The sequence below is a fragment of the Acipenser ruthenus genome, chromosome 28, assembly GCF_902713425.1.
Source record: "Acipenser ruthenus chromosome 28, fAciRut3.2 maternal haplotype, whole genome shotgun sequence".
In the NCBI taxonomy this organism is placed as follows: Eukaryota; Metazoa; Chordata; class Actinopteri; order Acipenseriformes; family Acipenseridae; genus Acipenser; species Acipenser ruthenus.
Window position 1 is genome coordinate 16,360,613 of NC_081216.1, and position 72,089 is coordinate 16,432,701.

General features: G+C 38.2%; 2 protein-coding genes and 1 pseudogene across 3 annotated transcripts; 2 read left to right on the plus strand and 1 right to left on the minus strand.

Moving 5' to 3' along the window:
- Nucleotides 1–622: 622 nt before the first annotated feature.
- Nucleotides 623–25,926, minus strand: LOC117434509 (DNA-binding protein SMUBP-2-like; annotated as a pseudogene).
- A 726-nt stretch (nt 25,927–26,652) lies between these two features.
- On the plus strand, nt 26,653–34,484 carry LOC117435102 (large ribosomal subunit protein bL21m-like). The gene is made up of 7 exons (XM_034058048.3): nt 26,653–26,852; nt 28,988–29,048; nt 29,738–29,823; nt 29,960–30,123; nt 30,510–30,562; nt 33,279–33,382; nt 34,180–34,484. Exons 1-7 carry the CDS (start codon nt 26,756–26,758, stop codon nt 34,242–34,244), a joined length of 630 nt encoding a protein of 209 aa, XP_033913939.2. The 5' UTR covers nt 26,653–26,755; the 3' UTR covers nt 34,245–34,484.
- A 2,760-nt stretch (nt 34,485–37,244) lies between these two features.
- LOC117434709 (ras-related and estrogen-regulated growth inhibitor-like) lies at nt 37,245–43,996 on the plus strand. Of its 2 annotated transcripts, none has more exons than XM_034057328.3 (4): nt 37,245–37,655; nt 39,527–39,583; nt 41,287–41,360; nt 41,817–43,996. In XM_034057328.3, exons 1-4 carry the CDS (start codon nt 37,547–37,549, stop codon nt 42,297–42,299), a joined length of 723 nt encoding a protein of 240 aa, XP_033913219.1. In that variant the 5' UTR covers nt 37,245–37,546; the 3' UTR covers nt 42,300–43,996. The 2 variants fall into 2 exon arrangements, with proteins under 2 accessions (XP_033913219.1, XP_033913220.1); XM_034057329.3 differs by having other exon boundaries at nt 37,535–37,655; nt 39,498–39,583.
- The last annotated feature ends 28,093 nt before the right edge of the window (nt 43,997–72,089 follow it).

Consider the following 72,089-nt stretch of genomic DNA (forward strand, 5'->3'; position numbering starts at 1 on the left):
TTTCCTGCAATTAAATGTAGAAAGCCTTGTCAGTAAAAACAATCCAATAAATCTTAACCAATATGCAGTAGATGCAGTGCAAGCAATATGCATTAATAAGATGCAAGGTTCTGGCCTGTGAAAGTAGCAATGCAATAGAGTACAGTGAGGCAGACTTTCTGATACTAACACGGTAACACTTGTGCAACGAATGACGAGTATATGATTAGAGATGTAACAATGAAATTGATAATTGATCATGGCTTGATAAATTAATCACACTATTTGGAACCTCAGGTAGCTAGCTACCCAATAACACGTGCTTTCTTTGCGCGAAACCGATTCAAGCGTTCATTTATTTGTTTTGCGATGAGAAATCCCACTGTCTATTTGCACGTGCATGTTTTCAGTTGCATTTCAAGGAATTTGTTTTCAACATGAAACGTTCTCAATGTCATCGATTCCTGTTGCTGATGTTCGATAAGGATATTGGTTGATTACACTGTGTAACAATTTTTTTTTTTTTTTTTTGTTCCTGGGTAGGAAGTGTTATTTCCTAATTGCTTATGCCTCAAAAGTATAGAAAATGGCTATTATTCCCCACAAACTTTGCTTTTGAGACCAGGACAGTGATATTTTGAAATTTACCTATTTTCCGGAACATTCCAGATAGATTCAGTGCTGAGTAAACTTAGAGTAACTTCTAGAACTTTCCAGTAATATAAATAGTAGTATAAATACAGGGGCCTTAAGCCCACCAGTTCAGTTTAGTTCCAGCTGCCTAAGTGGATACATATCTGCATTTTTCTGAGATGACATCAAGAGGCCGCAAGCATCCGGCAGACGCATTTTGCTATGTCTGCGGCCAATTTATCAAGACAAGAGCGAAAAAGTACTCCGTGGAAGCATCTGCTAAGATGTGTGAGGCCTACAAGGCATATTTCGGCATGCCTGTCGGGGATCAAGACAAACCCTGGGCACCTCATTTCACCTGCGAGCACTGCAAAAAAACTCTGGAAGGTAAGATGGACAATTGTTGCTCGGAATTTTATGTTATAAAATTTGTTAAAATTTTCAAATTGTAAAAGTTTTTAATTTAAAAATGTTTTACAATTTTCAATGTTATTGAAAAAATATATCATATATGAAAAATGTTGCGAGAATCTCTTACACATTAGTCATGGGTGAAATAAATGTATTTTTGTAGGATGGTACAGAGGGGAAAAGAGAGCCATGAAGTTCGCTATCCCAAGAATTTGGCGGGAACCCACTGACCATTCAAGCAACAGCTACTTCTGCATGGTGGACCCTTCCAAACGTCGGACTGGCAAGAATGCACCTGCTATCACGTATCCGGACCTTCCTTCATCCATCGCCCCGGTGCCACACTGCCATGAGCTCCCCGTACCCACTCCTCCGGAGAGAGAGCAGCCGTCTTTAGAAGAGAGCAGCAAGTCAGAGAGCGAGGAAGACGTTGTAGATCCAGATGACAATTTCAGAGGTGGAGCTGAGGAGAGAAACCCATACTAGCCCAACCAAAAAGACTACTCACTTCTAAATCTTTTGTAGTCATTTTTGTATTACTTTAGTATAAATACATGTTAATTTGGATTCATATGTTGTTTTTTTCTGACTTTATGTGAACGAAAAGACACAAATTCGCCCGTTTTCTCATTGGAAATAGGTAAATTTCAAAATATCACTGTCCTGGTCACAAAAGCAAAGTTTGTGGGGAATAATAGCCATTTTCTATACTTTTGAGGCATAAGCAATTAGGAAATAACACTTACTACCCAGGAACAAAAATTGTATTACATAGTGTTATACATGAAGTTTAAACTATTTATAATATAATACCCTCACTCATAATGCTGCTAGCCAGTATTACTGACAAGGTTTCGACTTTCACAGTCATTTAAATTACACACAATCTGCAATACCCAGAGGCACATTCGGAGCTCACATTAATTGAATGTGAAATACATCAATGCAAATCAATTTCCTCTTATGTGATCATGCCTAAATATTCACTTCCAACAAAGCTCAAAATGCAATTTTAAGTGACATGATGAAAATGAAAGCAAATCACTCTGTAAACACAAATGAATATACAGCTATGGCCAAATGTTTTGCATCACCCTATAGAATTAACTCATTTTGCTTCAAAGTCAAATGAAACCTGCTGAATAATGTTACGCTAACATATTGAACTACATACCGTTTGTAGTTTTAATGAAAAACTAACAATAATAAAAACATTTGACAATTTAAAATACTGTACTATGGTTCTGGTAGACTTTTGCGATATCATTTTGTAGTTTATTTGGATTACATGATGTTAAATAAACAAACTAAATTGTGTTCATATAGTTATTTTTTTAATTAATGTCTCAATCCTAAAATTGAAGGTGATGCAAAACTTTTGGCCATAGTTGTAGTAACTGGCTTTACACGATTTAATGAGGATCCTATAGAATCTAGGGTGAAATGCATCCCTCAAAAACAAAATGAGCTTTGTGCAAACTGCTACTAATTACTTGCAATAACACTATTACAATTCTGTTTTTACGTTAGAGATACCATTGGATTTATTTTAATGAAGTTGAAACCAATTACTTTAATCTTCTTTCTGCTTCCCAAATGTTTAAAGGCACTAAACTTCATTTGGTGTTGCAGTTCATTGACTCATCATTTTAAAAAACGCGAAGGTCACTGGTCAATGGTCTCAAAAAGAGAAATGTGATTTCACAGTACAGAACAGTATACATTTCATTTACCAATTGCTATAAATCTCATCTGATTTTAATGGCCTTAAATGTTTTTAATTTTTTAATTTTTTTTTACATAAATGTAGTCTAGCCAATTATTTTCCCAGAATATGGCTTTGCACTTGGAAAATCCACAGATGCTATCAGCTTTTACAACAGCAGCAATGAGGTCGTCAAAATATGTGTCAGCAGTGGCAGCAGCAGCAATGTCAGCCCCTTTAGTGGATTCCTTTCCTACACAAACACAAAACTGCAATTAGAATCTGACAATCAAGCATGTATGAAATACACAGTGTGGCCATCAAATCAATGGTGATAGGGACATGAAAAGTGCTAACCAGGGCTTTAAAATACATTTGCTCTGTTGAAGATCGTATTGTTTTTTTTGTGTTTTTATCCAGGATATGCAGGTATTTAAAATACAACGCTGTACAGTAGGATAAAGATTTCTTCTTCTTCCTAGTACCTCATCACTTCTTGTGCTACAGGCCAATTGAACTCCTACAGTATGCTCTAGCTGTAATCAAATCACGTGACCTACAGCACAGGAAGGGATTAGGAATCAGGACGCAACATTTAACAATTTTTTAACTACTGTATACTGCTGCGTTGAACTTGAAAAATCTATACCAGTATTTATTGCATTACAAGCATAAAACCAAAGTAATTAACCATGTAATGGTGAAATTGATTGTAAAGCACTCCTACTGTTTAAAAATGACAAACTTGTGTTTTACTATTCCATTCCATTGTGTATTAAAAAGTGTGTATACTAAAATACACATTATTAGTAAAACTGCACCTACCCTTGCTGGCACTTTTTGATTTCTCTGAGGACTTTGTCAGCGTGGTTGCTTGGTGTCCGTGACTCAGCATAGCCTTCTCTTTTCGCTTGCTCTCTCTGCATTCGTTCCAAGTGCAATGTCTTCAAGTCCACTTTAGCTGTACACTCAGTAGCCTTTGGCACTTCCTTCTCTTCCCTTTCTTCTGTATCTTCTTGTTTGGTTTTCTCGACCGATTCTTGGACTTTCATTTCTGTGCTTGCCTTAGAATTCCTCTGAAAATTGTGCGGCCTGGAAACAGTGATGTATCTCTCCTTGCCCTCCCCTGTGCTCTCGTGTGTAAGTCCCAGTTCTTCTGAAATCTGGTGCACCAACATCCGATCGTGCGAGTTCAACGATGGTGGGAAATCCAGTCTTTTCTTATTAGGGTCTTCAAGATAGTCTAAAATCCTGGCTTTTAACTCTCCGTAATTGTCTTTAATTGCCATGCCCTCCACGGCTTCATCTCTTCGTGAGTTAAGTGGCTTTGCAGTATCAGAGCTGTTCTTGTTGGTACTACTGCTCTTGTTGCGGTCTGTTTCTCTTTGGCTTCCTTGCTGCTTCTTTTCCCTCGGTTTTCCGGAGGGGTCTTTGGCCTTGCTTTGTTCCTTCATTTCATCCTGGGAGGGCTCACGGGTGTAGTTCTGAGGGATAATGTCATCTAGGTATTCAAATGCAGTCCGCACCTCCCCTTTCTCCGTCATGTAATCCACCAGTGATTTCAGAAAGTCATGGTGTCGTACAGTGCAGGAGTCACACACTACAGCCAGGTGCCGTCTCGCTCGTGTCACTGCAACGTTGATTCTTCAGTCTTCAGCCAGAAACCCAACTTCACCTGCAAAGGCAAAATGATCAACATTAAAGTAATTGTAGCCAACAAAGTAATTTCACACACTTTCCCCTGTCATACATTTCTTTTCTTCCCAATTTGAAAAGCCCAATTTCAACTCACACCCACAACCCACTTATCAGATGGACCGTAGATCTGTGTCACACCAATCGGCTCTTTTCATTGTTGCCCCAAACAAAGTTTTGAAACTTTGGCGCAAACAGTTTAACCATGTTTGCATGACTCACCCTGCACTCCACAAGGCTTTTAGTAGGTGAGCGAATGGGAACCCCAAAAATATTTTCAAAGCCTTGGTACATGCAATCCCCCAGTGTTTTTAGTGTAGGAACAAGCACACCTTTTTCCTCATAACAAAAAAAAAGTAAATGTATTCTATTTTTAAAAACATGTACATTAAATATGAAAAGGCTTAGGTAAATTATTGTAAAGTTCACCTAACATTCTAGTTTTGTATTTATGAATAGTTTAACATATTCTCTGAAAGATTACCAACATTTAATAATATTATTAAAACATACAAGAGCACTACGACTTCTATAAGCTAAATCCATATCAATCTGACTTTAAAGCAAGAGGTGGAAGAGTTAAAGCTTTAGACATAGTATTGATTACAGATTCCTTGAAGAACTGCTGTTCCTTCTATAAAAAATTAAAGGTTAGAGTAAATAATGTTTTTTTTTTCCCCCAAAGCTAATACTTACAATAGAGCCATTCATAGATTCAAGTTATGAATCAAAACAAAAAATAGAAAGGCTTGCCATGCCAATATGGGGCTGTGATACGCATTTCATTTCTTGATGGAACTCTTTAGGAATTACATAACGAAACATCAGATTTATTATATTGTGAAGTCAGTGACTGCTATGAACAAGCCATTTTAATTCAAACATAATAGATTTGGACAGTGATCTTAACCCTTTCAGTGCCTAAGAAGCAACCTCTTCATGTTACTGTCTATACTAATATGACAATGAGTAGAGTCTCAATTGTGCCAGTCTTTCAGTACCGAGTGTCCCTAAAGCGAAGGTCAAGCACCAAATCCAAGTAAGTCAATATGCTGCGACGGGGATGGAAATAAGGCTCCCATTGCAGAGCAGTTTGATCCATTCCTGGTTTTACGAGTTTAATAAGACACATCTGAGCTTATTACCTTTACACTTGGGCTAATCAGGCACACATTAAAACCTGGAATGCAAGAGGCGTCTTATTCCCATCTCTATGCGATACATGCTCACGTCAACTGTTCTATTCACTAATAAAATGTTTTTAAATCACTGCAGTGACTGAATCTACAACACATCTTCGGCTGTGAAACATGCTTTTGTTTTTCAGTGAGGTATTGACTGATTATGAAAGAGCAGACACACAATAATAAAACAGCAGTAGCCTTTATTCAGTGCCATACCCTTTCTGTTTGATCTGACTAGGGACAGCACCACAGCTTCTTTTTCTCTCCCCTGAAAACCGTCAACAGACTTGATCTCCAGCTCAGGATGCTTGTGGGAAAGTTGTTGTCTCAGCATGTCGACCTGCAGGTAAACAAGAGAAGAAAAGCAAGGCCAAAGATAGAAAATATTTCTCTATTATTGTACACTCCCAACTGTGCTGACAAAGTAAAGCTGCAAGTGTTGAAAACACCACGCCAGGGTATTAAATACTAACACAGCACTGTAATGCAAAAATTACTGGTGGGAACATAAGCTTTAGTCCTTAAGCACTGAATTTACTGCTTGGAAAAAATAAGGATTCACATAAAAAATGTTTAAGATGTTTTGGCCATGAAAGTCTTTCAGCAGCTAAAATTCCACATAGTGCAGCACAAATGCATGCTACAGTATGTGTTTGTTACTGAAAAGAGTGCATTCCAAGGCCCAATTTGAATATCAACTGATGTTCTTTATGCTTTCTGGCAGTATACGTTCCATAGCATGTATATCAATTCCACTAATATTGCCTGTTTACCTACAGGTGATAAGGTGGAATTCATCTAAATGCTTTGGATCGCACACTCCCAGAAACCGAAAAGGTCAGGAGTTGATATTCAAATTGGGGTGGTTTATTGGAAGTTCCAGTACTTGGTGTTATTCATCCTACCTTTTGTGTTTGAGGTTTGCTGATCCTTACTGCTAGTGTAGGTACATGTTTAAAGCCTTTATTCTATCTTGTTATATTATGTTGATCTCAATGCGACCCAAAACAATTCTGACAGTCCGCCTATGAGAACTGCACCATTATTTTTGTTTGATCCCCTATATACAGATATAGATGTATATGAAATTAAGAATCTGATCTGGTGGTTCTTAAGTAGTTTTCCAATGTGAATAAATTACTGCTCTTCAGGAATAATGTGTGGATTCAGTGTTCAAAAAAGACACACCTTTTAACTTGCTTTTCAAACAATCAGACTCATAGATAACCAACAGTGTTAGGAGACAACAGGTTAAGCACTAATCCCCTTTAGGACACCTCATTAACACATTTAGCTATGTCTAGCTTTAGAAAGAACCTGTCCTTCATCAGCGCAATGCTTACAGAAAATGTACCATAAACCAGATGATATGTACTTACCATAAGAAAAAGAAGGCATGTTTAGATACAGTACTTTTTAACTACACTGAGCATCAAAAGAAATGTATCACTTATAATTGGATACAATTCTAGATGTGATCGAAAAATGACAACTCTGTTGACATCACGAAGATGTTGCAAAACGATCTGTCGATCTTGGGCAGGTGTTGTGACTCTTGGTCTCCCAGTTCGTGGCCCATCATTGAAAGAGTGTGTCTGGTTATACCGTCTAGCCAGGTTTGAAATTGCTGGCTGTGAGCACCCAAGACGGCAAGCCACAGTACGCTACCCTAGTCCAGCCTCCAACATGCCGATTGCACGAAGGCACTGCATATTGTTTTTTTTTTCTGTGATTTTCTTTAATGCTTTTATTCAAGTTTGCAATTCAACAGCTGAAATCACTCCATATCCAGTGTCCAATCAACTGTCTCACTAATTAGGTGATTACATGTATATGCATATGCTTCAGTCATAGTCACTCAAGTGTGTCATGGTCAAGGATGAATGATCAAGCGATTAAAAAGAAACCAAAAACAAATAAAATAGTGATAAGTTTCGGTATATGATTTTTTTAAATGTAATCTAGACATGTTTTTGTTTTATATTATTATTATTATTATTATTATTATTATTATTATTATTATTATTATTATTATTATTATTATTATTATTATTATTATTTATTTCTTAGCAGACACCCTTATCATTATTTTTACATATACATATTACTGGAGCAATCTAGGTAAAGTACCATGCTCAAGGGTACAGCAGCAGTGTCCCCCACCTGGGATGGAACCCACAACCCTCTGGTCAAGAGTCCAGAGCCCTAACCACTACTCCACACTGCTGCCCTGTTAACTATTAAATTAACTATAATTATACAAACGTGCTTGGTAAGAAACACTGTATTGCTCAATAGCCCTGATTTGATATAGACTGTAATTCCATTAGTATGTAAAAATATGATCCCATTTAAGCCTCTCTTCTACCGAGATGACCCTTCGTGTAGACCAGCATTTACAATACTATTGTACTGTACAGTCTGCACAGTTTCTATTAAATACTATTATTCAATGATGAATATTTCGAAGCGTAACGAGTACAGTAAAGACTTCTATTGCCACACACCTCTCACCTGCAGATTATAAGGAGCGATGACAGAAATATCCTTCGCTTTTATACCAGCCTCAGTTAATGCCTGTACGTGTGCTGCTACAATTTCAACTTCCCCTGTAGAGTATGAAAAAACAAAATACCAATTATCAAAGTAATCTGACAGATTTCTTTCAAAATAAAAATGTTTTTTGTTTTATATTTCAGAGCTATTACTGTTTCATGGAAATAATAAACCTGTTTCTGAATTTTTATTAAAATGTCAACTGCCTTTAGGTACAAATCCTATCTGTTTAATGTGAACCAAAAAACAATATCATATTAAAAATCAATTATGTATTTGATAATGGCAGGTGCTCTATTTGTGAACATACTGTTTGATCACACTGTGTACTACATTTAAAAATGCTTGGACATTTTTAAAACTATTTATTAATGTAATTTTATATTTGAATGGATTGCAACCGCAACTGCACTATCGTCTATCTGAAACCGGATGCGTCACAATTCCTTCACAATCACATGTCGTGCGATTAGTTGGCTACCAGTTTCTGAGGCCGACTGTCACTTTCCTATTCGACAAGCTGACTATTTGGCGCTACCCCTAACAGACAGCTTCTTCTCTTACAGTTTCTAAAAGATAAACCGGAAAGACACCTTTTAAATTTGTCACACCGAATCGGTTCCACCCTGGAAGCCCATAGTTGCCCTGAACCCCGTTAACAGGGTATCTACACTACACTTAGGAAAGGATTTGGTCAACCGCTACCCCTCCAGGACTCCCAAGTGCTTTAAAATGCTCTGGCAAAAATACAGTTGTGGCTGTTGGGTATAGGTTGATCAAATCAATTCCTTTGTATCACAGGCAAACCAGTACTATGGAATATTCTGTGTTTTAAATAAGAACAGTAGCTATGGGCCCTATCTGCCACAGTCCTGTAATGTTAAGGTTAAGACTTAATTAAGATGGGCAACAAAAAAGCTATAATTTTAACTGTTTCATATTTTCTTTTCTTCTTAAATTACTTTTATTTTCATAATGCATGTCCCTTGAACGGATATACAACTTCAATGCATTTTCAACACAGCGTACCTGGATTCCCTTTGGACTGCTCGTCCTCCACTTCCAGTTCAAAGAGTCCGCAGCTCGCCGTGTCTATCAACAGCAGAGGAATGCAGGTCTCTTCATTGGGAATGACCCCAGGCAAGTCCCTGTTAAACACCATGACAGTCGTTTAATACTCACAGCAAGAGATACCATACAGACTACGTACATTCACCACAGCAAGAGATACCATACAGACTACAGTACATTCACCACAGCAAGAGATACCATACAGACTACAGTACATTCACCACAGCAAGACATACCATACAGACTACAGTACACTCACCACACACCTTAAAGGAATGCTCTTATGAACTGTATCTTTAATGGACTTTATTATTATTTATTATTATTTATTTCTTAGCAGACGCCCTTATCCAGGGCGACTTACAATCGTAAGCAAAAACATTTCAAGCGTTACAATACAAGTAATACAATAAGAGCAAGAAATACAATAACTTTTGTTCAAGTAAAGTACAAGTTTGACAAACCACAATTCAATAATACAGCAGGTAATAGTGATAGTTACATCAGGATATGATTAAATAGTGATAGTTACATCAGGATGTGATTAAATACAAAGTACTACAGGTTAAAAACTTGGCAGATTACAGTATTCTGAAGTACAGGATTAAATGCAGTAAAATAGGGGCTTGATAAGAGCAAAATAAAGCACATTTACATGAAGGGTGATAGCATTATTACTGTTCCCCTCTTTTATTGTGACAACAAAAACATATAAGCGCCATATTAGGATGCTTAATGATTTGATCACGACTACTCAAAATAACCTCCAAGTACCAGATTGAAACCATTAACATTTAACCAATCAAGCAATGAAATTAATTGTATATAGAACCTTTCATGGCAGAGCCATCGCAAAGCGCTCCCATGCAACACTCCATGAAATGAATTAGTAAGAAATACCACAAAGAAGAAATGTGTCTACATCCACAAGGGACAGGGTGTTGCAGTGGGATAGGTGAATAGGTACACACTGTATTTCACAGGGGTGCTTTTAATTTTTAATAAGGCTCCATGATGTGATGACTGAAACAGAAAATGATATACAAAGTGATTTTGAACAAGAAGAATACACTAGTTAAGACAGCCGTGAGATTCCTGACCCGTACCATGTTTCTCTTCAAGGTAGTCAATTTGCACGACTCACTTCAACAAGTGTCCTTCCACTGAGGAGTGGGCCACCAGTTTCCCAGCATACATCTGTTCAGAGGCCCACTGCATGATTGCGTGGTTCATGCGGTACTGCACTGTCAGCATCTTCACAACCTGGTCTCCGTACTTCTGTATCAGACGTTCCATTAAGCTCAGAGAGAGGCCCTTCACAGTGGCTCTGCATTGAAAACAATACTGGAAGTGAAGAGGGCTGGCCTGCCATTCATCAGATGAATGACAGAGATATCATCCCTTACAGGGCTCACAAGACAGATGAGACGCCAGTGAGTTTGCTACATTTGCCAGGGATCAGCAGAATGGAGATGTTATGCCGTAGTAAAAGGTTAATGCTAAAAAATTAAAAAGGGTGAATTATAGTTATAATTAAGATTTTAAGCCCAGAGTGCTTGATGTGAGCACCTTGGTAAAAACAGAAATCGTTCAATAAGCGAGTAAGTATTGATAAAGCTGAAAGGCAAAAGCATAATGCTGGTGAAGCACTTTTGTTTTATCATTCAATATCGGCGCATCGATGTCTGACAGCAAAGCAAAATGGATTTTGCTCAAATACTACCAGATGACCTATAGGCACTGAATGGCATATTTAAAATAGAAACATCAAGAGTAAATGTGTCGCGTTGGAAAAAGATCCATTGAGAGCAATTAGATGAGCTTTTAGAAAATTAAGCATTTTCGTTGCCAATAACAGCACAATTCTCTCCCCAGTGTACTTGTTAGCTCTTATTTCGTACATGACCATAAAATAATAATTAGCTTTGATTCTCTTAAGTGAAAAATTATATTGCTATGTTTTCATATACATCCCTTTTGCCTTTCTATGATTTTATAAACCATTCTCAGTGGTTCTGAGTAAATTGTCTCCAATTAGCTTCCACTTAAGTTCAGTGCTACTGTGGAGTGCTGACTTCCATTGGACTTTAATGTACCCATTCCATAAAGTCAAAAGGCTATTGTCTCTGGACTGCTCTTCACCACAGTATACTATTGAGAACATCAATGCCAGGGTACTCAGCATTCACTACCATCACTCAGTTCAGCTGAATGCATGCTATTGGAAAAAAACAAAAAACAGAGTCACAGTCCAATGATCATATGGTAACTGAGAGGACATGATATTTGGATATGATATTTGACACAATATTACAGGAATAAACATGTCTGAAATAAATCATGCCATGAATCAGCAGCAGGCAGAGGGCTTTATTCCAATATCAATATGGATTAAAGGTGACTAAAACAGCTGTTGGTTAGTACCTGTAAACACCTTTCCAAGCTTCTCTATTGTACCAAGGTGGTAGTTTCCATATCAGCATTGATCCTGTCTGTGATTATGGACCTTGATTGATGTAGTTCACAAGATAATTCACGTCACTACATACTTTCAGATCCATTACCACCCAGTAATGGACCTGGAGATTGATCATTTCATCAACAGTGCACGAAAGTTCTGAGGTTACGAGCTGTATAAAAAAACTAGTATTCCACTACAAACTATGTAAAGTCATTACTGTCTGTCTCCTTTCCATAACGTTACACTTTATAAATCATGATTACCAGCTTCATTTCCTTCAAGGGAGCTACTATATAGTGGAAATATGTTTTCCAGACTGGCCCACAGAGTAATACAAGGACAAGGGTCTAGATAGATGATGGGAATTGTGTCTACATATGATGGCCAAAAATGAAAAGTTTACTATTTAAGTTGTTTAAGTTTTGATGAAACTACCATGAGGTAGATTTGCCACATTCTTTTACCATGTGCATTGAGTCCTATGTACTGTAGGCCAACTTTTAAGGTAATTATTACTACATTGCACCATTTTTTTAATGCGAGCACCATCTTTGAGTAACACTGCCTTTTAATATTGATCGCATCTCGTAATTCTAAACATACTGAAGATTGAAGTTGTTTTAAGATGTTACTCTCATTAAAAAATGAATGCATAGTAGCCTCTCCAGCAGATCTGAAATGCAACAGGGAGATGCAGCTTGTATATACTATTGTAATTTGATGGACTTTTTGTCCCACCTCAAACTTTATCACTTGCTGTGTTGGAACTGGCTGGAAACCTTTCAATATAATTATGATCTCCAGCTTGTGATGCTTTAACTTCCTGCTAGCTTTCTTATCTTCACAGACAAGCATCGTCATGACCCTCTGGAAGAAAAGCGCAAACATGAATCATGTCTAGATCTTGACATGATTCACTTTACCTAGAAGCAATATTAAAAATCTTCAACCGTCTTTCTAAAGTATCTGCAAATCAGAAATCACCAAAAGTCTATTCCAAAATCCACACATCATTATTTTCTCAAAGACAAGCTGGGTGAAATGAAATTGAGCTTGTTGCAGTATGACACTGACATATGACTGGAGGGATGGAGAGAAGAAGAATGCAGCTTTTACATAACCCTTTTTATTACTGTTAGTGCAAGTGATAGCTGTGGGAAAAAAAATGTATACCTGCAACAGTATTTGGTTAAAGGTACAACAAAATAGCTTTCACTGATCACATAAAACATTGATAAAGCTGATATTTTCAACACAGGCTTATAAGGTAACAACACAGGTTTTGTTAATTTAGATTTTAAACGTTTAATTGTGTTTTGCTTAAACATTTAACCATTGTCAAAAATACACTGGCCAAATACTGTACAGTGCTGCTTTCAGCATTTAGTGTGTACAGTGTAGGCAAATGCATTTGATATTCAATATTGCTTCAGTCTTTACCATACACAATTAAATGCTGTATACATGCAGTCATTTAGAAAATATGTTCCAATATGTTAAAGTTGAAATATTTAAATGTGTTTAATTCTAAAGTTTTAACATTTAGGAAATTAAACAGATTATAACACCCCTAGTGACACAATAATCTCTTTAGGATAACAGCACTATTCAAATAAAATAAATAAAACAGCAGCAATGTAAACATTTCTTATCACGTTGTAATTAATTGGCATCTCAGTCCCCTGAATTGAATAAGGGGGGCTGGATGCAAACCACAAAAGACGGACGTCTTACCTTTCAGCTAAGGGGCAAGCTCTGTAGAAGAGAGGGAAGTGCACGTCTTATGTGGATGTCAGTATTATTAACTCATGAGCCGCTAGGAGGAGATTCATTACAAAACCCCCCATTTTGATGTCTCAGTTTTCAATGACACCTGAGCGAGGCACTTTCACACACCGATCTTTACTAACTCACTGTGTTCTTAATGGATTCATCTAGAGAAGGCTAAATGGAAATGATGCTGAATAATGCAGAGAAGCTTTCTTCAATGTGCAGAAGCAGCACTTTCAATTTTACATAGCTGGAATGGACATGATGAAGTGTGGCACCAACGACTTAAACCCAATTTGAAAATGCACAACTCAAATCATGTCGCTGCAACCCACTAAACAGATCAGGAGCACTAAAAATCCACAGGCAACCTCCTTTAAAAAAAAAACAACGCTGAACACATAGTTATGCTTTAAATTTTTCCAACCTTGAGTTATTTAAGGAAAAAAAAAGGTTTCAGTTCATGAAACTGTTCTTGACTATTAAGAGAACAACAGCCCATAACAGCTGCATGATAAGCACACTCTATTTCATTAATAAAAACACTTTAAATATTCTTTAAATATAAGTTTTGGGACTGCTCTGTGGCTTTCAAAAGCTCCTGGAGTGCCCCCTGGTGGCATAGTAAAGTCATGACAGGTGTAAAACACCAGAAATGGCTTCCCTCATCTACAGAATCAGAATGGAAAGTGTAGGTGTTTATTCTTTTACACTACATTCCCTGTACAGTAGATCTAGATCCAGAGCTATCCCTATAAATACATTAGCGTTTCCAAAACATGTTTCCATAAAATCCCAATTGAAAACATTATTCTTTAGCAAGGGTTTTCTATAGCCTCTTCTCAATTTTGAATTGTTGTCCAACACACTAATTGTTCTGCCATCATCTGCATGAAACCAATGTGTGCTTGCTATTACATGTTACTGTAGACATTGCTTAGTGTTTTATTTATTATGTACTATTATAATGGTCACTGCAGCTGCTTTATCTAAATGTATGGAAGGGGTGTGAATATGAGGAAATTGACATCTCTGCAGTTAACCGCTCCACTTCTGGAGGGGAGAATTTGACACAGTCAGTTGAATTTGGAATTACTGCATCGCAGAAGTAAGCCAACAGCATTTCAAAGAGATATTCAGGACAGCAGAAATTAATTGAATGAGAAGCAAAGTTTTCTCTGGCTTTAATAATTTTTTTTTTTACCCTGGTCTTTTACAATGACAGACTGTAATGGGCATTTTGATATGGAAAGCAACGTAGCTTCAATATTTCTTCCAGGTTACTATATTTCATAATCTCTTTCTTCTAATCAGATCAGCGCTGTAGGTTCAGTCTCACATTCACATATGGATTTGAAATGAATGGTGTTTTTAAAGGGGTAATTTACTGTACAGTGTCTATAGTTTTCTATTATTTAATGTATTTCCTTTTTAATACCACACGTGTGTTCTGTAGGATTCTCTTTTATTGATTCAGCTTAGATAACCTCTTGACATGCCAATGTATTCCAGCTGAAATTGCTTCTGAAACGACTTGAGCCGAGGAAGCATATTCGTGTTGCACAGGGCTTCAGTGAACAATGCAGATGCTTCCCTATCTCATTCCACAGATGCTACAGCAATTTGTTCACCCTTGCACAGATCATAATACTGTGCACATTCCCCCCCCCCCCCCCCCTGAAGTTTCCCTTATTCATAAGGTATGTGGAATTGTTATATAATCTGTGGCATTTTTAACATTAGAGCAGAGTCAAACACAAGCCACCAGGGCAGTTATATCTACATTATATAGTCCACCTTGACTACACTGTAAGTTTTTATTTTACAACCTAGCAGCAAATCAAGTTCCTCTGATCCTATTCAATTCTGAGGTCTATTTTAAACAGTGGCAGATCTAAATACTCTGTACCGATCCTGCTGTATATAAGCCCAATGTAGAGTTCAGCCTCGTCAGTTACATAAATGTACTGAAATCTACTTAAGAAAATACATAAAACAATAAGTATGACAATTAATAAAACACACATTTGAAATCATCTTAATTACAATTTGTTATATACGGCGGCACAGCAATTGCATGGCAGTGAGTTGGCATCTCAGACCATTGAACTGAATGGGAAGGGTAAAGGACATCAGTACTGTATCCCAGCAGCTAGGAAATATGCTCCAGCTCAGTCCAGCACGTCAGACTCAATCAATGAGCTCTTGTATTCTCTCAATAAATGATGAGACCAGAAATACGGGGCCACTGCCAACATCCCCATTTACTGATAAATAAAAAAGCAATAGCCAATATAAAGATTTTTTTTAATAGCTGCTTTTTAATCTATTTGGCAGGAATTTTTGTTTTGCATGTCGATAGATGCTTTTCCTAAAATTGACGTGATCTACTTTTTGACAAATGGGACAGGCAAGGACGAAATGGCACTTCAGAAAAAAACCTGGTGAACTTCTGTGGACACCATACAACAGAAGCATCCAGACTGCAGCACTTTCCCCACTGAACACCCAGCCTCAGGCATGGTTTTGCTACCCTTTAAAACGCACAATGAACATGAAAAAAAAAAAACCCACAAAATAAGCTAGTTGCATAGGCAACTAATAAATAGATGCTAAAAGTGGGACTTAAAAGATGATGTGCACATACTTGACTGAATAACAAATATATGCCAATGCATTTTTTTGTAGTTGCCTGTGCATTCACAAGCTAACAATACCATGCCTACATAGCGCTGGAACACTGTGGCTTGGGTCCTTTAAATGAACAGGCAAATAAGCTTTTTGGTAGTTTTGGTAGCAAACCAGGCACATAACAAAACACAACTGCATCTGCTGCAGGATACCATGATCAAAAGAATACAAGCATGTTAAAGAAAAGAGAAGTTTCATAAGCAAGTGGAGTGTCATTCTCTTGATTTAACAGAACAAACTTGTAATGCACTGCAGCCTCCACTATTCTATGTGTAATGAAGTGCACAGTATTTTAGATAGCATGCTGGAACTAAGAATGGAAATGGAGCTCACGTGTGTGATTTGATGGTGGGTGGAAGCTGCTTGTGATCTCCAGCCAGGATGCACTTGGGGGCCTTGAGAAGTGGAATCCAGCAGCTTCCTTCCAGCGCCTGCGCACACTCGTCAATCACAACGATGTCGAAGTAATCATTCGGCAGCAGCTTCAGAGGGCCATCAGCAGAGGCACCTGGGTAACAAATGCAAGCCAGATAGGTGTGTGTTTGCACATATTGCAAACACCCTCTATTCATTTCAGTAACATGCAACAAATGTCTGCTTTTTGGTTTTAACTCTGGGATGGAAGCATCAAGATCCATAGTTCTGTTCAGAATCTAAGCATCACTCCATTGTGTTGAAGAGGTAGGTTGATGTTGTTAACTTAGTTGTCAGTGAACAGCAAAAACACAAGTCAGGGAGTGTGTTGGATAACACAGTAACCAGGATAAAGCTCATTGAGATGTCTCATCTAATTTCCAAAATAGGAAAGATGCCAAGAAAGGGGGCTAGATTCTCAAAGTTGATTACTCCAAAACTTCATTCGCACAATTTTTTTTGATAGCAAAAACACATCCAATAAAGTTATCAAATCAGAAATAAACAACTCATTTAAATTTAGGGGCTTCTGGAGTAGTCCAAAGTTGTTTCTTATTTGTTTAGAATTGTAAATGGTGTGTGTGTGTTTTTTTCTTTCAGACAAAAATAATGCTAATGAAGGTATGGAGTAAACAGCTTTCTGATTCCAGCAGAGGGCAGTATGCTGTATGTAACACAGGGCAGGTGCTAGTTGCGAACCAGCAGCCACACACAAGCGCTTCAACCGATGTACACTAGGGCAGGAAAAATCAGTTATCATGATATAATCAAACATGTTTATTTTGATCATTTTATTATTTATGGTACTGAAAAATCAGCAGTAATCTAATGCTATAAAGGATCAGTGCCACTGCTACAGAGATGTTTTGTTCGTCTTTATGTACACAACTGATTCGTCCATAAACAGATACTGGAGGGTGTTGTGAAGTGCTGTGTAATTAAACTGGACATCAAAATATATTACTGTATGTATTTATAAACTAAATTGGGCATCCGAATTGTACTTTATTTCACCCCCATCAATTGTGTGAGAGAACAGTGATACTTTATATTTAAAAAGTGGGGGGAAAAATGGTGTGAAAGAGAAAGACCTAAAAGAAAGACCCACTAAAAATGGGTCATGGTTTAAGATATTCCTGATAACGTAATCATTTTTAGCCGATGTAAAAGCTGATGTTTACACAAGCAGCTATAGCACTTTTAACCTCATTCCACCTGAGTGGGTCATCTGTAAAGGGTTAGTGAATCACACAGTAAAACAAAGGCTATATTTTTGCCCTGCCCTGTTGATACATACTGCATGAGAGAGAGGATTGAGGGTTTCCAGTAGGGAAGCTCTCAATAAGCACAGCTGGACACTCACCTGTATTAGTTGCCAGCACAACCTCCGCTCTCTTGAGAATCTGCATGATGGCCGTCTCCTCACGCCCCCTCAGCTCTCTCCGCAGGATCTTGATCTCGCTGAGCAGGTGGCTCCTGTCTCCTTTGTCACGGGACTTCTTCATTTTGGCCTTAAACAAATACAAAAATGTTGCATTGCAATCTCATTTTAGTTGTTAAAGGTTTTAAGTTGTAGCATCAGCAACATTATTATTTGAAGATCTCTTGGTTCTTATGCACATTTGTCACACTCTACATGGTTCATGTAGAGTGTGTTCATATTTAAGTTATTTCCACCTGTGTTAATCTGTAAAATGTGGCATGATAAAACACATAAATACAGTCAGCCTCCATTTACTTTTATATTGAATAGGTATTTATTTTAGTTTAAACAGTAGGGAGATAGCAGTAGAAAAATTGCATTTAATTTAGTGTACAAAGGAACTTTACTTTGTAAGATAATGGCAGATTTTTTTTGCTGACCAGTGGTGGATTTTATTGGACCGCTTATTAACAATACTACATACTGTACAATTAAAATACAGTAAAATGAGGTCTGTGCAAAACCAGATTTAGAAATATTACTGGGATTAATTAAATAGACCCCAATTCAATCATCCAGTTTTTAGCCTCTTCTATATTTTCTACAGTTTCTTTCCTATGTCTTTTATGTGCTTTAAACCAAAAGCTGTTAACTTTGACACCTCCGAGTGAGGCTCGTCTACAGCTTGAGTATCAAAGGAGAGCCTGTCTGACTTCCTCTCTTCTTCACCAGGGGTTCTGAGGCTTGACACTTCATTTGACTGCACAATGACACCTTCTCACCCTGAACTGGCTAAGACAGTAGGACTGTATAAAGAGCTTCTGCTACTGTGAGGGGCACGAGGGACGGGGGAAAGTCATATAAAAAGTAAGATTGCGAGAAGCAGAATTTTGAACAAAATGCCTACAATCTCTACAAAAACTAGACAATGAGGAACTGCTTAAAGTCTTCAAATGTCATTTTGATGACTACATCTGTCTTTACCTTGTTCTGAGCTTGCTTTAAGCCTACCTGTAGATAACTGCAGATACCAAGAACAGTAAAGGAAATGTAAAGAATCAATTAATAACATTTAAAGCTACTTAGTTACAAAAAGATAGATCTTTGTTGTTTCCTACTCATTTGAAAATTTGAATTTTTTATTTAGTAAAGCAAAGTGGGGCACACTCTTGGTGAATCTGACCTGGTGTCTTTATTATTTACACTGATAAGTCATTGACATCAGTAACGGTAACCCTGCATTTTGTGGTAAATCACTCCTGGGGAAAAACACCAGTGGGACTAATAAGTGTAAGGGTGTTCTGCCAGTGTTTGAACCAAGTGGTCCTGGAGGACCATTGCATGGTTCAACAAGTAAAATAACTAACTATTTTAAGGCTGGACTGAAGCTGAATTGGTTCAATTAAACAATTTAGAAAAGGGCTGGAACAAAGACCAGGACTGGAAGGGCTAACTTTGGCCACCCCTGTCAAATGGATTAAAGGCCGATTCGTCCTTCAAATGCACGACCGTCGCTCAGGACTTCTCCTCCCTCTAGTTGTGCGACTGTCTGGCGACCCACGGGAGAGTGATGGGCAGATTTGTATTTGTCAAAGACTTAAGCATGAACCAGCCTTTACAGTTATCCCACATCTCTGCTAAACACAACATCCCTCTCAATTTTATGAATTATTTCTGTAAACCACAACAGTAAGAACGACATCCCTCTGGGTCCAGTACTTACAAAAGCCTGATCAATGTCTTTCCGGATGTCTGCGATGATCTGAGTGTTGTCGCTGTGTGCCAGCACCGCGTCTAAAGAATATTTCTGAATGGATTCCAAAAGACGAGCAGGGTGGCCAAGACGAAGGACCTTTGCTTTAAATCTTGCTAAACGTTCAACCAGGTTATCCACGGCAACATTAGACGGGGCACAGCAAAGAATCTTTGAAACATGGATAAGAAGGGAATGTTATTATGTATAAGGGTTTTTTAAACAAATCAATACAATGATATGGGGGACCATTGCTTCAACAGATTCCATGTGGTGGCTGTGAACCGCAGGTTCAGAGAGTTCATAGGGGTCTTATTTGTTTTTTGAATTAGAATTATTCATTATTTAAAAATTGATATTTTACAGCTTTTCTTCTGAAACACAGCTTGCACCGTAGTTCACTGACTGCCTCATTCTTTACTGTTTGTACTAGAAGGCACTGAAGAGGTATAGGACAGCAGCTAAAGCACTACACATGTCTGCTAGATTTCACATTTGCCTGCAAGGTAAAAGTGGCAGGAATCTCCATGGGAACACCAAGCCATTAACTAAGCAGTAAAAGAAAATAAGCAACCAGTTGTTCTGAATGTCAAGGGATAGTATTCTGAGGGTACCACTGCTTACAGATTTAAATACTATGCGTTGCAGTAACGAGGGAGTGTTATGTGTTCAGAGAGCAAGGTGATTGATGCCTGTTAAGTGGACAAGAAATGAAACCGACTCCCGAGTGGATAAGCGACTGTGGCAAAGTGGTTAGTAAGGGGAACAGGTGTAGCGGTGATGCGGTGCAGGAGTGACAGGCAGACAACGATAATCCAGTGGAAAAAAAGCTTTATTTTATTTTAATTCCTGGTCTAGTGACCATAAATAATAAGCCCCGGCAATACACAACGATGTGTAGAGCGTGGGGATGAAAACACAGGTTTACAGTCCTGGAAAAAGAAAACAAAAACACGTTCACCCGTCTCGGGTGCGTGCAGTCGTGCTGGGGATGAGTGAATACACTTTTTTATTCCGTGACAGTTCGTGCAGTGGTGATCCGGCTTGTGCTGGCCCAAGGCGACAGCTCCGGATGTGCTTTAGCTGTCTGGTGGTTTCAAAAACACACAGTTATTGTACAGTGATAAACAAACACAAACACACACACACGCAACTCTCTATAGAGTAATACAGTTTTATTACTAACGTCCTTCTCGGTCCTTGGCTTAACCCAAACGAAGGAAAAGAACAGCGTTACCCTGGCCCCTATATGTAATCCCGCATGATATCTAGGTAAACGGTTGCAGCTGCCTTATTACTTGCAGCTGCCCCTCGTTTACCTGTCAAATCAATACGGTCTTACAACAGAGTCTCGCTTCCTTCCAGGCTGACCCACTTCCCCGTCCCGGAAACGAACTGTCAGGCCAGCCCTTCCAGATACTTCTCCTCCCGTTCTTTAGCGCCCTCACAGGTCGGGAGGAAGATTTATCACCAGAACTCATTGTATTTCTGTCACAGCGACCTAGTAGAGGGTTGTTTATTTTAAGCAGGGTAACACACAAACAACCTCTAAGGTATAGCAATTATGCAACAAGTGTCTTAAGCTTTAAAAAGTTTGTAATAAAACCGTTGAAGAAAAAAATTAAAAAGTGTTTTTCAACGCAATATAGACATAATATTATTATTATTTTAAAATTATATAGAAAGTTATTTTGAAAGTGCTGGTCAATGTCAGTTTCATTCAGTGGCTGGAGGCTGAGCTGTGCTGAGGTTTCAAAAGTAAAGCCTTTATGATGCTATTGAGTCAGTATGTTGTAGGACATAAGTAAGTGGAGCAGTCAATTCTACTGTCTTATAATAATAAATACAACTCTGATGAATGCTTTGCCCGATAAACACAACAAGGTACAAAATGCATCTTCATGACTGAAATATATATTTTTCTTTTAAACTGGAATATGACACGAGACAAGTAATGCTAACATATTAAGGGTAAGTTTCACTGAATTATTTAACTAGTTTCAACCTCCCAATCAAACCCTGGTGACAGAGATAGAGTGGGAACAGACGTACTTGCGTACTGTGATGAGACTTGCTATGCAAATTCTTTGACAGCTGTCAGGCAGTCTGCATGTCATACATATGCTTCTACATATATGTAGAGGAATGTTTATTCAGCTGTGATGGAAATTGGTTTGACATTAGCACGTGGTTATCTTCTTTCATGATAACGATGCTCTAGTTTTGGATTTACAGCGGTGAGGGGTGGGGGTGTGTGTGTTTGTCACAGTCATGAGGTTAGAGGCTCACCTTTAGGCCCAGTTTGACGGCCTGCAGTATCAGCTCCACCACTGTGGTAGTTTTCCCTGTACCAGGAGGGCCATGGATTATTGCCAGTTCCTTCTGAGACAAAGAAAAACAAACTGCTTCTTTCTGTGACTCATCCAGAGAGCTGTTATACAGGTCTAGCGTTTCTAAAACATTTTTTAAAAAACGGTTAGAATGATGTTATTGTACGTTGACCACTTCTTTTTAATGGTAACATCAGCGCCTATTCACAAAGCTTATACTCATGTTTTTTTGGTTTTTTTTGCATACAATACAGTTTGCCAGTATCACAGAACTGATAAAGACATCAACAGCTATCCTGAACAGTTAAACTGTATTTTAATCATAAAACAGGCATTCTTCAGGAGTTAAAGCTGTGTGAAATAGGAACCATTATAATTTTTTTTTTTTTTTATAAATTTAGTCGTTGCCAATTATTTTTATTATTTTCTCCCAATTTGGAATCGCCAATTATTTTATTATGCTCAGCTCACCGTTACCACCCCTGCGCTGACTCGGGAGGGCGAAGACGAACACACTGTCCTCCGAAGCGTGTGCCGTCAGCCGACCGCTTTTTTTCACACTGCGGACTCACCATGCAGCCACCCAAGAGCTACAGCGTCGGAGGACAACGCAGCTCTCGGGCAACTTACAGGCAAGCCCGCAGGCGCCCGGCCAGACTACAGGGGTCGCTGGTGCGCGGTGAGCAGAGGACCCCCTGTCCGACCTAACCCTCCCTCCCCCCGGGCGACGCTCGGCCAATTGAGCGCCGCCTCCTGGAAGCTCCCGTCCTCGGTCGGCAAAGCAATAGCCTGAACTCGAACTCGCGACGTCCAGACTATAGGGCGCATCCGGCACTCTACGCAAGTGCTTTTACTGGATGCGCCACTCGGGAGCCCCCTACCATTATCATTTTGTAATGCGCGTTACATTGTAACACTACTTACAACATTTAAAATAGTCCTTCTTGGTACCTATTCACTTCCTGCTCTGTAGATCAGATGTAGCTTGACTTGCATGTAGCACAGGAAGTGATTGGGTACTAGAAAGTAGTAGTTTGATCATTGTAGTTAATGTATTTACTCATGAGGCTTGCTACAGATAGATAACATGTTTTTAATATTTGAAAGGCTAAAATAAAAGTGTTCACTTGCTCACTTGTTTCCTGGCAAGGACTTGGCTCTGATTAGCCGAACAGGACCCCAATCAGATTAGAAGCTGGGCCAGCACTGTAGTGGTTCAAGGAGTTCAAAGCACTGGAGACAGAGAATTTAGCTGCAGTGAAAAACAGGGCTCTGGTGTGGTCAGGCTATAGAGAAAACAGTTTCATTTTAATGTGCTGTGTTTCGTTTCCTTTCTCTTATATTTGTCCCCCTGTTGCAATCCCGTTTACATTTTTGTTGTGCTTCCCTGATCTAAAAGAGAGCTTAAATACAGCTCAGGAAGGGGTGGACCAACAGAGGTTACGCCAATCAGTGTGTTTTATTGGAAAGTCCTTGAAATATGATTTACATTTATTACCACCTCAGACTGCTGCAGGGGTTCATAATTGTGTACCCTACTGTACAGTATATAACATTAATAAATTAACTGGATGAAGTTCCTTTATTGCATCTTCTGGTGTTTATTTTCTGGGTCTAGAATGATGAAGGACACCCAAGCAGAATAATGCAGATGCGGTTGAGTAAGTAATAGAATTTCTTTCTCTCTTTTTTTAACTTATGTTTTATGTATTTCCTATTACTAGCCTATGCTGTTTGAATGCATTCTGAGTGGCTCTGTGTTCTGTTGTTCCAGCATTGAGTTATTAACATTATTTTCTAAATCAACTTTTACCTGGCTATGAGCTAAGTGCCTGGACTGAACAGCCTTCCAAGTCTTGTGACGATGTGTTCTCTGCAAGCCCCCTCCCCTATATTTAGTAGGTGGGGCTAGCAGAGTTGCAAGGTGACATTGTGAAATGATTTGAATGGAAAGAGGAAGGCTCAAAACTAGTTCAAAGCCAAGTAAAGGCAAAAAAAAGTTAATTACTCAAAACTAGAGCAACAGAACCCCTTAGAAAAACTGCAAAAACCTAAATAGTAAGTAAAACAGATATTAAAAAAAGACACTTAGAACTGATAAAAGGTTTTTAAGAATTGCACATATGCCTTGGTTTTAGTTCGATTCAGTGATGCACTTACTTTTTCAGTCTCTTGTAGGTGACATCATTGGCCAGCTTTAACAGATTGAAGGGGCACTCATTGTCCAGACTCAGACCATCACTGGACTCGTCAAAGGCAACCGACAGGAAGCTCTGCGTGACACGAGTCACAACACCAGTGGCAAGCTCGGAGGAAGGACCAATTCCTTCCGAATCATATAAACCCACTATGTCATCTACAACAAGAAGGGATCAGAATGGATTTCAAATTGTAACACAGCAGGGAGGGGGTTAATATCCACCCTGCAGAAAACATGTGCGTATGCACCGTTTTGTTAATTGTTTTATTATTTAATTATCACCCGCACCTGGTTACGATTGTAAATTGGAACCAGGTGCAGGGTATTTAAGAGAGACAGCTAAACTATTCAGGGCTGCTGAGTAGAAGGAAACAGAAGGCTGTGTGTGCTGTTTCCAAGCAGTTTCCTTTATAAGTACCGTGGTGTGTTTATGTCTGCCGGTAAACAGCTTAGCTGTCCGGTTTGGTAGTTAGGGTGAACCTACCTGTGTAGTTAGCACTCCAAACAGAGCTAGGTGTTTATTTTGTTTGTGTTTATTTTGTGTATTAAAAATAGCGCGTAAGCGCTTAAACTCCATTTCTTGTGTCCTGGGTCCTGCTTTTAAAGGGGCAACGAACCAGAGTGAGTGCCGCTCTGTTACAAAATGAAATGGTCAATAACCAAGGCCTTTCTCATTGACATACTCACTTATTAAACTACCAAAACATGGCGCAGTGCACTCAAATTATTCTTTCTGTCGATCTCTCCTTCGCACTCATCTCAAAAGGACAGATCAGATTGTACAATGCATGCTTCAGGTCTAGCAGCTTGATTACTAGAAATATTCAATCAAAACTGAAACCAAAAAAAGCTTAATTTGTGAGTAGTAATCAAAAGGTCTGAAACAGCTGTACTTGAATAATCCCAAAATAAGGGTTTAAGATATAAGCTATGAAGATTGGTTGATCAGCAACTAGCATTTTAGGATTGAAACTATATGAACATAATTTAGATATTTTACTTAACATCATGTAATCAAAGAAACTACAAAATGATGTTGCAAAAGTCTACCGGAAGCCATAATAGCATAACAGTATTTCATGTTAGATTTCGAAATGTCACATTTTTCAATTTGTCAGTTTTTCTATAGTAAGTAAAAAGGGGACAACTGCAATATGCAGCACATACTTTGGTCTAAATAAGCAGCCCCCCCATGAGGAAACACCATGACTGAATTATGTAAAATACAAAAACTGCATCGCCCTGTTGCAAATCAGTTTCACAATCTGTTCTCTCTCCTAACCTCCCTGAGGCTAAAAGAGAGTCTTTATTGAGGAGTGGTCCCATAACCCTCCAGAACATTTGAATTACCATGCAGGCTCTTCTGGCCCTACAATGATATTGACAGTGTTTCTAAAGAAACAGATGGATAGAAGAATAAATGACTGTACCTGGTTTCTTCAATCTCTGCCTCTCTCTCCTCTTCTAGTAATTCTAACGCTTTGCTGACAAAGCTCTCCACAGACATGGTTGTCAAACTCCTGAAACCAATACAATGATGTAACTATTACAGCTCTGAATACTGTAGATGCAATACATTGGAGAAATAGGAAGATCAATTTCCATCAGATTTTCTCAGGGCATATACGAGAACGATAACTTCACCTCCAGACCTACACCAGTTTCACATGTAAGTCAGTGTGACAGACAGACACAGATACCCCGACTGCCCCATTCTTTACTGTGTTTGTACTGGAAGGCACTGAAGAGGTATAGGACAGCAGCTACTGAAACTCAACAATAACTAAAAAAAAAAAATCTCCCATCCCCAAACGAAGATCCTCTGTAATACCTAATGACTGAAGGTAAGACACTTCTCACAAAAATGTACACCGGCATTTTATTCTCATACTTCTGTCTCTGTCTGTCTGTCTCTCTCTCTCTCTCTCTCTCTCTCTCTCTCTCTCTCTCTCTCTCTCTCCTCTCTCTCTCTCCTCTCTCTCTCTCTCTCTCTCTCTCTCTCTCTCTCTCTCTCTCCTCTCTCTCTCTCTCTCTCTCTCTCTCTCTCTCTCTCTCTCTCTCTCTCTCTCTCTGTATATACACTAGTTGGTTACTGCTAAATGATACATTTAAATGAAGAACATGTAATTTATTGTTACAAAACATTGCAGAATATATGCGCACAGTACATATTTTTATATGTATATACTTTATTGTGCATTTTACATCCATGCACTCCAAATCAAACAAACCGAACTGCACTTCCTCAACTGCCAACCCCGTACTGCAGAACACTTATATCTTTAGAGCGGATATAACATTTTAAAAAATGCGTGCAACAATTAGACTATCGTGGAATTTAAACACTTGCAATAAAACAAACGCTTTTTCGGACGGTTTAGTAGTTTTGCTTTTCGCTCCTTGTAGCACACGGAAGCTTTCTCAGCTGACCCAGGTAGGTTCAAGCTTTGCTCTCTTTCCGGGGGAGTGCGGAACGAAGATGGCGGCGACTGTGGTGCGGTGCTGTGGGGAACTTTTGCGGAGATCGTGCAGGTTAACCGGGAAAATCATCCCCTCACCAGTGTACCTTCGAGCAGGTGAAAACCTATGTGGGGTGTGGGCAACAGGATTGAGCCTGAAAAGGCTAAACACCATTCTGTGCGTTGGGGAAATGTATCGAGTAACATACTGATACGGAACGTCAATGTCAAATTAAAGTTAGGAAATGTTTTAATATCATTGTATTAATTTGTAGAAACCTGTTTCTTAAACCTTTGTGCTCAAAGAAACATATTGCATGTGATGCTGTGGAGTAATGTCATCTGGTGTAACCAAAGGTCTGTCACACAATACAAACGCTTTGTTTTCAACGTCATTGTCACAGAGCAAAGTGAATGTTAGATCAAGTGAAGATTAAAGGCACAGATACATATTTTTGTGACCCCCATTCATTAAGTGTACGGTACACAGCGACTGAGGGGGCTCCTTGGCTTCAACGAGCTACGGCATCATTGTCCATCCTCTGTGTACAGAGTTGGGTTCAAGTGCATTTAAATGCAAGTGAAAACGCTTGTAAATCTTACAGATACAAATGCGCGTACCGCAGTTTCATTTAAATAGAAATGCGAATGCATTTGATAGATTGTTAAAATGCATTTGTCAAAATATATACTGAAACCCCTTTCCAATTGCAAACATGGAAGCTTTTCTCTATGAATTCAAACCACTCCCTGTTTATAAGCCACCTTTCATCAGCTCCTTATGTAATTAGTTATGTTTTCTGAAATGACTTCAAACACCTGTAAATTCTCAATTAACCCTGCATTTACTTTAACAACGAATCACAAATAAATAGCTGTGTCATTAATTGCACTTGAAGTTGGTTAAATAGTAACGTTTGCTAAATGCTTTTTAATAGATTATACACATGCCTTTGCCAAATGCATTTGAAATCGATCAAATACATTGCAAACGCATTCAAATGCAAATGCGGCGAATATTTCTTCATCGCATTTAAGAGCAAATGCACTGTACTTGAACCTAACCCTGGTACAGTTATACAAAAAAATATTCCTTGAGTGACTATAGCTTTATATGAATGCTTTAATGCACATTTATTTCATCACAATATTGGCTTTCCAGTTTTCTTATATGTTCTTTCCTCTTTAAATCCTTCTTGTCGTGCTGTCCCTGTGAACAAAAGAGACGCTCCTGTTATATGAAATATTATCCGCAGTAGAAAGTAATGTAAGTGTAATCTGCAAGTTTGGTTGTAGCTCTGAGAAGCAAAACAACAGTGAGCACCACTGCACAGACTGTTCCTTTCATAGGAAACAATGGACTGAGCAGTTTACAGTAAGCTGATTTTTATTTATTCTGGTCTTAGTGTAGTGGTACTCACCAGACCAAGCTTAAACCAATCCTTGGTTTACTTACCATGACAAACTGTCTACAGGCTGCATTATTGTTATTGTATTGTTCACTAAAAACAGCAATCTGAAATAAAGAAGCTCAGTTTTAATAGTGTAATCCATGTTTGCTAAACCAAATCTAATCCTTAAAGGTATTGGCAATTAATAACAAACCTTAGACCCTTTCATTGCTCATAACTTAAAACTATTTGTCCTGAAGATTGCATTCTTATGTGTGACATACAGCAGTTTCAAAATAGTGTGTTTTCTTTCTTTATTTAAAAAAATATATAAGATCCAGAGTAAACCAAATCTTCAAATGTAGATTTGTGTTTGCATGTGTTTGATGTAAACTGAATTACATATTACTGGACTTCACGTTCCATATCAAATGTACAGAGTAATTTTACATTTTTAACTGTGACTAGATGCATTGAGAACACTTCTGTATTCAAAAGCAAGAAGGGAAAAAATGTGTAGACTCATAAAATGCAAGTGAGCACATGTGCATATTATTACACTTAGTAATATACTATATGTATTGAGAAACATTATTGAAAAGCAAGAAGAGTTTTTCATTAGAATCTGACACAAAGGGAAGTCTGGCAATGTGCAGGAAAAGCACATGTTTCTGAGTAGCTAGCTATGTGAGAAAAGGCTGCAGTATTCAAGACTGCAGAATTTACTGTGATGAAGAAAAGTATCTAATTTGATGCATTTATGTCTTTAGGGTATTAGAGAACAGATTTTGCTGCAGGTGTCTTGAATTTAAATGTGGCAAACATATTTTGTAGATGGATTCATGTATTTCTCGTTTTCAGGTTCCCTGTTGTCAACTGCTGTGAGGCATCAAAGTTCGCAGAAGTCTAAACTGATTCCTGGGTAACTTAAAAAAAACTAAAATATGATATATTGTTGTGTTATTGACATATTCTTATATTAAAGATCCCCTAATCTTGTGTGAAGGAAATCTATTTTCATACCTTTTATTAGCAGTATTATTACTAACAGCACTTATGTTGTGTTGAAGACGCCTTTGTTCTTCACATGTTTGTTTGAGATGACAAAGATTTAAATATATAGTTACTTCAATGAAAGTGAATACCTTTGATCTAATCAAAACATGCTATATTGTATTTGAAAGAGTTTAAATTTCTTATTACTGGTACCTAATCACTTCCTGTACTGTACTGTAGGTCACATTACCAGATATTACCCTATATAAATCCTATCTTCAACACAGGAAGGGAGTAGGTACCAGGAAGCAAAAACTTGTATCCTGTAATGTTTTTTAAATAATTGGCATTAAAGTAAGATTAACACATTTTCTTTTTTTTTTAATATTGGGATTTGTTTATCCTTGAACTTGCTTGCCTTCCTTGATTCCTGTTTACGGAGAAACCATGTGTCAGTGTGACCTTTCAATTCTGTTTAAGTCACTCAGCCTATCTGATCCCATAATCCCATATTTTTGCCACATTCAATGCTGCATGGCATCCAAACACAATCTGTACTACATATCAAATCCATTGTAATTATTTGCTCAAAATAGTATGTTTGTATAATTAAAGGTATGTCCCAGAAACCTCCTTATCCAGACCACCTTGGCCTGAAGTGACACTCCCGGACCTTTCTGAGGTGACAAAGCAGCATGCAGGTACAGTAACTGGACTGAATTGCACTTACTAGCTGTAACATGGGAGAATGTCTTTGAGCTAATGATACTGTAGTTACTTTGTTTTTCCCCCCTCGTGACATGGTTGAAAATATTAAAATGAATCTTTGCTTCGCAGAGGTTGTGCAGAAAGTGAACAGTATTGTTGCAGCAGGGCAGTACGGCAGGCTGTTTGCGGTTGTGCACTTTGCTAGTCGTCAGTGGAAGGTAACAAACGAAGACTTGATACTGATAGAAAACCACATAGATGCAGAATGCGGGGAGCGAATCAGAATGGAAAAGGTACCGTTATTATTTGCTTCTGACTATACTAGAACATATGCTTCATACCTTCAGCAAGGCCATTTTCACCATATTTTGATACATATAGAAATGAAAGTCACTGCGTATACTTGAAAAGTCCTTTCTGAAACGGAGAAACAGTAATAGGATAATTGTTTTTACTGCTTGGAGGGGTTTGCTACCTAACTGAATTTCTGTGCCTACTGTTTACGCCACTAACAAGAAACAACTTATCCAAAGGCTTGGAAACCTGATGAAAAAATGACATGGCTGGTCATATGGATTTCTTCATGATGCAGTAGTGACACCTGTAACGTGGCAGTAATATCCTAGAAGGGTGCTATGTACTAATGTTACTGACAGATCTTTTTATTCACATTGTCTAGGTATTACTGGTTGCTGGGGCAGACTTCACTTTAATAGGAAAGCCACTTCTTGGGTAAGGATTTTGCTGAAAATCACAGTATTTCTAACATTAGGGTTCTTTCTTTTCTGTGTTTATTTATGAGAAGTGCACAAAATACTGTAATACAGCACTCACATTTTAGAATGACATGTAGGTGACACAGATTCTTCATTAAAAGATCATTTAAACCTGAATCCGTTTTTAAATATTTAAATGTGTGTTTGCTATATGTACACATGCATCTGGGTTAAATTACCTTTCCATGGTATCCTCTACATCGCAATACCACCACTCAATCTCTAAATGAGAGAGAGGCAGTTCTGAATATAGAATGCAGTCATTTTTGATAGTACATGAATTCTATGTGTCTTTTGTTTAGCTCAGCCTGAAAGAAATAATAAAATGAGGGCATTGATCTAGCAAGAGAAGACATTACAGTTGTAATTCTAAATGTGAGTTCTTATTTGTTCAAAATAATGTTTTTTTAGTCAATGATTATGGTTTCTTTATGCATTTGTTCATGGTGTTAAAATGGAAAGAGGTTTAGACCCAGCCTAGTACAGCTATTATCCTTTATCATCAGACAGTTATTAAAGCTATTGAAAGGGTATGAATAGCCCAGTGAGAATAGAAAAGGTTACTAACCACGGTCAGCTGAAATTACAGGCAGTTCTATGAACCTAATATATTTACTTATCATTAAAGAAAAGATAATTGTAGGGGCTCCAGAGTGGCGCATCCGGTAAAGGTGCTCCGCGTGGAGTGCAGGATGCGCCCTGTAGCCTGGAGGTCTCCGGTTTGAGTCCAGGCTATTCCACTGCCGACCGTGGATGGGAGCTCCCAGGGGGCGGCGCACAATTGGCCGAGCGCCGCCCAGGGCGGGGTCGGCCAGGGTGTCCTCGGCTCACCGCGCACCAGCAACCCCTGTAGTCTGGCCGGATACCTGCAGGCTTGCCTGTAAGGTGCCCAGAGGTGCGTTGTCCTCCGATACTGTAGCTCTGGGTTGGGTGCATGGCGGGCCTGCAGAGTGAAAAAAAGTGGTTGGCTGACGGCACACGCTTTGGAGGACAGTGCCTCTCCCGAGTCAGTGCAGGGGTGGTAGCGGTGAGCGGAGCTTAAAATACAATTGGATATTCAGAGAAAAGCAGGGTAATAATTAATTAAAAAAAAAAAAAAGATAAATGTTTCCTTAATAACTCAAGCAATCCATTAGAAGATATTTTTAGAAGGCCACTGTATGATAGATGGTAGGCCTATCCAAAATGTTTCTGTTTCAGAAAGAGATGTTCCATACACTGGGCTTGGATATTGGGCATTTGTTCTGATTAATAATAGCTATTCTATTATAGTATGGATAGTTTCTCAAAGTGGTCTATAATGTTGAAGACTTTTGAAAAAACAAAAACATCTTACCTTCCAGTACTGTTTTTAATTATTGGTAGTTTTAGATAAATATAATTCAGCCTTTTGCCTTAAAAAATCCCTGTAAAAATCTAAAATAGTTCAATTCTGTTCGATATTCCCGAGTATCATCTAAGGAACCGATTGAATGCTGAATTAGATTGTATAAACAGATGGTTACTACCGGATTGTGCCGAGTCAACGCCCAGGGGGGGCGTAAAGATGTAATTAAGGCAAAAGTGTGAGGGGGCGTTGACTCAGGCAGGGTCGAAATTACAGGCTATTGCAGAGGGAGTATTTTTAACATTAGGTACATGGATTACGTTTACAATTAAGCTTGCTTAAAATTAAAACATAGAGCACACAGTCACGATGAAGAATCAAGAAGTGCTGTTAACATATTTAATGACTTATGAAATACAACTGTTTTGTCATTTCAAATCTTTTCACAAAAAAAAACATAAACTTTAAAGCTGCTGTGTCCAGCTAACGCTAAAATAAAAGTCACTACATTTAAAAAGCATATAAACATGTGAAATTTTCGGTCCACTAAAATAAAGGGCTTTACATAATATCTGCAAGTAAGAAATTGCAGGGTCCAGTTTGAAAACACAACACGAAATAATAAGTTAACATCTGAAGTAGCACTATAGCATTAAAATGTTCAATACAAAAAATGGTGTCTGAGTTACAAGCTCTTGCTGTGTCTAAAAAAATAAATAAAAAATACAAACTATAGATTGTAGCTTAACAACAGGAAAGTGTAATCAATCAGACTGCGGAGTCTGTATCATCTGATCCGAAACCGCCAAACTCCACGTCTTCCTTATCTGAACCAAAGATAACCGTAACCCTGAATCATTCATTCACTTGAGCCGCGATATTTCCCCTCAGGCATTATTTGTGCATGGTTATTAAAAACTGGAAATTAATGGTGAAAATGTCAGTTTCAGCTAAAAGTTGGGGTGGGGCAATTGTTCAAACCGGGGCGTTGACTCGGCAGAATCCAATATAACACAAATTAAATTGATGCATATACTGTATGTATTACTCTAATAAACACACAGACAAATTGCATAGGTTCCACATTTGAAAAACAAAGTAGCATCACTGAGGGGGTCAAACTAAAGGGATGCTACTGGTATTCTCTGCGTCCCTTACTGGAACAAGGAATTGGGATTTTCAAACAAGTTCAAAGCATTTTCGCATGTCAAAATTCGAGCAGTGGCAATCGGAGCTACTCAGAAAGACTAGAACATTAAGTTAAAGAAGAAAAAGGTGTTTATCAGTTTAAGCTCCTTGCTCTATAAATAATGGTTGAGTGAACTTGTGTTATTTCTTCATTAAGGCGAGACTTGGTGCGAGTTGAGGCAACGGTGATCGAGAAGACTGAATCCTGGCCCAAAGTACACATGCGCTTTTGGAAAAGACACCGATACCAGAGAAAAAGAAGTATGTTGTGTGACAGAACCGCAAAGTGATCAGTTTCCCTTCTATACGAAAACAAAGTTTGAAGATGATAATATTGTAAATACATAGGAAGTAGCAACGTAATGTTGTTTTAACACAAGACATATTAATGCACTGTTTGTTGCCTTTACAATAGGGAACTAGTCCAAAACTGTGGTTGACAGCATATTCAATTCTATGAGTTTGCCACGAGGACAAATACCAGAATTTCTGTAATGAGGGCAGTATAAAAAAAACATAATTATAGTCAAGACAAACAAAAAAATAATAATTTGGGGTGTTGTTTTTTCTGATTTCCCCAAGGTGTAAGTAAGTGTCCATTCCTGCCTAAATTTGCTGTGTTTATTTCAAGTTGAAGTCAACAAAGACATTAACTTTATCAGGAAACGGAAATGACACCATCGCTGGAAGTCACATAACCTCAATTACAGGCTCTATGCTATGCCTGCCGCATCCATTAAGATGGCACTGATATATCTGGGGTTATTTTCATTCTATTTGAAAATCCATTGCCACAAAAACTGCATTAGCAGGAAAACTATTGTAACATAGTTGGTACATTTTGTTTTAGGCACCTTTTTTAAGTAAGCCAAGTTTTTAAATCAATGTTCTACCTTCAGTTAGCTGTAGTGGCCTTGCCATTTTGATATCATTATCATTTTGTTACGGCAAACATTATAAAAAGGTAAGAGTCAGATAAGCAATGCAAATGGCATTTGATGCCACATGATGAAAGAAATCCTTCCTTGTCTCTAAATTGACTTCATTTTGTATTTCAGTAATTGTGCAGCCGCAGACAGTACTGAGGATCAATAGCATTGAAGTTGCCCCAAGCTTGTCCTGATCCTCTGCTTCACTGTTCCGGAAGAACAGATGTTGCTGATTTTGGAAGCTGGATAATGCCTTTGACCAGCTTGTTGTGACTAGCCAGTTTGATCACCATGTGATCCAATAGGGCCTGTTTGTATTCTGTACTGTGAACACAACCCCATTATGTATTTACAAGTAGAAACCAACCCCATTAAAAGGGTTTTACAATGATGCAGTCAAAATAATTTGTAATCATAATAAATTGCGACAATGAGTCACGGCTTCTTTCTATTCATTGAAATGTGCGTCTAGTAATTTATAGGTCCTTTTTGGCCCCTGTTTTATTTATTTTACATTGTTGAGATATATTCATAACTTTGTGACTTTCATTTCAGGAACAGTGCTGTCCCATCCAGATTGCAAATAATAATAATAATAATAATAATAATAATAATAATAATAATAATAATAATAATAAATAAATAAATAGTAATATTAAAAAAGATCTTTAAAAAATTTGTTTGACCATTTGTACTGGTCATGCTTCCTGTTATCTGTGTTTGCTGACTCGGATCTGCCCCGTTTCTGTATAACTGGCCTTCCTCCAAACATATGCAAGATTACAATCACTGAGAGGCCTAAAAGAGCTTATAAACTTTTTTATACAGATCACACACTACACTTTTTTTTTCTTTTGCTATAACCTTTATATATATATATATATATATAGGATACTAGCATTCATAAGGTTGATCCGGCAGCGCTACAGGCAGGTCTTGTGCTTTCTGAACAGTGTTGTGTCTGGAGCACAGCAAAAAAAGGGGGCTTAAACAAATTAAAATATGTGAGCTGAATACTAAATGAGTACGGTAAACAGTGTTGCTCTTAATTGTTTATTGTCCTTCTTATCCAGAGCCTTAGACTGTCCACAATTATAAATAGAATAAAATAAAAAAAAAATCATTTCGGGTACCAACGTCAGAGAAAGATCAAACATGTTTTGCTCCTGTGATGTCAGCTGATTCATGGTACAGATATCTTTGAAGTGAGACTTGTGAGTGCTGCAGTGGAGTATGTGGTGCACTTTTCACTGTAGAATACGTGGCCGACAGCAAGGATGCAATGTAGTGTGTATCTTCAGCAGGGAATTTCTCCCAAAAAGAGCAAGAAATCAGTAGAGTATAAAACGAATGCCAGCACAGAACAGCAAATACATAAAAATACTGCGAAAATCACTTCTAGACCAGTTATTTTTTTATGTTGTCATTAAGAGGGAAAGGAATTTTAACTATGTTGGCTGCACTGTATCCCACACTCATTTTATGTTCTGTGTTTAAGACCAGTTTGTTTACATTCCCCAATAAGTGTTAGCTGTAGGGACACAAACACAAAATTCCACCCTACAGAAGCAGGATTTGTTTTAAAATTCCTAATATTTCAGTCAGGAAGACTTGCAATTTAAAAACAACAATAAACGTGACTTGTTTTTTTGACTTGCTTGATTTTGGTGCTCAGCCTTGTCTGCTGCTTGGACATTTTGCCAGAGCTGAGACAGGGAGGCAGTCTGACTGGCAACCCCCCTGATGAGGCTGAAAGTTGGGGAGGATGAGGTAAACTCAAAGCACAGCACTGACTGCAAAGAGAGGTTTAAATATACTTGGCTTGAATATTCTTGGTAGCTGACATTAGCTGAAGGGTGACAGCTAGAGGCGCATCTTTTCATAGAAGAGGGTTCACTTGTTCGAGGAAAAGCCGTCATGTATATGTTAACTCCTGTCAGGTGCGGGACGGTTTGGGAGAGCTGCCCATTACTCCACAGGTACAAATGGAGCCTTTTTCCCCAACCAGGCTATTTACTATGGGAAAGCAGAGAATTGTTGCGTTCTTTTGTTAAACTGTTTATATAGTCCGGTAGATGGCACTGATAAAAATGGAGGTGTCTATTGTCAGTATAAAAGATTTCCTTTAATAATAACATACATATATTCATAAACATTGCATCTACTTCGCATTTGAACTCCACAATCTGACTTAAAAAATGACGTTTTTAATTTAAGAAGGATGTTAAGTGAGCGCTGGTATTTTATCAGTATATGAAACACAATTTAGTGAAAAAATGTGTTTTGTGGTTTTTTTTATGTTTGCTTCTGAAGCGTTGGACATTTACTTACAACATTCTACTCCTCGCGCAGCTGTACCTTTTTGGCTCGCAGTGAAACTTGTGAAGCAGATTTAAAAAGTGGACAAAGCTTTATTCATACAGCTACAACTGCCATTTGGGCATGTAAACCAACTGGACTATCAACAATTACTATTTCCTGGAAAAGTTCACAGGCTAAACTGGGTGAGAGTAGTAAACAAACTCCAGCGTTTTCAACTGATTATCAGTATTTTTTTCATTTTCATTTTTTTCCACTGACAAAGTTAATTAACGTGTTTTCTGAGGATGAACCTGTGGTATTTTAATGTAAAAAAAACTTTATTTTGTCTGTTACTTTTAATAGAAGATATGAATTAATGCCCTTGGTTTACTTTGCAAGGTCAAACCTACACAGATTAATAAGCATTATTTTATCTAATTAAAACAATATCCTTGTCAATTTCAACAGGGCTATATCGCCGTGTTATGAATTTGTATATGCTTGCACGTAGGTACTAGAGTTTTTTTTTTCTTAGGGACAGGTTGTTCGTTGTCCGGGGATATGGGAAAATGACATTACAATCCTAAAAGTATGTCCGTTCTTCCGCCAGGTATTCTTGCATATATATATATATATATATATATATATATATATATATATATATATATATATATATATATATATATATATATATATATATAGTTATTTAATTGAAACTAGTATGAAACTAAACAAAAAATGCAGGCTATTTAAAAAAAAAAAAAACAGTGAATCTAGTCTGTACAGTATGCACATTATTTATCTATTTTCATGTTAGGCCTATGATGTCATCTGATATTCTCAAGGGAACCTTGGCTTTATCAACTTTATTATGATCGTCAGTAGACACGTTGGCTTTGGAAATGTAAAAAAAACTCGGAGGAGGAGAGAGGTCCGCAGGGAGGCGTTAGTCTGTTTGGAGTGGACACCTCCAATGAGGGCTGTCAGGACAGCAAGCGAGCGAGCTGTCAGAAGGCTTCATCAAGTCTGAGAACCAAGGCGAATATTAAACTGGATACGACAAAAAAAAAGTCTTCTATCAATTTGAACAAGTCGGAATAGTGCGGAAAGTGGGAGCTAAAGACTGGTTTATGTCAGAAGACCATCGCTGCTTCTGTCCTGTGTTCGCTATGAAGCTGATCACCGAGAATGAAGCATGAGCTCTAATTTTGCTTTACCGAGACCTTTGAGGCGATCTGGAAGTCTCCCTGCCTCGAGGACTATTCGGATAGTAGTCTTGGGACAAGGCGCGGTTGGAAAAACAGGTAGTTGATGCATTTACCTTCTCATGTGCATGTTGTAAGTATGTGTGGGTGTTACCAATTCGGACGCAATCAAAGATATCGGAAGTGTTTGTTGTTGTTATTTTTCTGTTTATTTAAAGTTTGTAAATCACTCTAATAAAAAGTGGATTTGTGTTATCTCCGTCTTTACGTACACGAATGCAGTTTTAAAATAGGGCTTAAATAACAACAACAACAACAACAACAACAACAATAATAATAATAATAATAATAATAATAATAATAATAATGCATTTTCAAAAGTCAGCAAAACTGAAGCCCGTACTATACCTGCATGAACTGTGTTAATTATTTGTTGTTTATCAATACCTGTATTATTAGGCTGAATTGCAGAACTAGATCCTTCTGTTGCAAATGATCGCATTTTTTGTTTATGATCTCGTCATATTAAATCAGAATTATGGTGGGATCGTAACTTTATAAAGTGAATCTATGGCAGTGACAAGAACTTTTATTTACTTCAGGCCAAAGCTATACTGTATCTTGTTATTCATCTTATGGTTGTTATTTGTGCTGTTAATTGATGATTGATATGAAAATATGTTTTCGTGCTGTATTAATTATAATTTCTATGTAATACATAGCATACGTATCCTATTAGTAATGCTTCTCATATTTAATCAATAGCAATTCAACTGCAGTTAATAATTTCATGCTTACTACGCGCCTATTAACATTCCTTGCTGGCAATACACATTATACTATATCATTGTATTTTGTGTACTTCTGTATTATATGTTTAATTGTTTGGGGTAGTAATGTGCTGTCAATGTAGTTTGAGTCATTTGTAAGGTAAAATAACCCTGTTTAAACCATATTAATTTGTAACCTTTTTTTTTGTTTGTTTTTTTTTTAAAGTTGAAAGCCTCCTAGTTCGTTTTTGAAGTGCAGAATCGTGTTGGTTTTCCTGACTCTTAGTTTTTTAAATAGTATTTATTACTTTTAATATTTGTCTAAACATAAGCCTAATACCAATTGTAACAGTGAGATATAGTGCACAACAATAAGAACGCTGATAGGCTTGTAAATTGGGAAGAACAAAATAATATATACAGTATTTCCAAATGGCTTTTAATAGACCCAAGACATTTGGTTCCTACTGGTAACCGCTAACTGATGCAAGCTTCGCCATCTAACTTGAGAGGTCATGTGAAAAGTGGGGGTGTTGGATGAACCTATAATTTTTTTTTTAAACTATGGATTACAGTAATTAGAAAAGCAGAATTTGGAAGGGTTTTTGGTAAAATTGTAGTACTCAAAATCCAAAAGAAACTATAATGAAAAATGTATTGGAAATATTGGGATCAATATACAAATCTTTACTTTTTTTAACACAGTTTTTGTTGTGGTTTTTTATGGGGCTGCAGGTTAATTTACTATGCATTTCAGATCTGGATGCCTGGGTTCGAATGAGGCTAAGGTCACAATTTAAATTAACTGTTGGCCCCCAGTGGTCACCAGTGCACATCACAGAACCTCCACGCAGTTACATAGACTGTCTCATCTTCAGAGATGACCAGGACTCAATGGCACACAGGGGATGTTCAGGTCAGGATTGAGCTGCAGTCCGAGAGTTGGCACTGTACCTAAATGTGCCAGTGCCATTGTCAGTTACATACCATGAGAACTACATTCAGCAGCATTTAAAAAATAAATAAAACACTAGGTGATGATTGGTTTGCTATAAATTGACTAAGGTTCCTAAATTTGGGCTTGTAGGTAGGAGAATTTTTTATTTACATTTAAAAACATTTTTTTGAGAAACTATATACAAGTGGTTCTAATGCTGCATTATATTTCCAGTATTTGAAACATTTCTTTATGTTTTGAAGCCATGACAGTTCGGTTCATCACCAAGAGATTCATTGGGGAATACGATCCAACACTAGGTAGGTATCTGAAGAAAAACAAACAGCCTGTAGGCCTATACAGAGAGGAGGCTTTTCTGCTAATGATTAATGTGAGAATGAATGTGGTGGGATTTGAGGAACTGACTAGACGAGCAAAAGAATATTTCAAGACTGTTCTTTACCAAGTAAGCCCGCTGCACAGTGCTGTACATGTCACATGCACACTGTCAAACGGAAAGGTAACCCTAGACTGCTCCCAAATCTATCTCCAGGTGAAACATTTAATGAAATAGGTAACCACCATTGAAATTAGTACATCAACTGGAAATATGCAGACATGCATCTTTTAAATACAGTCAAAACTTGTGTTAATGTCACCCCCTGCTTCCTATCACCACATTGAAATGTCCGGCCAGAATATAATGGGAGTCAATGGAGATAAGTTCCTGAAAATTTCACTTTGGTTATGATAATATCAGTCACATTTGTTATGCATACAACTGAGTCCACCCCACTTAATATTACTTTGGGAAATAAAAGCACACTATTAGAAGGTTTACATGTAAGTAAGTTGTTGTACAGTATTGAAATGTTCCACATATAAGGTAGTAGCACAATACAGCATGCAGAACAATGCAATCTGTATGTTTACAATGTTCTTATGTTTTTAATTATTATTTGTACACATACAGTGTAGTAGACTATGTTGAACATTATTAAGGAGTACTGTTGTAATGAATGCAATACCTAGTACTTTTTTCACAGTAAAACAGGCATATTTCTTGTGTCAGCACTCTCTAATCTAGTAAATGCATAATAAAAGCATATACAATGTTTACTTTGTAATTTACAATGATTGTGTCAGCCACTTTAAAGTTTGCTAGGAAGTTCCACTGGCACAGAGAAGCTACAAATGGCCTCCCCTCTGCAGCATTAACCTGTGCTACTTGGTTCCGCAATTGGATTTATGTGGTACAGTGGCTCTGGGAAGAGGTTTATTGGTGCTCTGTATCATTAAGGCTCATGAACATCTATATAGAAAGATTTTAATTATAAACATATCCATGGATACTGTAAAATTGAGAATTCAGGAACCCTTAATCCCTGCAATGTTAATGTATTTCTAGAATATGGCAGTTACATATGGTAGATACATAGAATAAGGAATTTACAGGAGATAACATGACAGGATAGATAAATATACATTGAAAAATGAATTACTGTACTGCTGTACAAACATTTAATTGAGCATTTCAAATTGGGAACATAAACAGGAATAATATTAATATATTTGATAGAAACCCAAACACAGGTCTCAAATGTAACACATGTTATATTTTTTTTTAACCTGGTATCTGGTACTACATCGGGTTAAAGAAATCTGTTGAGTTACTTCAGCTGAAGAGTGACATTGTCCCCACCTGCCATTAGCCAACCAGCTGCTTCCCCTATTGACTGATGTGCTTTACAGACAGTAACAAGTTTGGACCTGAAAACACTGCTGAGGTGATGAGTGAAACGGAATAGATTCTTGAAAGTCAAGCTGATAACGTTCTTCAACCTAGTGTAGTAACAGATAGCAGATGTTGTAAAATGAAAATACATGTTTTCTATAGCATTCTTTCAGAACTGCACATTTTGAGGCCTGTATAATGAATACAAATTCACGTCACGTAAGCATTACAGAGTTTTGTTTTAGCTACACCCATAATGTCTCTGATATGTCCCTTTTTGATTTACAGAAACTATTTACAGACACGAAGCTGCAATAAGTGGAGAAGTTGTTCACTTTGAAATCTTAGACACTGCTGGTCAGGTATGTACAGTAGTCACTGAGGACTGTGTTCAGGATTTGATAAATGATGATTAAAGACACAAGTCATAGGACAATAAACAAATAAAAAATATTATGCAAATCTTTAGCGTATATAGTATTCCTTTGAATGATAACTAAAAGGTACTGTACATCAAGCATACTAGAAAATGGTTGTCTCCAAATACACAAGATGGCTTTTACATGGCAATTGGTTTTTTTTTTGGTTTTTTTTAAGGTCCTGGTTTTTAATAAAATCAATGATGCTCAGTCATTCGGCATCAGGCTTCAATGCAGAGCCGTCAGTGGGAGCCTGCTGTCCTGTATAATGCATGGTGGATGTGGAATAGTAATGAAAGTCATGTCTATTGCATGATTTAAAGCATGTTTCTAATCCTGCAAGCGGTATCTTCTGTATGGTAATGACACTCGGGATCTGATTGGCTGGTTTCTTTACAGGAAGAAGATGCCTTACTCATAGAAGAAAAGATTAAATGGGGCGATGGTTTTGTTATCGTGTACTCTGTGACGGACAGATGCAGCTTCGACGAGGTGATGAGGCTGTGTTTCCTGGTCAACCACATTCACTCCAACTCCAGGAAAGGGAGCAGCGACCCTCCGCCCATCGTAATCGTGGCCAATAAGCGGGACCTGGAGTTCGACAGGATGGTCACCACTGAGGACGGAGAGAACCTTTCCAAGGCCCTCAAACACCCGTTCTGTGAGGTCTCCACCAGGGACAGCTACGAGGAAACGGTGGTGGTCTTTCACACGCTTTACAGTGAAATGATGAAGCAGCTGAGCTCCTCTCCCACCTCCTTCCGCAGAAGAGCCGTTTCCAAACTGATGGATAAAATCCCAAAGATCCATGCAAACTCCACGCTGGGGTCCACTGGCAGGAGCTTTAGTTTCAATTCGTTTAGAGACTTGCTGCCTGAGTAAGTGAGCGTTTTAATGACCCTTTTCAAAAACATCATACATTATGGTGACGGATCATTACTGATGGTGAACTAGTTTGCTGGTCATAACTGCTGTACCGCTTGGAGAGGACTGTCACAAAGTCCCTACGTGTAGCCAAGGAGGAAGAATTATAACATTTGGGAAAGCATTTGTGGCAGATTTTGCGCCAAACAGGATGGCAGATTGCACTGCAAGTGGAATATAGTGGTGAGCATACAGTACAGATTGCTTTGTCCAGTGAGATGTATTTGATTGCATAGGGCAGGAATCTGCAATTCAGGTCATAGAAGGCCATTAACAGCCTTGGGACCTGATTGTAGACTTTATTGGTTCAATAGCACAATTAAGAATCTGGGAGGAGAACAAATCTTGTCATCCCTGGCATACTGTAGGTACTTTGTGACAAAGACAGTCCTGTTGGATTTTCACTGAATATAAAGTTCACTGATTACTGTATGAGGAGCTGTTTGTTTCCCATGATTGATAATGATGCATAGCTTGTTTATTCTCCGTTTCTGTTTTAGAAGGTGACTCACACTGTGAGTCATATTAGGAACAGACCCGTGGGATACTGCCAGTCAACGAAATGCCACTTCTGTAAAATCACTCACCAGATAGTATGCACACCCCTCAGTGTATCGTATCATCGTAAAGTTGGTATGGTGCTTATTTTGACACATGACAAAAAGTATAAAAAGACATCCAACGTTAGAAAGGAAACTGGTATAAAGGGGCAAGTATAACGCCTGAAAAACCTGACGAGTGGAAGTTTAGCAGCAGGAAATTTACAAGAGGCTTATACGTGGCAAGAACAGCCAAAACTGTAACTGCTACATACAGTTTTAAATGTACTGTATTGGTCAAATCTATAAGGGAATTTGTGATTGTGAACAGTAAAGCCTGGAATGTGAGGGAAAATAAAAAGCAGCCCAACAAAAGCACTTGATAACAATATCTATGTTTATGTAGCAACGGGTTGACAGTCGTAAAAGTCTTCGTAAAATACTGTGAGGGAACTGTCCTTCAATTTATTCTGCTATTAATGTGTAGTTTTTTATTTTATTTCTGCTTTTTTTCCCAATTTTTTTTTACCAGGTTTGCAAACTTCCAAGCACATCTAAAATTTGGATTTCTGAAATGAGGAAATGATCACTAATGGTGTGCAGCTGTGATTTATGTCCCCTCTGAAACTGTGATTTTGTACTGTATAGAGAATTTCTGTTTACTAAGTTACAGTTGTCCTAGTTGCAGAGGGGGCAGAAATAACAGTTGCACACCCGTAGTGGTTATTTCTGAAACATTCATAAATTCTGCTTTTAGAAGTGGTTGAATAAAGACATTTTTGCAGGAATATTTAGAATGGTAAATACTAATCTAAGCAGAAACACAAATATAGAATAATGTTATAATAGGACGTCAAACAGATACAACATTTTATATAAACAATAGTTACAGATTATATAGTATTACATAACATTGTATTAAGCATGAAACTGTTCTAGGCTGTTAAAGAAACCAACAATGTTATAGTTTCATGAATATGAAACTTTATTCAACACTCTCAAGTTTTGTAAACATATTTCTTTGGTTGAAGTAGGGTGCTGGAGACAATGCATTTTGTTTGCTGGATTATTTGTTAAATTTATTTTAAAATAAAGATTAGCCTGAACCTTATCAAATATCACTGGATTGTCATTAATGCATTTTGCAAACTGGCACTGCTGTAATGTAAAAGCTGTAATCTTTTCAGAATTTTTTTATTATTATTATTTATTTATTTATTTTTATTTAGTAGTCACCAATTATTTTATTATTTTTTCCCAATTTAGAATGTCCAATTATTTTTAGGCTCATCTCACCGCTACCACCCCTGCGCTGACTCGGAAGGGGCGCAGATGAACACACGCTGTCCTCCGAAGCGTGTGCCATCAGCCGCACGCTTCTTTACACACTGCGAACTCACCGTGCAGCCACCTGGTGAGCCAAGGACACCTTGGCCGACCTAAGCCCTCCCCCCTCCCGGGCTGGCGCTCGGCCACTTGTGCGCTGCCCCCTGGGAGCTCCTGTCCACGTTTGACACATTATAGCCTGGACTCAAACCGGCGACGTCCAGGCTATAGGGCGCATCCTGCACTCCATGCAGAGCGCCTTTACCGGGAGCGTTTTTGGAATACTTTAATACTAAATACATATAACAATTTGCAAACAATATGCATGACACATGGGCTGAGAGTCATATACTTCTTAACCCTCTCAATTCTACTGGACCTTTAAGTTTTTAATTTGTAGGCTTCCCTACAGGGTGCTTCATCCTTGACTTTCTGGGTAAGCTGAACTCAAAGGCAGTAGAAATGATAAGCACGTTATTATCTTCATCTGTACCTACCAGGGTGCACACTTAAAAAAGCAAAGCCAAGTTTTAGTTTTCAGTGAAACACAGATTATGGAATCTAAAGCATGTAGGGAAGACTGTGAAACTTCGTGGTAGATCAAACCTTATTTAGGGTTGCTTGTCTGCTAATAAACCACACCCTGTACTGGTAAACCAGACAAGACTGAGAACGCCATCTGACATGTTTGTAGCTAGTTGGCAGCCTCGCGTTCTGTCTGCACTGAGATTCATAGATAGGCTTCCTTCCAGCATGACATCACAAGGGGTTAAAAAAATAGTCTTCTTCAGGGATGGCATAGCATACAAAGAATGATTTTTCTTTCAAATTATTACAGACTTGAAAATGAATAGTAATTTTACTATAAATTACATGAAGATTAATTTTGGACTCTTGCTAATATAGGCAAGGAAATTAACAAATAATTTATTAGAGTACTTTTACCTTTGTAGTACAGTGTATTTTAATAAAAAAACATTCAGGATACACAGGGACACCAACTACATGGTGTTACACTGTATTTACCATTTAATCATATTTACTACATACACTTGGCACACAGTTCTGAGATGATGAGGATGGAACGGCTGGTCATATTATTTATTGTAAGTACATGTTTTACTTAATGTAAGTGCAGTGTAGCCACAGTGTTGTTAAGGTGCCTGTATGTTGATTAATAATGTTAGCCTACTATAAGGGTGTTTGCCAAACGCAGCTAATCATGTCATTGTGTGCAAGCAAATGATTATCCTTATACTATAAATCTAATACTCTAGCCAACTGCTGGGATTTTGGGGTCTACACAATTAAGCTAAACAGTGGTGGATCAAAAAAAAAAAAAAATACTCCAAACATGAATAATTATTTAAGCAATGGTTGTATTTGGAACTGACACCTTTTAGATCATTTTAATGGCCCATGCAAAATGGACACCTACTTTTACTGTTAAATTTGTATTTTGTAGTGCAGAAGTTGTAACAAGTTATAACATGTATAACATGTATTTGTATTTCTATCCGAGTACTTTCCCCTTCAGTCCATATCTGTTTCATCGAACCGAAGCAATCCTCATCATGAAGTATTTTTTTTAATCACTGTCTTGTCAGTTGTTTTGCCTGTACAAATTCCAGAAACTATGTTTATGACATTTTTATCGCTGCTTTAATGCTTGTTGAGTCTCATGTATAATTCACTGCCTCCTGTGGCAGTTTTGATTATGCATTGTGCCATTTTGGAAAGACGGTTAGGCCATGGAGCAGGCAGTGGCGTCAGAAGACTTTACAATTGTTTAAACTACATCCCATGATATAATGCCACACTTTATCAGCTAGTTTCACAGACCTCAATTAACACTAATCTTGGACAACCTAAGATGGTTTCACAGACACTGATTAACAGTAATTTAGGACTACTTTAAAGTAACATATGGTAGCAAGATTAGTGCTAATCACGGTCTGTGAAACTAGCCATACTGTACATATATGTTCGGTGTCCCATAGAGAGGTCACGTCACACAGAACAAATAGGCACAGGGCCAAAGAAAAGGTTTACACAAAAATACAAATCAAGCGGTCAGGCTAAGCAATGTCTTCACTAACTTAACAAATCAAAGACCTGACACACTATCACCAAACAAACCTTCCACATGGTCTCCCCTCCTCTTCTAATGGGGCCCTGGGCTACCTTTTATAGGATGTGGCTGGAGCCTAATTAATCAATAATTAGCAATTATCTAATTAAGGCTCCAGCCACATTTTCACATAATTTGGGCAGGGAGGAATTAACCCCATCCCTGCCAACCACCACCAAACACCAATAAATATACATGGGCAGAGGTCTTGCTCTGCAACAAGAAGTGATCAGTACATTTTGTTAACTTATAGGTTAGGGTTAGGGGTCATCCATTATTGATTGCCATGGTTTTATTTTCTGAGCCTCAAGTAATGCATATATTATATTACTATGTACAGCATAATAAAATGCACATGCATGTTTTTAGTATTTTCTTCTTTCTTTTGAATAACACCGATTTTGCTGATTATTACCTGTGCAATATTCATTAGGAAATTGGTTGTTGATTGCCCCTCTATCTTTTATACAGGAAAATGTGAGACCTACAAAATAACAATAATTAATATTAGGTAAGATGTAGTGGAATTATTTTGTTATCTGTCTATAGGTTAAATTATGAGAAAGACTCTCTCACACACACACACACACACAACAGGTATAGTTGTTTTTCCAATAGCTCAGTAAAACACTTGCTCATTCACTGAAAAGTCATTTACTTGTTTATTAAAAGCTTAATCCCTCCATAATCCTGTTCCTGCACTGCTGTCGCTTTCTCTAGCCTAACTGCTGATTCATACTTTCTAATGTACCAGACACAACAAACAGCACTGCCTGCAGGCATGGCTATGAGAGTTATTGAAAGTATTTAGAGACCACCCAATGTATAAACAAGTGTTAGGTACATTCAAGTTTGGGAGGGCCCACTCCCAAACTCTTCTTCCACCACTGGGATTAGCAGCCTAAAACCACCAAGAGAAATGTTATTGTGTGATAATATGAAAAGTCAAATACTTTGCTCGTAACCTGCTTCCAGGAAATACTAGGCCGTATTGTCTGCTTGATTGAGAATGTGATGAACACGCAGACCAAGAATAAGTAAGGCTTTTTCAATTTTGAGGTAGGCAATGAAAATATTTGTCATGGTTTAAATTATGTTTCTAAATATATTTTTGTAATAAAAAAAATAATAATTAGAAACTGTAATAGGTTGAAACTACATTGTTGATATTTAATTTCATTCACCAGACAAATACTGGGGTGGATTTCATAATATTGACATATTTACTTTTCTTGTGGTCTGAACCAATAAAGGGCTCTAAATAATCAATAACAGTTTTCATTGTCTTTTGTGAATCAATATTTAATTAACTATAGCATTGCAGACCGGGTGCACATTAACTGGTTCAGTCTTTGAACAAAATGTTACTGACATGAGTCATGAAAAACAAAATCAGTTCTAAATGTAATAATGAACACAAGTTAAAATGTTACATGGAAAGATACCAGTACCAGTTTTTGTTCAGTCCTGACAATGCTGTCTTTTCAGAGCTGTATTGAAAACCAGCCAAGATGTACATGCCGGTGCTTGGAAAGCATACAAAGAAAATCTGATAACAACTAAGGCATTGATGATTGATGACTGATCTCATCTGCTCTGCCTCACTACCTGTCTCGCTGAAACACCTTAACATTTTTATTTAGGGTAGATTCAGAAAAACACAAACCGAGATAAAAGTTATAAAGTATTGGATTACAATTGAAATGAACCATTCACAAAAACCGTTGTTCCTGCACACAGTGTGCAAACCTTCTGCCTTTTACTTGTGTCATAGTTGGGAAGTGCCGTAATATGGAAACATTTTGAACAGATGTTTTCATTGTGCTGAAAATTGTTTTTATTTTTGATAACTATGGACAGTATGTTAGACATTCAGTAGCTGTCTCAACTAAGCCCTCCCCATCACTAAACCACCACACTATTTAGCATAATGACAGTCACTACTCTCACTGTACTGTAGCTGTTACCATTTCACTCACCGTTTCTGAGTAATAAATTCATAAGTACCAAAAAATAACAGGGAAAACAATAAGAAGCTATATCAAGTCGAAATATATATATATATATATATATATATATATATATATATATATATATAATTTTGGGTGCTCATTCAAAAATGACCCCCTTATGAGTTGATTGTGCTTGTCAGTTAATCTGCTTGCCTGTTACACTCTACATTGTGAAATTTGCTGACTCTGTACCAATCTTCACCAAACTTTTATCCTACACTCCTAGTCCCCTATATACAGTAGACATACAATATTGTTATCAGGTACTATGTGAATATTAGGAAGGAATAAGTCTACTTTACAAAAAACTTGTCTATTTGACTTTTTTTACTTTTCTAGCACATACATTCATTATTATTGATGACTGAATGGGTTTCCACCCCTTTGAATACCTTGTGGAGTCTATGCCATGTCATGTCACGGCTGTGATCAGGGGAAATGATGGCCCACCCTGATGTTTGGTACATGTCCTAATACAATGGCCAGGAGTGTATATCTAAGTTTAAACAGCACGAAAATCATCATGAAGGCACATTTCAATTCCAACGCACCTCACTAGACAGCATCATTCACAAACTCATCCAGGGCTCTCCCTTTACACCAGGGGTGTCAAACTCCAGCCCTCAAGGGCCGCAGGGTCTTCTGGTTTTCATTCCAACTTAAGCTCTCAATTAACATAATTGATCTAATTATTTGTTGAATTTGACATATTTAATATTTTTCAAGGTCTCAGTTGATGGTTTTAAAAAAAACACTCTCCTCAAGGTACACTGCCTATGAAACATTTTGAGGCCTGAAGAGAAGTGTTAAATGTGTCCAGTTAATCAAATAATTAGACCAATTAAGCAATTGAGAGCTCGGGTGAAACGAAAGCCAGAAGACACTGCGGCCCTCCAGGAACTGAGTTTGACACCCCTGCTTTACACCATCCAGGATCCTGATTGATATGAACTTCAATTAAGCCAATAAACAGAAACATGGTCTTAAATCACTTCTGCTGCGGCTCTGTGGAAAACAAACAAACCCAATTACTTTAATTAGAGTGCTAGGAATAGAAAAGTCTCAGCTCATGAAAAGTAATTGTGTTAACAATGAAAACTGGGAGGGCTTGCGTGTCCTATTAGCCCAGACATCATACGCTTGGAATTTTATGTATCAGTATTTAATTTACAAATGTTGGATTCACTATTTGTTTGTTCATGAAAATGGTTCACTAACATAAGGTTTACCAAGGTTTGGAATAATCAGGGTCTGGATATTAACTTGCCACAGTGACTTATTTCTAAAATTTAACACATTTGTAATGCTGAGCAACTACAGGACCACTCATGAAAATTATTAAAGTTTTTGAATATTAAAGAATTGCTTTATTTAAGTGTCCTTAGTAGTTTATGGTGTCTGCAGCCTTTCTGAGTGGGTTTTGGTTCTCTGCTCTGCATACAGTATATATATACAGAGGGGGTAGGTGGGGCTGACAGAGTTGAAAGGTTACATTACAGTACATGATTTCAATGGAAAGAGGAAGACTACCAGCACTTGTAATTCACCAGACAAGCTCAAAGCCAGGTAAAGGCAAATAAAAATAATTGGAACAACAGAATCCAGAACCATGCTGAATGATTGCAAACACCATACACTGTGGTAGAGTAGGTGTTCCGACCTTAATTGGGAGGCTTTTGGACCCTGGGGGTTAGGAAACATCTACTCCATCTTGGTGAAGTTGGCTGGAAGAGGCAGCCATCTTAGGAAAAAAATAGGTAATTGTTAAATTAGCTAAGGGGTTAATTATTAGTTAATTGAAACACCTGTGCACACTTAGCCCCTGCATAAAGGGAAACCCTATGGATAATGGAAGAGGGAGGCTAAGGAGGAGGAGAAGAAGGAGGAGAAGGAGAAGGAGAAGGAAAAGGAGAAGGAGAGGAAGAAGAAGAAGAAGGAGGAGGAGGAGGAGGAGGAGGAAGAGGAGATGGAGAAGGAGAAGGAGAAGGAGGAGGAGGAGGAGGAGGAGAAGAAGAGACATGAGACATGGTGAGAAGCCAACTATTCTGTGTGAGGGTTTGTGTTTATTAGTCCTGTGTGGACTGCAAACTATGTCTGTGTGGTATATGTTGGCTGTGTTTGGGGTAAATGGGCTTAGCCTGTCCCCGTTTAGTTAGGGTTAAAGAAACATTTTTAGTTAGTAATCCAATGGGAGTTAGGTTTTTGTTTGTTTACTTATTTGTTTTGTGTAAACAATAAACGTGCTCAAAAGCGCTAAAATATACCTTGCAGACTTGGAGAGTTTATTGGCGCGTCCACATAAGATGGTGATAAAGCCCCGGGCCATTCCTGACACGAAGGGGATTTAGCATAGAAGGTAAAAATAAATTACAAATTACATTTGTAGCTACTTACTTTAAGAGCAAAAGACACCAGGCATATCACTACTGAATCTGGTTACTTAAGAGATAATTCCAAAAAACAATACAGGGCTGATAACCACAAACCAGTTGAATCCCTGAATGAATTGTTCTTTTAAGATTCTCCCTGAATTGGTAATATGACCTTCTCATAAGCTGAAACAGAGTTATCACTTGGTACAGTCAGATTCACCTTCTCGTTGAGATCCCCAGACAACTGCTGGTCCAGTGATATTCGCCTTCTCATTGAGATCCCCAGACACCTGCTGGTCCAGTCAGATTCACCTTCTCATTGAGATCCCCAGACGCCTGCTGGTCCAGTCATATTCGCCTTCTCATTGAGATCCCCAGACACCTGCTGGTCCAGTCATATTCACCTTCTCATTGAGATCCCCAGACACCTGCTGGTCCAGTCATATTCACCTTCTCATTGAGATCCCCAGACGCCTGCTGGTCCTGTCAAATTCACTTTCTCATTGAGATTCCCCAGATGCCTGCTGGTCCAGTTAGATTGACCTTCCCATTAAGATCCTCAGACGCCTGCTGGTTCAGTGAGATTCATCTCATTGAGATCCCCAGACATCTGCTGGTTCTGTGAGATTCATCTTCTCATTGAGATCTCCAGACAACTGCTGGTCCAGTGATATTCGCCTTCTCATTGAGATCCCCAGACACCTGCTGGTCCAGTCAGATTCACCTTCTCATTGAGATTCTCCAGACGCCTGCTATTCCAGTCAGATTGACCTTCCCATAAAGATCCTCAGACGTCTGCTGGTCCATTCAGATTGACCTTCTCATTGAGATCCCCAGACGCCTCCTATTCCAGTCAGATTGACCTTCCCATAAAGATCCTCAGACGTCTGCTGGTCCAGTCAGATTGACGCCTAATGGTGAACTCACCACACTAGTCTTTGATCCGATCAAAGTCAATGAAGATAACGAAGGAAGTGCTGATGGCAAGTTTTAGAAGCATTCTTCCTAACTGCATCCATCTGTCTCTCTCTCAATTTCTCGCAGCGGATTCCCACACCCCTTTTACAGCAGGTCACCCCAAATATTCAGTGACAGTCCAGTGAACTCTAATTGAACCACAGGCAGGCATAAACAAACATGTTGAAACATGCCCCTTGAGGATACAGAATAGCTTGTGTAAAAGTTTTTTGTTTTTTTTGTAATGATTGAGGAGACATCACCACCCCCTGTGTAAACCTTGCACATAATTTTCATTTACAGCTCTTTGCTAGGAACTGCTGCACATAAAAATGATTGATCCTAAAATTCTTCCTAAAGACTTTCAGCATCAAAATGATCTGCAAGCTGGGGGTTCCCGAGTGGGGCATCCAGTAAAAGCACTCGCTACAGTGCAGGATGCGCTCTATAGCCTGGACGTCGCCGGTTCGAGTCCAGGCTATTCCACAGCCGACCGTGGACGGGAGCTCCAGGGGGCGGCGCTCAATTGGCCGAGCGTCGTCCGGGGGGAGGGAGGGTTAGGTCGGCCAGGGTGTCCTCGGCTCACCGCGCACCAGCGACCCCTGTAGTCTGGCCGGGCGCCTGCGGGCTTGCCTGTAAGCTGCCCAGAGCTGTGTTGTCCTCCGACACTGTAGCTCTGAGGCGGCTGCACGGTGAGTCTGCAGAGTGTAAAGAAGTGGGCGGCTGACGGCACACGCTTCGGAGGACAGCGTGTGTTCATCTTCGCCCCTCCCGAGTCAGCGCAGAGGTGGTAGCGGTGAGTTGAGCCTAAAAAAATAATTGGGCATTTCAAATTGGGGAGAAAATAATAAAAACTAATTGGCAACGACTAAATTAAAAAAAAAAAAAGATCTGCAAGCTATTCAACGTCTCACACTCACTGTTCCCAGCGGGAGGGGACAGATTCCATAATGCCAGTGCATCAGACAGCACTGCCTGTTACATTGTCATCATTAAATGCATCCTGATAGCAGCTGCAGAAACCAGCCTTAAATCTCCTATTTCTGTGTAAAACGTATAGCTGTCTAGGACAGGGTGAGGGGTCCCTGTCATGTGTTGTGATGGGTCAGGCTGTGCCAAGCTCTCCATTAATTTGTGCAAAATAAGTGCATTTCCCCAATGTAAACATATGTAAATGTCTTGTTTTGGCAGGGATGAGATTAAAAACCCTTCCCTGCAGAATATGTTGCTGTTAATTGCCCTCCAATTGGGTGAAATGTGTGTGTTTCAGTGGAAGTCCTCATTAACTGGAGGGGAATGAGATGCTAGTTTTATTTGTTTTGCTTTGCTGAATGGTAGTCTTGCTGTCTTGGCACGGATTTCAAACTCAGAAACACAGCTGAGAATTCTGGAAGCTGTCGAACTCACTCATGTAGCTTAAATCTGAGAAGGGCAAACTTTACGACTTCCTTACCCTTTGGCTGATTGTGAACCAGTTCATCTGAAGTTGTATGCACGTTCTCCAATGTACCCTTCCTGTTTCATTAAGCAGTGACTATTATAAATGGCTTGTCCCTTCATCATTTTCTCAACAAAACATTATTTATTAGCGTTCTTTTAAAAGATTTATATCAGAAGAATTCTTGTCGCTTCATGTATATTTGAGGATTAGGTGAACCACTGTGATTATTTTCTCTGTGGTGTTATTATTATTATTATTATTATTATTTATTTCTTAGCAGATGCCCTTATCCAGGGCGACTTACAATTGTTACAAGATATCACATTATACATTATTTCACATTATACAGATATCACATTATTTTTACATACAATTACCCATTTATACAGTTGGGTTTTTTTACTGGAGCAATCTAGGTAAAGTACCTTGCTCAAGGGTACAACAGCAGTGTCCCCCACTGGGGATTGAACCCACAACCCTCCGATCAAGAGTCCAGAGCCCAGAGCCCTAACCACTACTCCACACTGCTGCCCCAGTTATTGAACTGTTGCCCATAAATTTGGTGTTAAAAACATGAATCAGAATGACAGCTTTCGTTAATCCTATGTGTTGTATAGCCATTACAGCCTTCATATCTTTTTCAGAAATAGACAACAAATATATATATATATATATATATATATATATATATATATATATATATATATATATATATATATATATATATACAGTGATGTTAAAAATTATTCAGATGGTTAATGTAATTTTCAATCCATTGTTGTATATAGGAATGTTTACACAGCAACTACATATTATTATTATTTAATTATTTAGCAGACGCTTTTATCCAAAGCGACTTACAGAAAATGTAAACAAAATATAAAAGTATATAAATAACAGGCAATACAAATGCAAAACAAACACATATATACAATATATACAAAATAATTCTAAGTAAAGGAAAATACAAAAACATATATAAATAGGAATTTACAAATAAAGATTGAATAAGTGGGTTTTGAGAAGACGATAGAAAGCAGTAAAAGACTGAACAGTCCTGAGGATAACCGGTAGCTGGTTCCACGACAGGGGGACAAGAGAAGAGAAGGAGTGAGCACGGGAGGAAGGAGAGTGAAGAGAAGGCATAACAAGTCGACCAGTAGAGGATGAGCGGAGAGGACAAGAGGGAATATAAGGAGACACAAGGGATTGGAGATAAGAAGGGGCATTATGATGAATAGAGCATACCGTATGCATCAGCGTACGCAACATCATTTTAAAAACAAACAGTGGCCTCTCAGATGTATTATTAAATCCAACCATATTTGTATCAGAAGAACGTAGAATAATCTGCAATATTAAACACTTTTGTTTTAAAATTGGTTTGAAACAGTTATTCATTTGGAACAGTAGTCATAGCAACAGATTGTCTAAGTGTACAAATGTAATATTGTTAATTCCCTTCAAAATAGTAAGAAATAAACACAAAATATAGACATTTTCCGGGTTTGCAAAACATCATGTCATTTTATTGTTCTAGTTGTAAAAATTCTGAATATTTGCCAACATTATTTTTCAGCACTTCATTGTGGTCCAGATTCCTCAGATGGCCACTGTCATATTCCAATCTCTCATACATAAGGACTGTCTTTCTACATTATCCAGAACTATCAAACGCTCAACAGTGATACATTTAAAAAATGAAGAGAAAGGAATTCAATGACAAACATTCTGACTAGAAGTCTTCTCAATGTCTTCAAAGTCAATGTATTCAAAGACATTGAAGACACTGAGAAATACTTGTAGTTGAAAGGTTTGTCATTGAATTTATTAGGTTTTTCTGTGTTTCTATATCTCTTTATTACAAAAAAATGAAATGGTAAGCATGTTGAAATAAAGCCTCCTAAGAGTCTGTAATATTCTGCTCAACTCATCTTGTAACAACTCCTCTTTAGACAAAATGCATGACAGATGGAATTTGGATCTTGGTCGAGATAATGTAGCTCTAAACTGGAAAGCATGCTGGGTACAAACGTCAGATATCACTACTAATGAAAATCAACGTTTAATACAATATAAACTAATGACTAGCATCCCAGATACTTGTTTAAAATGGAAAATGCAAGCAGATTTCTTGATACATTCATTCTCGGATTGCTGGAAGATTAGGAGACTGTGGAATGAGTTGGAGAGCTGGCTGTCCTTCACTTTACAGACTGTTATACATTTGACCCCTGATGTTATTTTCACTTGTTTTAAAGAAGCTAATCCTGCAAATCTGGAAGTCAAGCTCAGCTCCTAAAACCCAGCAATGGAAAAACTTAATGCTTTACTATTTAAACACTGAAAAAAAGCTTGGCAGCTTGGCAAAAAATAGCTCATAGGTCTAAATACCTTGTTCTCCTGGTATATTCTGGGTCCATTAATTACTCTGGAAGGCTGATCCAATGCTGTCATTTCCCTGAGCATTGTTGCAGATTAAGTTCGCCCAACAAGGCTGCACTTGTATCCTGATGGCAAGGGCTACTTTCAAGTTGATAATGCACCCATCCACCATGCCAGAATTGTGCATGAATGGTTTAAGAAGCTTCAGGCATCTTCCATGTCCACCACAATCCCTGGATCTCAATACAGTTGAGATTAGCTGGAACAATGTGTTTTTCATTGCAATCCTCTGCCTATGTCTGAAATATTAATGACTGAATGAATTCCCTGGAGACGCCTTGCAGCACCTTGTCAAAGCTGTGATCAGAGTAAATGCTGGCCCAACCCAATATTAGTTACAGGTCCTAATAAAGTGGCATGACAGGGTAAGTCCTTGAGCAGAGGCTGAAACTTGTAGAGGGAAAAGGGGTTATGAATGTTATAACCTGTCAACTTTGATTTAACTTCTTTCATGAAGCCATGAAGGATAACAATCCAGCTAGTTTGATAGTAGTAGTTACAGTCATTGTGCCACCTGAATGACTCTTTAACTATTATTTCATTAATAATAGTGCCCAGCATGAGGGCCTCTTCACATCAAAGAATAGAATCTGCAGGTAATTACTCCCTACTGGCAAACCACTGCCATTATTTCACCCTTTCTAGTGTAATTATTTCAGAGAATAACTTGAATAAAATGTGTAATACCATCTGCTATAATTGTACCATATAAGATTCAGGCCTAATTATTTACCCTATAGGCTTGGATGAATAGTAACTGTTGTAACAGATAGGTAATAACGTCAGATCTCTCACAAACCCCTTTATCTGCAGCACAGTAAATCATTTACTATGTTCTTGTAAATTAATGTTATCATGTAGTGTAATGGAGTTTATTATAATCTAATAAGGGAAATTGTCAACTTTTTCAAAATTATATTTTGTTCTTTAAAATAACCAAGGCTGTAGTATCATTTAACTTGCCCAAGCAACATGATCAGTGGTATGCCTTTCATTGTTTTGAATAGCGATTATTCACTTGGTTTTTTTTTATTTTATTTTATTACTTTGTTATGATATTTCATATACCAGTGGAGTACAATGATATGACAGCTGTTTCCTGATACCGAATCACTTCCTGTGCAGTCTGCTGTTGGACTGTTGGAGTGAGGCTGGATAGATAAATGACAACTACTGGAGGATGCTGTGAAGAAGCTGCTTGTTGATGAGATGTAAAACTGAAGTCCTATTGGTAGTGACTCTGCAGTTGATGCATAGTTCACCCCCTAGTCTCTGTAAGTCGCTTTGGATAAAAGCGTCTGCTAAATGACTTCTTAATAATATAAACATTTCAGCAAGACCACTAGTACTGTAATGGCGAAACGTTTGTCTCTTTGACTAAGGGGTTGATTTGATCGACCTATATCCTGCCAGGAGAAGCCACAGCTGGATTTGTTTTATGGTACCAGAGACAGTCAAGTGGACAACCATTCAAGTAGTCAAGCGGACAATTGTTTCAGTTTGTGACTTGGTGTTCTAGAATAAAAATTGTCAACTTGACAAGTTTTAACTTCTAATCACTATAGACCCTATTCACAAAACTTTGAGGACTGTTTGGAAACATTCTCTTAGAACGGTGCCTTGAAAAATGAGAATAAGCTTTCAGCCATCTCTCAAACAGTTGCAAAGGGTTTTGTGAATGGTAAACTGTGTTTAATTATACAACACAGGCTTAAAAAAAAAAGTCTTAAGGTTTTGTAAACAGGGTTATTAACGGGCTTTGCTTTCTATGAACATTCCAAGTAATCCAAAGGAAACAGACAGCAGTATCAACAGATTATGTTCATTTATGTATCGTGCTGTGAAAAGCTAGAACAAAGTGTGCATTACGTCTTATCTTGCCTAGTACACATAGTTCATTAATGCAGGACAGTTAACACTTGTTAGAAAGCATTTTCCGCTTGAGGTGAAAAGCACGCTGCTCAGGTCTTTGCACAGCAGGAGCAGTCCTATGATTCCCCTTTTGTCCTGTCCTGTAATGTTGCTGCTGAAATGTCAGCTGAGCAGAAGTCAGTATTATGGATATGGTTCTGATTTTAAAGAGCCCTTAGTACGAGTCTGAAACATCAGTCACCAACTAATATGTTCTTCTTCTTGGTTAGAATCACTTTGTATTTCATTTTCTGTTTCAGTCATCGTGGTGACTTTAAAAAAGCACCCCTGTGACCTCACATGTCTTCTCTTTTGATTTACTCGTCCCTAATGGACGAAAGAAATACATTAGTAACACATACTGCAGAGAAAACGATTATTGCATCCACTGGGGGCAGTGTTATATTTTACAATTGTATAATGGTAAACGTCTGTTCTTTATCATACTTCTTTGTTATGTGCTTTACCATACACTGGGCTTTGCTGTGGTTTTTGCCACTGTACATTTTTTTAAAGGTCATGGATTATCAGTGATGTTTCTGCTGTTTGCCTAATTCCTGCATTTCTATTTGATTTAGTTTTGGCACATGTACAAAACCGTGATGAGTGTTTGTTTGAATTTTTTTTAATAGATTTTTTTAACCCTAATTTTTTTTACATTAACATAAACCTAATCCTATACTTAAGCCTAACCTTAACCCTAAACCTCTAGATAACCAAAACATCATATTCGAAGATAATTGAACTTGTATTGTATTGTCTGAATCACACTCAAGCCAGGTTGCCCAACTTGGTTCTGTATCTCTGGTACTACTTGTTGTATTGACTTTAATCTTGGAAGGTAAATGGGGAATGTGTTCTTTGACCTTGATTTTAACCTTAGGTGTGTCTTATTAAACTTATGAAACCAGGAGTGGACCAAACTGCTACATTGGGAGACTTATTTCCATCTCTGTAAACGTGTGCTGATTCAAGTGTGAAGATGATCTAATCAAAGGAGACTCACTGGTGCCCTTATTGAACTTTTTACAGATGGGTTTATACTTTTATACTACAGCTCATTATTTGTAGGTACCTTTTGGTGCATTTATGTAATTAAACTATTATTGGGCCCTATTTCAGTCTATATTGATCCATTCTCATTCATTATTCAGACCATTTAAGAAACAAAAACCCTTTGCTTATAACAAAGGATTACTATAAACCCCTATAGCTGTGTGCATTATCTTTTCAATTTTACTTTTGTCCACTTTTGGCTTTTATGAGCAGGGCAGGCCAAATGAAATGCCAGCTGATTTGATATATGGAATTCAGTCTCGTCAGAGCGGCGCACAACCTGCTATGATTTATGTTGCTTTCAGACATAGGCAGACATAGGCAGAGGATTGCAATGAAAAATGCATTGTTCCAGCTAATCCCAACTTTCGTCCTGGCAGATGTAGAAATAGATGGAAATAAGTTGTACGACTTGTAAATAAATTAACCGTGATAATAACGTAACCCTAAGTGTGACAGCAACAAATGTGATATCACAGGCTTGTCACCATTGACACTGTAGGGACATTAATAGGAGTAATATTAAGCCAGGTTTACTGCATCTGTAAAATCTGTATATTCTAATTTTAAGATGGCGGTCAGTGGAGTTCTAGGATGTTGCTGCATTGTTGCTTTTTGTACGTGAAAGAACACATGCAGATTGCTTGATAAGATATAATTTAGAGGTCAATTTAATTAACCCAAAGCCACAGATGGATTAGTATTGGTACATTTTACAGTACTGTGGTTATCCCGTGATTGCCCCTGTAGATGAAATCTACTGTAGGCTTCTTCCCTAGTATAGATGTGTATTACCTGGTATAAGTTGATCAAATCAACCTCTTTGCCAGAGATTTTTTTAGACGACCATAAATAAAGAATTGCAATAGTCAGAAATGACTTCTCAACTCTGGCAGCTAAATAAGGGCTGTCAAGGCTCTTAACATTACTGCAAACTCCCATCCCTCTAGTAAAACACGGAATGTTGGCCGACACAGAAACCTAATTAAAATAGCCTCTGTCTCTCCAACATGTAATTAACAGACAGACGCACTCACACACAGCTTCTTTTTTGGCTCCCAGGTGTCTCCTGATGTAATAATATGTGTATTGCAAATTAAAACAAGTCTTGGTGCAGGAGAAAATGCACACATAGGAACCATAGAAGACAACGCTTAGTAGATGTATAGAAAGGTCAGCTCACCACTACATTCAGTCACTTGATTTTATTCAGGAGGACCTCCCTCTATTACACAACCTCTATTCAATGTATTTATATCTGTAATTATTTGGTCTTCAGCACCATCTTGTGGCAAACCTAAAAAAGGTGCAGACTGTTCCTGGCATGAATTTAAAGCACACTTGACACTAAAATATACTTCACTATCAAATCTGAATCCCCTTTTAATTGTGTAACTTTATGAACAGAGATTGACTCTAGACCAGTCGTACTTGCTTGTGGCTCTTTCAATCTATTCCTCTCCAAGTGTCTGCCATGCCCTTATTTATTCAGTTTAGCAGTCCAGAGCCCTATTCCAAGCCTGTCTTTATTTATTTGTTACAGTTGAGCCTCGGTGTTGAGGACCTGGTGAAACAAGGTCCTGGTTTGGGATAAACAGAATGATCCACACATGAGTACCACTGTTCTAGACACATTGCCTGTCTAAATACCTCCTAGTGCTGTATTACCTTAGAAATGGGGGTCTGTGTCTGGTTTAGGGGGCTAAGGAAAGCTAAGGAAACACTGTCTTGTACAACTTGGCAGTATAGGATGGAATTGACATTGGAATCACAGGCTTGTCATCATTTGTTCCATATCCATTGCGTTGACTAGAATGAAACAGCTGTAGTCTAAAAATAGATCATCGATAAGCATAAAACACTCTAGAATACATACTAAAAGAAACTTAGCAAAATGCATTGACTTTCAACTAGAAGCCCTTCTCAATTACTTCAAGCAACACAGGATTTCTGTAGTAAAATGTGCACTGCAGATTATAAAACAAAATGTTTCATATTGTCTACAGCAGTTCCTTCACCAATCTACCAATATACAAACAGTAGTTCAATAAGACTGTTGTCACCACAGTAGATATCTTATTAAATGTTCTGTCATTGAAGTGCTTTGCTCAAATGATAAATAGCTAAAGACCAAACATGCACATTCACAGCTGTTGTCACTCAGAGTATCCCCCAATAGCCTCTAAACAGGAAGGAAGGCAAGCCATCTCCCTTGAGAGCCGGCTGTGCATACCTAGGTTTTATCAGTTATTATCGGCCTGTCTTTGAACCCCAAGTTCTCATTGGTTTATTCACTGTATTTAACAAGGGGAGAACACTCCTTTACAAAGGGGTCCTGACAAGACAACACAAAAAGACAGCTGCAAATAGACAAACCCTTACAAGGTGCATAGAGAAAGGTATTAGACACATACCACTGGAATATGATATACATATGTTCACATAGTAACAACATCCACTGTGGTCCAGAGGGGGCGCTGTGCATCCCTAATTTACAAGTTACATAACCAAATAGCTTCAAATAACATTTGAACTAGTTTTTGTTTTTATTTGCCTGACTTGAATAGAATCGCCATGGTAGTCAAGGAAACTGGGTTGGTGTTTGACCTTTTCCAGTGGTTTGTTAGTTCAAATTGAAGGCTGAAGCCCATGCTAAAACACTCAAGTTTTGTATTAGTTCAATTCAGGGATAATAAACAAAGAAAAAATGACTAATTGAAAAAAGGAGCCATAAATCTGTATTCACTTTGAACTCCAGCGGCCTAGTGGAGGTTAATATTGCAAATCAAAAATAATAAGGCTTCAATATCAGCCCTGGGGCAACACATCTAATACTGGAGTCCACTGAGTCTATTTGATACCTGTAGGCTGATCTACCCAATGACTTTGACTGACAGTAAATTTCCACCTACCTGAAAAAAAAATGGATTTCCCCAAATAATTCTTAACTAAATGGGGAAATAAAACTAGAAAATAATAGCCCTCTTGTTTCAGCAATTTCAGCTACATCATTGTTTGATTAGGGTAACCAAAAACATACAGGTAGTACAAGAACTGCAGTACTGTTCAAAGCTCAACAAACTTATTAAGCATGTGAATAATTATAGTAATCTTAGCCAAAGAAACAGAACATTTTCTCCACCATGTGCATCCATTCATTATACAGGCCTCAAATGTGCAAAAGAGACGCACGTATTTTCATTTCAAAACATGATGTCTGCTACTACACTAGGTTGAATAAATCTCTGTTTACAATTCATGCTTTTAGACTGTCACCTGGAGGTTGAAATGATCCTGTCAATAACCAGTCACCTGCTTCCCTTATTCACTGGCATGCTTTCAGCCAGTAACATGCTTTGGCCCAGAAGACACTGCTGAGGTGAAATGACCCAGGAAGTAAAGCAACAACAGACTTCCTGGAAGGCAAAGCAAACAAGCAAACTTTCTCCAACAAAGTGTAGAACCAGATAACGTGTTTTAAAATACAAGTCTGCTGTAACCCTTGCTTCTTTTAAAAACTGTACATTGGAGACCCGTGTCACTAATGGAACTGCAAACTGGTTAAGAGTAATGGGATTACTGTGCTGGCTACAATTACTTTAATGGAAGCTAATGGGTGTAGTTGCTCAGCAAATGCACTTTTGCAGGGTGACCCTGTGATCAGGAGCCTTCTGGTTCCAATCCCATTTGCCAGCCAACAGCGAGCTTTGCATTGCCCTTTGATCTCCTGCATTTTGGGAAGAAAACAGACTGGGTATAGTTTACCTCCCCACACATCAGCCACTAAGATTAGTCACTGTAATCACTGTAACTGCAAGCAAGTCCTTTCTTGTAATAAGTGATCCGTCTCCTGCAATCCCTCTTTTTGTAGAACAAAACTTAGTGATCTTTTCCAATAATATTGGATCCTCAAAACGAATTCAGTTAAACCATTCCATTTGCATCCCCAAGAGAAAGCGGTGTAGGGCAGTACGGTAAAGTGATGGTACAGTAACTAACAAAATAGTTCATGCCATACACATTAATTCACTATATAGGTCTGAAATGTGTGTTTTTGAAAGAAATATTCCCACCCTACACATGAAAGGTGTTTGTGTGTGTGTGTGTGTGTATTTATTGTAAATAGTTTTGCGTGTAAACTGTGTTTATAAATAATTAATGGAGAACCTGACGCTACCTGTTGTATTTGGTTGCAGAGAAAAGTAATCCCAAACCAGCAGGTGGGCACGTTCCAGCCGAGCGTCGGGTGTAAAAGGCTCCCGATTATACACCTCGCGGCTCCTGCAAGGCCATAACAAGCGTCAGGATTAAGAATGTCCATGCTATCCAGACCAAGACAGCTGAAATCCTCCAATTGGCGTGTGTGTGAACCGGGATCGGAGCTTTATGAAGAGGCCGAGACTGCCGACGACCATGTGTATATCTGGGGTCAGAGTGTGCTCGGGTCTATAAAGAGGAAGCCACAATCACCAGGATTTTCATTTTATATATCTGGAACTACAGTACACTAGTTAAAAGAATCTCTGTTAGCAGGCATTGCTTTCTGATAGTCATTTCACCTGGAGAGATGACATCATTCCTGTTAGTAACCAGCCAGCGGCTTCCCCTATTGACTGACATACTTGGCAGCCAGTAATATGCTTGACCTCAAAGATATTACTCAGGTGAAATGACCCAGGAAGTGCAAGTGTTACATATTTCCTGGAAGGGAAGGCAAGCAAACTGAGAACTTTCTTTTATCTTGTGTAATACCAGATATTTTATAAAGAAAATACATCAGTGGCGGCGAAGCTTTTTACTATTGGGGAGGCGAAGCTTCCTCAGCGCTATTTTTAGTGTTCCCACCTAAACATAATTTGTGAGTTAATATTGAAAACAATTAAAGCCCTGCCTAAATCGAGATCTTTAAAAATGGATCTCAATTGCGACCAAAACATGAAAAAATATCCACAAAAAAGTCTGCAACAGATTTAAAAAAAGTATAAAATTATGTAGTTAACTTGAAATATACAACTGTTTAAACGCTGAAAACAATTAAAAAGGTCTAATTAAGCTAATGACTAGCTCAATTAAGGTTTCAATTAAGTAATTGGTAACTCAGTTGGAGTGAAAACCAGAAGACACAGTAGGTCCTCAGGAACAGGACTGGGAAACCCTGCACTAGAGCTGACATGTTGACAAGAGCTTTGAAACAGATTATAAGTGTAAAAAGTTGCCAGGGTGTTAACAATGAAAAGAAATTACATGTCCGTTATTTAAACTGTTGTAGCAACACACGGGGATATATAATGCTATTTAATGGCTTTGCTGGAAAACTGATCTTCAGGTACCTCCTACATACAAAAAACGAAATCTGCCTCTCAAATGTCTAGAAGACTACATGTGTTAGTGATTATTGTGCTGTTTGTGCAGTAACTTGTTTACACATTTTCATAAAGTTTATTCAAAGTAATTGGTCTGCATCCAGTTGTTTGATTTATACAACTTGTCATTCAAACTGGAGACTAGTTCCTATTCCTGCTGTGACACTGACAGACCACGTTCAGAGGGTTACTAGTTCAGAGATTTTCTTTCATCAGCAGAAAAAGGTCAAATACATAAAATACTGTGTTTATGTATTTTTCTGGTTCAAGGACATCTCAGATACATTTTCTAATATACAGATATACCTCTTACATTAAAAAGACTCTTTCGTGTGTGTGTGGGGGGGGGGCTTTATTTAGGCCACATTTTGGTGGTCCCTTGACTGGCTTTATTACTGAGTATATTGACCACACACACGCACACACACACACACACGCACACACACACACACACACGCACGCACACACACACACACACACACGCACGCACACACACACACACAAATTTGAAGGCCACATGCTATGGGTCATTTTTAGATTTGCCAAATTCCAGTGTTGTCTGTGACTGATTATGATGCACTAAGTCCACATTTAGATGAGTACACAGCTTCTATTCAGGGCACTATTCCGGAAGAGGACACTCATTTGAATCCCTTGCTGTGTGTGCCTGCACTGCCAGATCACTGCCATTCTTAGCTCACAAGAAGGGAATACCTCTTGGGTTGCCAGGGCTCTGCAGTATCTTTGTTTTATCTGTTTTTATTTAGGACATTTGAAACTCGCCAGGATTACCCTTAAAAGTGTACCATAGTAAAAGCATCAAGGTATGGTACAGCAAAATACCATGCAACTTTACTATGATACACTTTTACAAGAGTACATATGGTGCAAAACACGGTTACAACTCTGAAGGAACGAGTAATGAGTAATAAGTTCCTTTTTTTTTCAGTACCGTGCCCAACTCTGAGAAACAGTCCCAGGCAGTTTTGCCTACCTAACCCAATGGGAATGCCAGAGCCAATGCTACGCTCCCACTGGAATCTCCACTGAAGACCAGCGACTTCGCACAGCCAGGACACAAACCTGTGCTCCCCTGACTCGAACACTCACCCTGCACACTTTTACCAGATGAGCCACACATACACCCTCGCTTATCCATGTTCAATCCTATTTCTCAGTAATGAATATCTGAATTCAGATGGGATGGGGTAATCTGCTTGTGCATGGGAAACACTTGGCTATTGCTTATTATTGTGAAATCTAATTTCTGCTGACTGTTTGAAGAAATACATGAAAGGCTGAGTAAGTACTTGGACAATTGCAGCATTGTAGCATTGTAGAGAAATTGCAAACATGTGAGTTTACTTAGAAGAGGTCGAAAGTAGAAACCAGTTCATTCATAAACGTAATGATATTTTGTAATTGTTCCCTGTGTAAAGAAGGGAGGCATAAAACTACTGGTATAACTTTTTGAGGTAACGTTGAGGTATTAAGACTTTTTTACCTTCATACAGGACTTTCATATATTGTAATATATGTTTCTATTACTCAGCGACTGGACATTTCACTACAGTTTGGCAATGCTGGAGAACTGCTGTGTGTTAATCAAACCTCTGCACTCTACCAGAACTACTAGGTCAAGACTTTGACCCACCAGGTTTTCATGTTTTTACAACGGGTTGACCTTTGTCATTAGACAGGAGTGTCACTAAGTCCTATGGTATTTAACTGGCCAAAAGGTCAGAGAGTCCGATCACCACATTTTCTTTTTTCAATTTCACTGTAATATTTTCTCTTGTGGAGAATGGCACTGGTTTTGGTGGCAAACAAGTCTGAAAAGTGTTTCACTTGTTCAGAACAGATACCTGACCGGTCTTCATTGATTAGCATTTCTTTTAGGTAAGGTTAACGCAAACTCCCAGCAGCTTCATGCCTTGTCTTGCCTTCCCATTGATATTCCTATGACTGGCGTGCTTTCAAAGTGCATTACTTTACATGGCCTCTTGCAGGAGTATACATTGAACAAGAAGTGCAGCATTGAAGTATCTGCAATAATAGCTTTAAAAAAATACAAATCAAAAATCTAATTCAACTTTCGCATAACGTTTACATCCTTCATAATGGAAAATGTGGCAATTCATATTAGGTAATATTTTGTTCTCTTTACCTAACAAAGTTTTCAGACGTGCGCTACAATGTCCCAGATTACCATCAAATCCTCCTAATTTAAACATATACAGTAAATTAAAATAGTAGGGGTGTATTGGAAAAAGTTAACCTTTAATTCTATTTCCATTGCACGGCTGCCGTCTCAGCAGTGTCTGCTGACTGTGGAGAGATGAATTACAATATCCTGATAAATTCTTCATGGCTATTGAGTTACTAACTAAAGAGCCTCACTCACTGTTGATTGATAAGTGGACCCCTCATCTGAATTTGGCTTCTGCCAACTCACTAAGCCAGAAAAATAGTGGCACTGTCCAAATGAAGATTAGTGTAACACGTTGTAGTATGTAACAGTAGATATACAGCACAACCACTTGCACTAACACCGGATTTGCAGCACTGACATGCATTCTGTAATATATAAAACCTGCATCTGCTTGTTGTCTGTCAGTTTTGTAAAGATGGTCATGGCAGCATATTGCAAATAGAGCACCCAGTAGCTGAAGGGTGTCTGGACAAAGGGGCTGGATACTAGGCATGTTGGCTCACATTTTCCAACTAATGTGGGCATCTCAAAGACATCTCCTGTTTATGGTGGAGAAGATGTTACATGTCCATTATCTGGGTTCCCAGGCTACAACGTTACAGTAGTCACTGTATTGTGCCATATAAGGAGCTCTCCACCTCCACATCACTGTAGCAGTGCCTAGAACCGATCCTGTACAATGAGTGTTGAGGATGAAGGTAACTTGTGGGTTATTGGAGGATGACTGTGCTACTAATGCTGGCCATGATGATCTTATAAAAGTTTGCCATGGTAATTTTGCAGTTTTCCCATGCTTATCCCCAGTGGCGGCTGGTGATTTGACACACAGAGAGGCAGGTTTTAAGGGTGCATTAAGGTTGTGGGGTGGGGGTTGGGGTTACTGTACAGTATTTAATTTTTATTGACACATTTCTTTGTACTGTGACTTCTTATTAGAGGGTCTAGATTGAACAATCTCTTCACAAGCATTCTTAAACCCCGTGCTGAAATTGTAAAATATAAGTTGTTCTGCACCTTTAAAGCATTGGGACAGAATGAGTAAATATAGATATAGATAGATATTAGTAAATATGGACTGGAGAGGAGGGTCATAGTGGAAAATTATAGTCCCAAGGCTATAATTTCACCCTGGAGGTAACAATAGTCTTCCTGAGGGGAATTTCATTTTCCACTATGGCAGAGTCTGCAGTACATATTTAATATATGAATCAGTCAAGAAAATAAGTGAGGCAAGGTTGGATAGTAAATATGACTTTATATATTTAGTTTAAATATAGCTGATACAGTAAATAAATAAATAACAGAAAATGTTTTTGAAAATGTTTTGAAGAATCAAACGTTAGGCAACTTTCACGCGATTTGATTGGCTCTTGTAATGCTTTATTTGCATATCTCCCTACAACCCATTTGTTTTTTTTTATTTATTGCTTTCACTCACCTTAACTCTAAAGCTACTTATTTTTACTTACTCTCCTGAGCCTTTCTGAAGTCAAGATACAGTTGCGCTGTACTGATGAGCCCCAAAAAGGGCAACACATGTATGCAGCTACTGTATTTTGACTTTTAAAACGCTGTGAATGTTGAAGCCGTTAGGCAACTTTCACGTGATTTGATTGGCTCTTGTAATGCTTTATTTGCATATCTCCCAACAACCCATTTGTTTTTTAATGTATTGCTTTCACTCACCTTAACTCGAAAGCTACTTATATATATATATATATATATATATATATACTATATATATATATACACACTTCAAGATCTAAGATTTTTTTAGGGAGGCTGTGCTTCCCTTTCCTCCTTATGCTTATCCCATACTGTACTTTACCATGGTTTGCCATATTTTTTTTTTATTTTTTTTAAATATGCTTAACCATACCTCTTTGGGCTATACAATACTTTCACTGTACTTTGTTACACTTTTCTATGCTTTTGCTATGGGAAACTTTAATAAAGGGTATTAACTTATTATAAATCACAAAACAACAAGACTGTACTCAGGAACTGCAATTAAACGTACAAATGTGTTGCTTTAACTGTGCAATATAGTCTATGCACAGCCTTTTACATCATCTGCATTTTCTAAGTGAAATATACAATTCTGCAATACGTACCATACAGTTCTATTGTAATGTTGAGTTTAGTTTCCCATACAAACATCGGACATATCTATGTGTCACTTTCTCAGTACTGGTAACTCAATGCTGCCTTTACCTTCCCTCTCTTTATTAATATCTCAGCAAAGGGTCAGAGATGTTTAAGGGATTCAATATGATTGACTGCAGCAATCTGGAGTGTTTCTTTCTTTGCTGAAGTAGCTGGTTCACAACAAGCACAGGGCCTATTCTCAAAGTGTCCAGTCTGCTATGTAGTCCTATTTAGGTGAGACACATGAAATGAGTGCAAAACATACTAGCTTACTGGAATTATTTTATCTCTGTGTACTTTAACAAATTCAATAAATAGGGTTTTGTTCTGCTGCCTTCAACAGAGCAGGTAGATGATTGAAATCTGGTGTTTCAAATGACAAGAACATTTGTCTCCCTGCAACAGCTATTGACATTTCATTGCCAATGCTTGGAGCAATGCCTAGGGAGACATTCAGGACCCAGAATGGTTGCTTCCAGTGAAATCTTACACTACTCAACCATCCAAAGGTCTGGCCACATGCTCCTGTCCAAGAACTCCATTTATAGATCAGGTATGGTCACAATGTCTTTAACGCTCACACCATTTACCTGTTTCCAGTCTGTAGGTTACTGGAAGGTTCCTAGACTGAGGGCCGTGGGCGTCTGGGGGGGGCCAGATAATGGTTACGCAGGGGCCGTAGCACATACAAGAATATTCTCTTCCAGGTGAGCCTGACACCAGACAAAGCAAGGGAATTTGTTGACTCAGTCGTACATAATTAACCTTCATGTCCAGCAGTAACACAGTACAGTGTGTTATACTTTTGTAATTGCATCTCTACTACTTAAGAAGCCAACAATAATCTAGACCACTTTCAGACATGTCAAGTCTCAAGGTTTACCCTTGAAACTCACGGGTTGTCACAATTTTGAACATCTCACGTCCATGCAATGGTTTTTGTTGTCTACCCAGTTTCAGTCTGTTAAAGGGATGCGAACAATGTGAGCGAGCGAGCGAATAAAAAATAATTAAAACCATTGATTTAAATTGAGTAATGCACACCGCAAGTGAAGCGAGCGAATATAGAAATACATGTGTTTTATTTCTATTCGCGCTATGTGCTGTTTGCGTCGCAATGGACCAATCAGAAATAAGGTCAAAGGTAGTGGCTGTCAGACTGTCACTGTCTCGTGCAGAAATTGCCGCAGAAATAAAAAAAATGGACATCAACGAGAATTTAATTATTAAAGTCAAAAAATATATCATTCTTTATGATGCCAGTGTCAGTGGTTATAAAGACAATAAAAAGAAAGATGCCATATAGCAAGAAATAGCAGAACAATTGGAAATTGATGGTATGTCTATCTCTCTTTATTTCACCTTAATTTTAGTCAAAGTGCGCCACACACTGGTTTCGTATTTCTGTAAAATTACGCTTCTTTGTTTTAATAATGTTGACCAATAATAATAATCACATTCACACAATAACTGAGAAGATTTTATTAAAACTGAAAATCAATAAAAGTATATTATATTAAACTCACGTTCTCAGTATTTGCAGATGTGTAGATGTATTCTTTTTTTAATAATTTACATATTAAATCAGATCACATATAAACATTCACTGTTAAATGTCATTTTTTTTTAGTGTGTGGTCTACCTATACTCTGTACCTATACACCCCACCACCCCCCACACCCCCTAAACAAAATCTTGGCTATCCATCACCAGCACCACCCCCCCAAACAATATCTAGTGGTTTAGGTTTTAAGGTTTTTCATCACTCCCAAGGACTGGTGTGAACCCTTAGCAGTTGACATGTCTGTCTCGATGAAAAATGTGTTAATATTTTCCTTGTTTATTTTGATATTCATACAGTTGATGGCTATTCAGGTTTAATTTATGCATAGGATTTTATCTGCCAAAACTAGTATATTATTTAAAAAATAGGATATTATATATTAATGAATCATTAACAAAAAATCCCAACATTTGCTAACTTGCTAATAGTAAAACAATAAAAAAATTACAAAGTGTGATATTCTGAAACTGAAGAGAAAAAAAATGAATAACTGCAGTGTTAAATAAAATATTTGCAGTGACCGTATTAATAATTTATCTGTGACCTGCATCAAGAGTAGGCCCTGTTATTTAGGTTAAATTCTGAGCCAAACATAAAGACCTGGTGTAAACTGATCTACTAGGATAGAATTATATTATATAGTACCGTGACAGTCATTCAAAATGCCATTCCTTACTATTTATATAATCAATAAATAATTCTGACAAGTTCTAAGGATGGATTAATAACACCTTGGCATCTGTAGTACTGTAAAGTGGTTTTCTTTACTGGAAAGAGTAGCGCTCTGGCCCACAGTTTGAGTGAAGCAGATAGGACCAGCAAGTGCCCTGTCCAGGAAAGAAATAGGTGCTAGTTGAACCAACACCTCCAACCACAGTGGAAATGGAAACAAAACACAGAAAGACAAAGAGTATACAAAAAAATAACCACACTATATTTAGGGAGACCAGACATCCCAGTTTAACCAAGACAGTCTCGGTTTTCCATCAAATCTTAAAAATGTCCAGTTTTTCAGCCACTTCCTGTAGTGCAACACACTCTAAATACCTTTTGCCAAATTAACATAAACAACCGCTTCCTATATAACTTAAGCCCCTTTCACAATGGCATGCTCTACCCGGGTCAGGACCTAGTGTCATGCGGGTCGGTTACTTGATTTCACACTGCTTTTGATAGCAGGGTTGACCTGGGTGACAGATGCAAGCACACAATGTCCTGGAAGCAGCTTGTTACAGACGCTTCCATCCAAGCTTCTCTGGATTGAACCGTTGGCCCAAATGCTGATTATAGCAAATGTTTCTTCATCCTTCACACACTTGTGTACAACAGGTAAGGCTTGGGTGAAATGGCAGATGAGACCTCACACAGGGACCCATGTCAGTAATATATCAAGCTGGAGAGGAACAAAGGGCTAAAGAAGCTTTTTGGCACAGAGCAGAGCTATTGGAAATCCTTGATGGCCTGCCCAGTGTAATGGGTATTGCGTCTCACAATCCCTGAATCTGAGAAAGAAAACTGAATAGGAAATTAACTGCAGAACAATTTAAATGATTCAGTTTGACCAAAGCTGGGAAAATACTGGTTAATATTGGGCTCATGCATTATTTAAAGACAATTTAAAACAAATCTGCTTTGATAAATGTAGTTAATGCTAAAATAAATGTTTCAACTAAACTTTGCCTAGTGGTTTTATATTGGCAATAATGCAAAAAGACATGTTCTACTAGTCTTATCTGACAAGCGTTTCAGAATGCCATGTCTACTTGATCTACAGAAAGCACCCATTTAGAAAACAATTGACATTAGAGCATTTTTTTCATAAAGTGTGCAGGGTGAGTCATACAGCACAGGTTTGCATTCTTGAATGCCGCTCTTCACTGGGGATTCTGAAGGGAGCGTCACGTTGGCTCTGGCGCTCCTGTGGGTTAGGGAGGCAAAACCGACAGGGACTTTCTCCTCATCGCACTACAGAGAACCCTGCTGGCCAAGTGCCCAGTGAGCTCAAAAGCAGACACCTACAGGGCTGGCCTTTGTCCTCTAGAGGTCAGTAGCTTGCTGACCGCTCTCATGTTCCTGGGTCGGTCATGGGATCGGAGGACGCCCACTGAACCTTCAGTTCTCCTGAGCTGTGTGGGGAATTTCTGAGGTGAGGGGAAATACTTGGGCATTCTAAATTGGGGAGAAAAACAGGGGTAACATAATTGGGCATTATAAATAAATTTTGTTCATCGTTTTCTCTGGCTTTATTGATTTGGGAGTTCCAGTATTACC

Coding starts and splice junctions, on each gene's coding strand:
- LOC117435102 (XM_034058048.3), top strand. CDS start 26,756: ATGGCGGCGACTGTGGTGCGGTGCTGTGGGGAACTTTTGCGGAGATCG. Junction 30,563..33,278: donor ATAGGAAAGCCACTTCTTGG/GTAAGGATTTTG, acceptor TTCTTCATTAAG/GCGAGACTTGGTGCGAGTTG. Junction 33,383..34,179: donor CCGATACCAGAGAAAAAGAA/GTATGTTGTGTG, acceptor TTTGTATTTCAG/TAATTGTGCAGCCGCAGACA.
- LOC117434709 (XM_034057328.3), top strand. CDS start 37,547: ATGAGCTCTAATTTTGCTTTACCGAGACCTTTGAGGCGATCTGGAAGT. Junction 37,656..39,526: donor AGGCGCGGTTGGAAAAACAG/GTAGTTGATGCA, acceptor TATGTTTTGAAG/CCATGACAGTTCGGTTCATC. Junction 39,584..41,286: donor GGAATACGATCCAACACTAG/GTAGGTATCTGA, acceptor TTTGATTTACAG/AAACTATTTACAGACACGAA.